The 57,040-nt window shown below is 37.1% G+C and overlaps 3 protein-coding genes across 5 annotated transcripts; all 3 read left to right on the plus strand.

Annotated features, from left to right (window-relative positions):
* Positions 1-10,825: 10,825 nt before the first annotated feature.
* On the plus strand, positions 10,826-27,565 carry pfkmb (phosphofructokinase, muscle b). 2 transcript variants are annotated; one of them, XM_084127859.1, is made up of 26 exons: positions 10,826-11,028; positions 11,296-11,338; positions 12,389-12,472; positions 16,955-17,032; positions 17,470-17,568; positions 19,575-19,648; positions 19,902-19,979; positions 20,711-20,900; positions 21,601-21,766; positions 21,852-21,896; positions 22,491-22,599; positions 22,699-22,794; positions 22,879-22,971; positions 23,038-23,163; positions 23,654-23,718; positions 24,091-24,154; positions 24,294-24,440; positions 24,524-24,594; positions 24,716-24,803; positions 24,920-25,072; positions 25,165-25,329; positions 25,417-25,478; positions 25,634-25,745; positions 25,865-25,964; positions 26,913-27,018; positions 27,108-27,565. In XM_084127859.1, the coding sequence occupies exons 5-26, from the start codon at positions 17,484-17,486 to the stop codon at positions 27,241-27,243; spliced, it is 2,331 nt and encodes a 776-aa protein (XP_083983985.1). In that variant the 5' UTR covers positions 10,826-11,028; positions 11,296-11,338; positions 12,389-12,472; positions 16,955-17,032; positions 17,470-17,483; the 3' UTR covers positions 27,244-27,565. The 2 variants fall into 2 exon arrangements, with proteins under 2 accessions (XP_083983985.1, XP_083983984.1); XM_084127858.1 differs by lacking the exon at positions 10,826-11,028 and having other exon boundaries at positions 11,094-11,338.
* Positions 27,566-28,454: 889 nt separating this feature from the next.
* On the plus strand, positions 28,455-42,854 carry itgb7 (integrin, beta 7). 2 transcript variants are annotated; one of them, XM_084127861.1, is made up of 17 exons: positions 28,528-28,556; positions 30,060-30,193; positions 30,267-30,315; positions 30,421-30,500; positions 33,642-33,840; positions 34,125-34,295; positions 34,960-35,201; positions 35,344-35,499; positions 35,652-35,747; positions 36,310-36,399; positions 37,043-37,183; positions 37,290-37,480; positions 39,251-39,477; positions 39,566-39,776; positions 41,443-41,633; positions 41,742-41,902; positions 42,073-42,854. In XM_084127861.1, the coding sequence occupies exons 3-17, from the start codon at positions 30,267-30,269 to the stop codon at positions 42,169-42,171; spliced, it is 2,304 nt and encodes a 767-aa protein (XP_083983987.1). In that variant the 5' UTR covers positions 28,528-28,556; positions 30,060-30,193; the 3' UTR covers positions 42,172-42,854. The 2 variants fall into 2 exon arrangements, with proteins under 2 accessions (XP_083983986.1, XP_083983987.1); XM_084127860.1 differs by lacking the exon at positions 30,060-30,193 and having other exon boundaries at positions 28,455-28,556.
* A 275-nt stretch (positions 42,855-43,129) lies between these two features.
* Positions 43,130-56,704, plus strand: espl1 (extra spindle pole bodies like 1, separase). The gene is made up of 32 exons (XM_084128003.1): positions 43,130-43,270; positions 43,628-43,725; positions 43,866-44,171; positions 44,394-45,110; positions 45,189-45,278; positions 45,368-45,479; positions 45,863-45,990; positions 46,230-46,423; positions 46,521-46,763; positions 46,893-47,037; positions 47,714-47,879; positions 48,006-48,142; positions 48,255-48,389; positions 48,483-48,599; positions 48,736-48,904; positions 49,557-49,685; positions 49,770-49,926; positions 50,126-50,235; positions 50,450-51,663; positions 51,762-52,176; positions 52,270-52,410; positions 52,760-52,973; positions 53,094-53,287; positions 53,838-53,965; positions 54,118-54,240; positions 54,333-54,476; positions 54,565-54,729; positions 54,839-54,943; positions 55,442-55,557; positions 55,651-55,734; positions 55,839-56,003; positions 56,092-56,704. Exons 2-32 carry the CDS (start codon positions 43,639-43,641, stop codon positions 56,291-56,293), a joined length of 6,552 nt encoding a protein of 2,183 aa, XP_083984129.1. The 5' UTR covers positions 43,130-43,270; positions 43,628-43,638; the 3' UTR covers positions 56,294-56,704.
* The last annotated feature ends 336 nt before the right edge of the window (positions 56,705-57,040 follow it).

Below are 57,040 nucleotides of genomic sequence, written 5' to 3' on the forward strand. Positions count from 1 at the left end.
AATATGATTCACTGTCTGGAAGAGTCAGTGCTAGTTAGTTGGCGAAAGTCAGAGCCAGTCTGCAGATTTGAGTCAACAAATCAAATTTTATGAGTGAGTGGTGTTTGGAACGAGCTGAAAGTCTGGTAACGCGTGATCCTCAGACATTTAGTGTTTGGCGCTCTGTTTTTCCTCTGTAACTTACAATGTTGGCAAGTGTATGATCCCCAGTGTTTTAAAATCTGTTCAGATTTTAAAGGTCATGTAGAGTATTCCACCCTTTAGCTGACAATTCAATTTCCCAAAACTCAGACTTACATTGAAAAGTTTGACTGCAATTCCTTCTAGATCTTGTAGATCCAATAAACGTAGTGCAAAAGCAGTCAGCATGTTCTGTCTGCTTTGGGCTGCTACATGTTTTTCCTAACTGTTATACATTACAGATATTTTTTTCCAGAGTGTATAAGATAAAAATCCCCAGACTCCCACATGACTAACCTGTCTTAGAGCATTCAGGTTATGTTCATAATACTTGGCACATTCCTTTGGCCTGTTATGACTTAGGTATTTTATTTTATTTTTCTAACTGATTATCCCAAATAACCCCAAAAACAAGAATGCTCAAAGTTACACATTTACTCAAAGTATTCATATAACACCCAAGCAACCATCTAAAATCACATCTGCCATAGCTGGATCTTTGTAACTACACAACAAATAACCAAAGTACCTTTGCAATTGCACACAGATCTTAAACAGTTCAGTGAATATAAAGCATATTTAACCTTAAAACCTTATAGGATTTTTAAAACTTTCAGGTAAAGCTTTGTCAAGCTAAAATCAAAGTTTGTCCTTTGGATTTTCCCTTTTTTGTCTTCTTTCAATATAATGTAGAAAGTACTGGTTGGGAATGGAAAGACTGACCGTGCAAGAGAAAGAAAGAAGTGAAACGCTCTATTGGATAGACAGTCTCTGCAGACTGGGAAGAAGGATCAGAATGAAAGGAGTAAAAAGAGAAAGATAGCGAGGAAGAAATGAGCAGATTGTGTCAGGAGCTTTACCCCTTGAATGTGAATGCATGCAGGAGCCTTCACTTAACAGGAGGATCTGTCATATCGGGTTTGTGGCGCGTTTGCATGCGTGTGAGAATCAGACACTGTTGACAGGGTATCTTACAAAGCTTGATGGTATTGACAGAAATCACTGCCTGAAAATAATACAGCGGACATTTCAACATATGGGCCTGCCCTTGTCCACAATGACAAGATGAAATATCACTGAGGATTGTACTATTGTGTGTTTGTGTGTGTGCGCGGGTATTCAACATTGATAATAATAATAACAAATGTTTTTCTGAGCACCAAATCAGCATATTAGTATGATTTCTGAAGGATCATGTCATGTGACACTGAATACTGGAGTAATGATGATGAAAATTCAGCTTGCCAGCACAGGAATAAATTGTATTTTAAAATATTGAAATAATTTAGTTATTAGGAAAAAATTTTTTTATTGTAATAATATTTCACAATATTACTGTATTTTTGATTAAATAAATGCAGCCTTGGTGACTTCTTTCAAAAACACAAGATAAAAAATTCTTATAAATCCCAAACCTTTGAACAGTGTTGTGTGTGTGTGTGTGTGTGTGTATATATATATATATATATGTATATCATGTGATGTAATATCAATATCTATATCTATATCTATATAGTATATATATATATATATATAGATAGAGAGAGAGAGAGAGAGAGAGAGAGAGAGAGAGAGAGAGAGAGAGAGAGAGAGAGAGAGAGAGAGAGAGAAACATAGTGGACCCCTAAAGTAGTTTATGAAAGCATTTAAGAAAATATATGAATAGTTAAAATGGTTCAATGGAAGTGAATTAAAGTGATGTTATTTTGAAACGTTATTCTGTTCAAAAAATGTAATAGTGTAACATGCTACATAACATGCTATTTTCTAGGTTTTATTGAAGAAAATGTATGTGAAGAGGTTTTTCTCTTTGAAGAGGTCTTTATCCTCTGCAAGAGTCTCATGCAAAGCATGTTGGGAACTAGAGATCCTCTGCACTGTTTTAGTTAATGCAACAAAAACTATTCATGTAGTCCAGATACAATGGTTAATTAAAGGGATAGTTGACCCAAAAATGATTCTGCCATCATTTTCTCACCCTCATGTTATCCCAAACCTGTATGAGTTTCTATCCTCTGTTGAACACAAAATAAGATATTTTGAAGAATGTTGGTAAAATAGTTTTTTTTTTTTTTTTCTACTATGGAAGTCAGTGGCTACTGTCAACTGCCTGGTTACCAACATTCTTCAAAGTAGGTTTGGAACAATTTGAGGGAGATTTTTAGGTGAACAATCCCTTTAGGTAAACTATTACAAATGTAGGTGAGCTGAACACAATTAAATGCAGTTGTGGCAAAAAGTAGTTTTGCACTATAGCTACAAAAATAATTTGTTACACATTGTTGTCAGAGGACTTGTGAAAAAGCAAGTATTTACTTGAATTGCAAAGTCAATGAGACTTGGTGTGCCCTTTATCCTCATCAGTTAATTTGGCAGCAGCTGCTTGAAGTCTTCCACTGATGCTGATTTCATGGAAGGATGTGGCCTTTTCTGGCCACACAAGGGAAAATGTTTGTTTTAAGAGCTATAGAGTCTCTCTCTCTCTCTCTCTTCTTCTCTGTCATGCTCCCTTGCTTCTGCTCTTAAGGTCACGGTTTGTACCCACCGTCACTGACTGTCACTCCATTTCTCTCTTTCTTTCTCACTGTTTCTCTTTCCACCTCTACCCTCCCCCATCTCTCTCTGGCCCTCTGTCATCCATTTCAAAAACGCCTTTGAAAGAAGGAGAAAAAAGAAAGACTGAGGAAAGGGAAAAAGGAGGTGAAAGAAGGAATAGAATCAGACAGAAGAAAGGGAACAAAGACAGAAACGTCAAAATATTTACCATCATTCCGTCAGAATTCCTGTCAGGAAACATAAATCAATACAACATCATGCTTTTGTAAATGTCTGTATGTCTGTGTGTGTCATATTTTGTGTAAGAGCGCCAACAGCTAAAGTGTAGCCATGCAAAAAAATAATTCAGTATGAATTACAAAGGTCGTTCTCGGTCTGTGATCTCTTGGTGATCGATGCGATGCTCCAGTTTCTCATGTCAAAGAGACTTTTACCTCAAACTCTTGACACAACACTTCCCTGACGTTCATTCAAACAATATCCAAAATACTTCAACAGAATCCAAATAACAGCCCATTAAATGCCAATGCACACTATACTTCTACAAGTTAGATTTTGCATTGGACATCGAGGGATGAACTAAAACAGCACATAAATTGTTAATTGTATAAAAAAAAACGTCCTTAAAAAAACAGTACATTGAAATGTATGAATTGATTACTGTTTTTTTTTTTTTTTTTTTATAAGTTATTCATATTTACAACTACTAAACAAACTCAATAGGTTTGTTTTATAGTTTGAGTATGTGGTTTTTAAGTGTCTCTTGATGGTTTCATTTTCTAGGAAGCCAGTATAGCGCAAAACTGTGGTTGACACAAACCATGTTTAAACCCATATTAAATGTTGTCTGGGTCATATTTTATTTTATCTTCTGTAATTTTGTTCATGGTTTTTGAGGTTAACCGCTTGTCATGCAACCTGTCCGTGTTGCCATCTGCCTAATTTGGCAGCGCCAGATGAACTGCGACAGGATTTTACGCCAAAATACTGTCAGTCTGAAACAAAATATATGGAAAAAGGTTTTCTCTTCCCTTTTAAAATGATTTTTTTTTAGCTTACTATACTAACTATGTATAAATAATATGGTTAGGTGAATTTTATTATTTGCATTTATCATTATTTCCCTGTCATTAAGGTGCAGGTGTTCAGTGCAACACTTTTCCTTGTGTGCTATTGCGTAATTATGCTGCACTATATATTTCCTTAAGCAAATAATAATTTAGTCTCAGCAACATGCAAAGAAACAAAGCATTTCATTTTCAATGCACATTAGGCATCTCTCAGTTTTCGTTATTAGTTTTTTCTATTGTTTGATACTTTTACTTTTTTATTCTTCTCTCTCCGTCTGTCTCTGTGTGATCCCTCTCCCTGGACCTGCTGTGGTGCGTTCAAGCAGTCCACCGCCACGCACTAACGAACTTCCAACATCTTGTCCCGTCACGGCAATTACACACACACACACACACACACACACACAAAACACTCACATGCACACAGTGTTTACATTGGCACTAATACACGTATTCCCAGCGCCCTACATGTACACCATGTCAAAATGAAGGCCTGTATATTATAGTAAGGAGTGTGGATGCAATATAATTAACATTAGCTGACACAGTAGATTTAACTCAAGCATTGAATAAGGGATAGGATGTCGAGGAGGCAAGGATTGGTCGGCTGCTGGAGTTGGTAATTTCTGGTTCATAATTGATGTTGTCAGTGTCATAAAATGTAACATCGGAATGTTTGCTCTTTTGACCCACACTTATTGATTCTTTCAAGTAGTTAAAAGACTAAACCGGTTGACGCAAGGTCTTTTCAGTTTTTTTCATCAAAACAAAATGAGATAAAATGTTACAGATAAAATGTCAAGATGTTTAAATTTAATTAATTTAATTAAAGATTTGATTATAAATAGTTATAATTAGTTCTGGTCCTTGAACTTGTTTGACATTCCGCTGATTATGTTCATCATTTTGAATCTTTCAGTATGGTCATGACCATGCACCAAGTGACGGTCTTTAAAATCTCCATGAAATCAAAACTGACAATTCCTGTTTGTTTTTTGTTTGTTTTTTAAATGTAAAATTGCAGTAGTTATTGTAAATGATTTATTGGTACACATTTTTTTTTTAATTCATGTGCCCTCTTAATCAAAATGACCTCCTCTCTTTCTTGCAGTGACATCTCTTCTTTGATGACGCGTTAATGGCGCGAGCGCGGGACAACCTGTCACTCACATGAGATTACAGCAGTAGCAAATGACAAAGACCCAATCAATTCCCACTGGACAAGTCCCGCCCTACATTTAAGTTTCACTCAAATATATGTAACAACAGGGAACAAAAGTCTATTACAAATTCTGTTTCATGTCGACTTTAAAGAGCCTTCGTCGCGCCATAGTGGCGCAATCGGCCTTCGAACGTGCCCTTTGAAGGATGCAGCCTCTGAATTGGGATGCAGCAATTGAATCATTCACTCAACCGATTTGAAAAATACTGATTCACTCATGCAGGAACGCAACTACCGTGTTATGCTTGGTGACACGAGAGTTATTTGGCACTATTTTCATTGGCAGAGCAAAAATAGATTAAGTATCTGATAATACTGTGTCTAGTAACTTATCTTTAACTTCTTGTATATTAAACTGTTATATAAAAACAATATCACACTTGCAATCATGCATTATAAAAGCTGGCTTAAATTAAACAATTATCAATAAATTAATTATAATAATAATGATATCAGACTAATGTGTGTTAAGTGGTGTTATTTGGGTATAAATAAACATTTGAATATACGATTACTATAGACCTACAGTATAGGGAATAGGCTGATCTCAGACATAAGTGGTTATATAGACTGTCATCACAGTGATATGATAAAGACTCAGGAATAATTAAGTCTCAAATTTTAATAACACATACTTAATCATTCATAGCTTAGCTGACTAAAGCAGACCCAGGGCCAGACACACACACACACACAGCTGCATGTATTATTTAGCCATATTTCTCTTTTACCAATTGCTCCGGAGTAGAAAAACAGACAAATACACACTTCAGCGCTTCTGTTATTGGCTTAGGAGACACAAGCGGTTCTCCTGAATGTGTGTGGGTATACAGACTCAATCTTGGATGGATGGATTGAAGAAAATTAAATGTTTTAATAGCGTATTATTAAAGCTGATGTAAAAAATGACCACGGATTTGGAATTAAAATGAAATGCAGAGGACAATTTTCAAGGCATAAATACAGACAAGCAATTGATCATTGATGCCGAGAATAAACCAAACAAATAATATTTGAGGACGAAGGCACAAGTGAGTACAGAATGGAGAGAGGCAATGCACAGGTGAATCAACATATATTTATTATTACATTTGAAAACGCATAATGAATATTTACATCACAGTCATACCAAATTGATCTGTCACTTAGGTAAACTTAAAGCAACTGCAAAACTGTCCTTCTCTCTTTTGTCTGAGACATAAATTGAGTGCAAGAAGAAAACAGTCTACCAGGGAGAGAGAAAAAATAAAGCGAGGGAGAAGAGGAGAGCCAAAGAGACTCAAGGGATGGTTAGGATTTATGGTTCAGTAGATGAACTCACGATCATATAATTCAAAAATTAATCGCTTTCCATAACTCTCTTGCACATAATCTTGCTCATCTTTTATCAATGACAACACCAAATACCAGAATAAACTGCATCTCACGCACTTGCATCCGCACCCACCGCTTGTTTATGAGAAGAAATGATGGCCATTAAAACTATTGCTTTCCATCATGAAATAGCAGCATTTTGGTGAACAGTTATGTTTTTGTAGACAGTCCAGCAGTAAGCCTTAGAAATGTAACGGGGATCAGGGATGCAACAATATCTTCATATACTGTTAGATCGTAATGTTTTAAACCAGTACAGAAGATTTTTATGCTGTTTTTTATCTGAAGAGATATGTTGTTAATTAATTAATCCTTTGCTGTTAACAATCAATAACATCCCTGAAATATTCTGATTTATAAAAAAGAAAAAAAGAAAGTAGAGCAGTGCAACTGAATCTCTTTACACTTCAGAACCATGCAGGCTATCGTATTTGAAATATGCTCTTGAATGTTTGTCTGTCAAGTTGCAGTCAATACCCACTGGGGTGGATTGAGACATGGTGAGTTGAAAGCATAATGCAGCCAGTTCAAGCCAGGACAGATACCCCGATACTCTTTATTAGCTAAGGTAAAATACTCTTACCTAGTTTATTTGCTTCTTCAGATTACATTTTGAAACCTTTGATGCTGAGAACATGTTCACATGCATTGGCATCACCGAGCTTTAAGGGGAAGGGGGCAAACATTCTGGTTATGTTGTCACGAGGCTTAGCTCATGAATATTAACATTAATATTGTAATTTGTAACTTTTATTATTTTAATAAAGACATTTTCAATGATATGTATTGATCTGGTCTTGATAGTTGTTATATTTGTTCACTTCTTAAAGTCCAAACTGAAATCGTCATTACAAATCTCATTACACAGTGTTTAGAGGGAGCAATAATTCTTGCTGACCAATTCACTTCATCAAATGATCTCGCATTTTCACCTTGAATACATACTGTTCCATTACTGTTGATAAACACAAGGACCACTTTATGGCATAAAGGGGTGAAGACAGTCCCGCCATAAATTATGCTTATGACTATAACTTGCAGAGTACAATCATGTTCTTTCCCTTTTCAAAACAAAATAGTTGCTGTTTTAATAATTGCTTTTATATTTCAAATCGATGTAGTATCACATGCCATGACCCGAATTTTATGGAATATTAGCAATGAGCCTTCAGGAAGACAGAAAAACATGCTTGTACATTGGGTCATTTATTGGGTCACCTAATTTATTTGGGTGTATTATATTTTTAATTTGGTGACCCAATATTAATCGGGTGACCATTTCTTGGGTTACCATACATTGGGTCACCTGAGTTTGACATTCAAAAACACAGTACACGTAAAACAAAAAGTACAAACAAACATTTAAAGAAGTTTACAAAATGTAACAGCTAGCACCACACTGAAACCCCAGAAATCTTCTTGGGTGTATAAATACTCGCTTGTTAGTGGCAAGATAAAAAGAATGGAAAGATGGAAAAGAAAAAATGGAGGAGTGAGGGGATTTGTTGCTGTAATTGAATAGATTTGCCTTGTTACCACACAGTTGTTAGGTGTCAAACTGGGAAACATTGTATGTGTGTTAGCATGAAAGTTAGCACATATCCTTATGGACACAGTAGCATGAATGTTTGTGTGTGTGTGTGTGTGTGTGCAATGTCTCTAAGAAGGAACTGAGATCTGAGAATCTGAAAAAGCAATGTGACCACACAGTGCTGTCCTTCTCAGCAAGTATCATTAATAGGTTTTGTTTTTATAGCAGCTTTCCAAAAAAAAAAGGATGAACGCTGAAGGTGAACTACACTGAGGTATTTATTGTGCACTATTCCACCAGATCTGATCAATGTGATGTCCTCGAGATGACTCATGAGCGTTACCATTAACTGTCTTTTTAGTACCAATGTTAAAGGAATAGTTCAGTCAGTTCTGTCATTTTCTCACCCTCATGTCTTCCCAAACCGGTATGGCAGTATTTTCTTAATCTCTCTTCTACCTTTTTCTTAGTAGGCTTTTTCAGCCCCAATTCCAATGTAACATTCTTCTGACAACCTTGACATGGTTTCATGGGTTGGTGATCAGTACGTTTTTTAAAGCTCATCTAGAAACCTTCTGGAGACATTGCGATGTTCAGTCCAGCTCTCTAAGTGGACGGTGATGTTTTTGAAGGTACTTGACAGCAGACACGGTGAGGTCTCTCTCACGGTGAGGTCTCAGTATTATAGCCATCTTCCTTTAACATAGTTGCCCTATGCTGGATTGTGGAATCAGGCACCTTTGTAGAGAACATGTGCCTCAGTCCATCCATGGAAAACCCTGTGCTACGTTTTACTGAAAGGTCTAGGGCAGGGGTGTCAAAGTTGGTTCCTGGAGGGCCACAGCCCCGTAGAGTTTAGGTTCAACGTTAATTAACTCTTTCCCTGCCATTGACGGAAATAACTGTCATTTGTGAGACAACGCTTCCCCACCATTGAAGGAAATTTCCGGCTTTCCGTGTTTTCACTGTTATAGGGGGCGCTATTACACATCTTCTGAAAGAGTTGAGAATCTCCTCATCAAAACACAGGCGAAAAAGCAGCAGCAACATATGATATCATATGTAGCAGATGCATATAAAATAACACGATCATCAATAATAAACAGCATATAAATCAAAACTGCCATGTAGACCCAGGACAAGCTATGACTGTGCAAGCTTTGTGGGTGTTGATGGACTCGATCTACTCCATCTATAATTTGATCATCGTTCTGAATCCGATCTGGATGTAGGCTAGTCTTTGACAAAAACCCAATTTTCTCAGCTTTTTGCTCAAAATGTTGCTTTTTTTTATGAAACTTACCCATATTCAAATGTTGATAAAAAGAGGAATGAATTAAGCTAAAACAGGGTTTTTGTTTAAGAACAGGGTCTGTTCTTTCTTTGGACATATTGCATGTTCAGATATTCATACAACAAAATATTCTCGGGGACATGAAATTTTTGTGAAAATGATCAAAAATGCTGGCGGTGGCTGGCAACTTTTTTCATAAACGCTGGCGGGGAAAGAGTTAAACATGTCGGATCCAGCAAATCGAGGCTTTTTTGAAAACTACAGGTATGTGTTGATACCTGATTCTTCAAAGTGTATGCAATTTTTTCTCCTGTTTTATCATCCACCAGGTGAAAAAAAAAAAAAAAAATCAATAATTGGAAAATTTAGACAAGTAATAGCTAACCCAGAACCTCAAGTATGAACAACAATTATAGTTTGTTTCTGTACTGCCAACTTATGTTCACAGAGTTTCAGTGTTTATAAAAAGTTGTGTACCCAGCACGACTACATAAACACCCACCATTCCATTTCCTACACGGCCACACACACACATTCATTTGATATGCACCACAAAGTGTGAGTGCGTGTTTATGCGTGTGCATTCTCAAGTGTGTGTGCTTTAAATGTCAAGGGTGAGTAAGTTAAGCATTTCATTTAGCATACAATTAAAAACAGGAAGAGGGGGTAAAGAGAAAGATCACAAAAGAAGGGAAGTTAGGAGAGGGCAAGTCACTAAAAAAGGTGGGTGGTGGAGGAGGAGGACAAACAGAAAAATGTATTGAAAAGATAAATGGAGAAAAAGAGAGATGGTGAAAAGGCTAAAGAGAAATTAAATATGGGGGAATGAATCAAGTGAGAATAGCAGACACGATAAATGAATAAAGGTAGCTGGAAGAGGTATTAGAAATACAGTATGAGGTATAGGTATAGAGGTATAGAGAGAAAGATTGGGAAATAAAAAAAAATGGATTTCAAGATTCTTTTATATTCTTATAACATTTACCACAGTCCATTATAACAGCAGTCTTTTTTGGTGGGAAGTAGCAGGTGAATATCTATTTCCGCCCACTGGTAAGAAATGGTATTGCAGTTTAATGAATGAAGACTAAGACAGGAAAAGAGAAAGTACAGTATCTGAATAAAACAGGATTTTTTATTATATGGTTGTGATGTCACAAAATTAAGCCATAACTCATGAATATTAATTAGGTTATTCATAATCTGTTACTATTCTAATACATAGTCTTTTTGATGGATCCTGCCTGTAGTGAAGTATTTTCAGGTCAAAACTGAAATTAATAAAAATATGAGAATAAATGTCCAAAAATTCAGTAAGGTAAGGACTCGGAGTTGCATTTTTTAACATAAAGATAGGGCATAAGGTAGGGCTCAATAAAGGATTTTTGGCATGAAACTCTTTCACACTGGCCCCGGGGCCATCAAACCATCATAATCTTTTAAAATCACAGTTTGTCAAAAGTTCTTTATTTCTTTTTTTTACATTCACTATTCACTAACATTACCTCTATTAACCCCTGCTTTGATCCAATAAAATCTACACGTGAACTGTGTTGTGTGCAATCCTATTACAGTATTAGACTGCCTCTACTGCTGTTAGTCAAGCTGATTTCGAAGTATTGAGCCAGAACTAAAATACTATTCATTCATTTGATTAAGAAAAATCCAGTGAAAACAGACCGACGAACAAATGCTGATTTAAAAAACAGAGAGTTAGAGAGAGATATTTGCTGGGAAACACCAAAGAAATAAGGATGGTGTATAGAAGGAGAGAACGCACTGGAAGTAGAGAGAAAAAAACGTGAGTAGGAAACGTGAGGTCAGTTCTAATAATACTGATAAGACCTCGTCATGGCCACCACACCATCTCATTCTAATGGGAAGAATGGAGGCAGTGTGGGACAACTGTGTGTGTGTCTGCCAGGTGTGTGTATGCATTTGGGATGTGTTTGTATGCGTGTGTCAGATTAGTGTTTGTTTGTTAGAGTTGTTTGTGTGCTTTCTGCAACTTTCTTTTCTCCTGTTCCACTGGATCCCACATATTGGACTGGTGGTGCTGATCTGGCAGTGCACGCACAGGAAGATTCAGTTTGATGCAAATCATGTCTACGGTACGCGTAGTGTGTGTGTGTTTGTGTACATGTGTGTGTAAAAATAAAAAAGCTGTGCATCTTTTATCTCTATACATTGTTGTGGGTGTATGTAGTCAACTTTAGTAATACTACATACATCAGAAAATACTCATGTGTTTGTGCATGTGTTTGATTGCGTATCTGTGTTGAGTACGAGATGCCATGTTTCAGTGGTCGAGCAGGCAGATGACCAAATGACACAGCACTTTAATATTCTGATGTCACAGTGAGCAAGCATTGCTCATAGGGAACTGATATTTAGAGGCTTATTAAACTTTTTTCAATGGCTTGATTCCAGAATTAGGCTACTGTATTTACTTGATTCTTTAAAAAGTAGAAATGGAACTGTCTGATGTATACAAGCTAGTATATTTTACACTAACATGAATGATAATGTTAGTGTGAAATGGCACAATATCTTGACATAGCTTAGCTTATAAATCTGAGAAGACTCCAATTTGAAAATAATAAACTTGCCGTTACCTCTTTTAACGCCTTTAATCATTTGCAGTGCTTTTTAAAGTGTTTTTTTTTTTAAATTAGTGTTGTTATGGTATCACTTTACAACACTTTGCAATAAGGTTTATTAGGTAATGCATTAACTAACATGAAATAACAATGAGCAATACATTTGTTACAGCATTTACTAATCTTTGTTAATGTTAGTTAATAAAAATACAACTCTTCATTGTTTGTTAATGTTAGTTCACAGTGCATTAACTAATGTTAACAAATACAACCTTTGACTTTAATAATGTATTAGTAAATGGTGAATTAATATTAAGTAAGATTAATAAATGCTGAAGAAGTATTGTTCATTCTTAGTCCATATTAACTAAGGTAGTTAACTTATGAACCTTATTGTAAAGTGTTACCGTTGTTATAGTATTTCCATCACAATTGACACAAATCTGAATTGAATGAATCTGTTGAGTACAAATTACTTAAAAACTCACTCATTGTACTAAAGAAGGATCGTCGCCACCTACTGGTCTAGTGATGTAACACTCTTCTTTTTTTTTTAAACAGGATCGAAAAATTTGAGTTGCCGGGATGAATCAGGATTGGAAAATTTGAGTTGCCGGGATGAATCAAAATCCGAACTATGTGCTGGTAAGGCCCTTCTGGAAAGTGAAGTTTGGCAATCAAGTTAATGGACATACTGTAGTTAAAGGGGTCATGACATTGGTTTGTTTTATTATTTTAATGTCCCTTGAGGTTCACTTAATAAAGTTTTGCTATTGCACATGAGTAAGGCCCTGTCCCAAATGGCACCCTAACACTCTAACAAAGAGTCCGCACTATCGTGACATAACGCCACTTTGACAGTCGGGAAGAAGTCTGTAGAAGAGCTCGCTTCAGCGTGGGCTCGGCAAAAGTGTGCATCAAGGGCCCATATCGACCGCAAAGGGGGCACTCGCAAGGATTTTAGCACTTCCGGTTCCCTTTTTCGTTTTAAATAGGATTTTGGTGTCCTTAACCTTTGTCGCTCTATCGGTTAATAAACAGAACTGCATGCATCTTGCACAGGCACGGATTAACGCACGGGCCTACTGGGCCAGCAGGGGGCCCTGTCAAATTTATATTCTTTTCAAATAATAATTATTATATATTTATTTTTTCAGTAAAATTGTTGAATATTGTGGAATAATGTGATTATTTTCTGCAGTAGCAAAGTATTAACTGGTAAATAAATCATTTTAATGTAGGCTATTGCTGCGCTGTTGAGAGGGACATCTAGAGTCGAGTTAAAATCATTGCGTAATATAAAGTCACGTGTAGAACGGTTTCTCGAAAAACAAAACAAAAATGAGTTTAAAACCACAACCGAGTGATCAATGAAAAGAAAGCAAAAAAAGGACAAAGAAAGCTACCAACAATCTCCAGCTTTTTTTAAAGTCGCGAGTCGCGACGATAACTGACCTTCTCATCTGAGCTGGCTGCATCAGTACACTCTCAAACACCTGACTGAGTGACCACATGACCAATCAAATCACAGTAGGCGGGCTTTACGTTTACAGAAGCGCGAATTCCAGAGCGATGCGCTTCACGCTTCAGTTAACGGTCATAATACAGTACGAGATAAGAGGCAAAACAGCTGTTTTAAGATAGAAGTTTTAAGCGACCGACAAAAATAATCAGTTTGTAAAGACTGTATCAATCAAAGCTCAGCTTTGGGAAGGGAAGATGTACAGGTCAAGATAAAGAGACTGAGAGAAGAAAGAGATGGAGATGAGAGAGGAAGAGCAGGTATTGCATACTGTGCCCAGAATGAATTCATACGAATTGGGCAACTTGTAAAATATGTACGATAGCAAAAATCTTAATAAAAAAAATGTCGAAAAATGATCATAATTTGTGTGTGTGTGTATATATATATTTATATATATATTTATATTTATTATTATTATTTTACACAAATAAAGTTACAGACTGCAGCTTTAAATGGCTGAAATAAGGTCTGTAGTGAACACAAGCTCAATACAATTTCAAGTTTTATTTTACGAAATAAAATACATCAGTATTACCCTTTTACAGTCTATGGTATTATTACTCCATGATTTTTAAGCTGTTAACGTTACGTGTCTTGAAAAGGGCGGTTGCTAAAGGCTAAATGGGACTAGGCTGTCGGGGTCGGAGACTTTAAACGTCATCACGCTGAACATGTAAGATCAGTTCGTTTTTACAGCCTCCTTATGCTTAAGTGTGCTCTTAAAAACTTCTAACTCACTTTCTGGGAAAACTGCATTGTTAGCCTTCAAAATTCATAAAAGTTGTGCTCATCTGTGAAAATTATCTTGATGGATTCTAACTGCCGATTGGACTACAAAGTGACGTCCTGCACCACTCTATTACCCACACTTGTATATACGTAATTTACAGACAAATCGTTATGAAATAATTTACTTACTGTTTGTGATGTTGCTGCTGTCCGATCCAATACAGTTGCTGCTTCATCTTTCAACAAAAGTTTCTTTGCGAACTCTCCATTACACTGTGCCGTCGTTTACAAAACAATCTGCAGTCAAATGCTCTGAACAAACAAATACAACTCAGACGCGATCCAGGACGCCATTTAAAAAAAACAAAAAACATCCACTTGTTCCTGATGCGAAAAGTCTACGGAACATGGTTAGTCTACGTTATCTTTCTGAAGTCTGTACCGAGACGCAAACGAGCTGTTTAAACAGGACGCTTCAAAGCCAACATTCTTTCACTCTTCCATTTGTCCTGTTGTCCACAGACTCAAGTACATGTACGTACTACGTCAGAAACTGAATGCGCATCTGTAGACAGCGTCAGTGATTATAATGGGGTCTTTTTGCTTTTGACGCGATGCGACGCTCACATAATATGACCCTTTTGGCGTTCCATAATATACAGTGTAGGCAAAACTCAGCTGTTAAGCTGTTATTTATTCTTTCGCCTGGCTTCGCTGACTGCGCGTGCTCCTCCTTCCCAAACGGACTAGTCCTAGGCCTTTACTTGAGACACCCCTCGCTGCGCTCGCCATTGTTTGTACTATTCTTTGAAATAACAGGGGGCGACTGAGTATGAATTGTTTTCTAAACCTAGTAAACCATCAGGAAGCAGCGTGATGTTTGATCAAGGTACCACGTGATGTTTGTTTTTCATTACACCTCACCAAACCAACTACAAAATAACCAAATAATCGTGTAAAATCCAGTAAACCTTGAGATTATTACTCATGACATTAGAACATATATGGACTTAAGAAGACTGGATATGAAATATAAAATATGTATAAAACAAATTAAACAATCTCTTAAATATGTTCTAATTTCATTACATATTTTTATTTAATTTCATGAACATTTTTATTAAATCTTTATTTTCATTAAAAGGGCTTATTTTTGCTATTGTAGGCTTATTTTGTATGTAAGCAATTAAATTGGACAAGCGCAAACTGGGTGCCTCGGCTCGAAGTCGACAATTCGTGCATCTGTGAAAGCGGAGCCATGCGCAAAGTTACAAAAAAAGCCGTGCACACCGCCACGCGAAAGACCGCCCGCACCTCGTGCAGCGAGTAAAACCAAGCTTTAAGCGACTGAATGCCAACTAGGCTGGGACTATGGTTCAATGATGAATAACTATTCGTTGATGTCTTGCTCTGGAAGCAGTCATATGCAAATGTATTTGGCTGTGTGACACACAGATCCCGCAATATCAAATTTCTATAAATATTGAAATATGAAGCAAGTTATTATTCTAACTAAAGTCCAGCACACACTGTTTTTGCCATCTGAGACAAATTTCTGGGATCGTAAAGGATTTCTGTTGGCATTAACACTGTACACACTGCACAATCTATTACATTTCTTAAAGGATTAAAAAAATCGTACAGCATAGGCTATAGTAGGTTTAAGTCTTGTTTCCAGAACAAATTTTCAGGACCATATAGAACTGTGGCTAGTCTAGAATAGACTAATAGACATAGACTGGAAGTTAGTAACATATTTTTTTCTTCGAGATTGGTCTTAACTTTTTTGAGCTCAGTTACATAAAAAGGTAGTTTGGTCTAATCTGAATCTGAAAAAGTAAGAGTGATTACCTCTTGTATAACTGCTAGTTGGTCAAACTAGTTTTTAAGACACAGACGCCAGACATAGACGCTACGTTAATGCAACTGGCCCCAGATCACACTACATTTAATGTTGCTAAAGAGAATTATCTGGTGTTAAGGAGGTTTAACTCAGCACTGTAAATAACTTGTTTAAATCACAAAACAGGATTGGAAGGTTCATAGTGATCCACTTCTTTAACCCGTAGTAACTAACTGAGACATGACTGTCTGGGTGTAACCAAACACAACAGCATTAAACCAGTAGACAGCAACATACTGGAGTCTGGACGCTGCATAACACCAACGTTGACCAACACCCAGCAGCTGTTGCATGTTAGAGTCATGTTTAATCCGGACTCTACTATAATCACTTTAGGATACTAATCTTGGTGACTAAAAGTCTTCTTTTTTTTCTAAATGGAGTAATAAAAGATAAGTCTACCTCACCAGTACTGGATAATGTGTTAATTTACTCCTATTTACTTTAATTTCCTTAATATTTAGGATTTTTTCCTCCTGGTTTGGGGCTCAGATTTACACTTGCCTTGTCAGCATCTTTACTGCCCCACCACAAAATTCATACTTGTTAAAGTCACCAATGGACAATTCCTAATATTTTTATAGAATATTGCAGTATTTTTATGATTTATCCGTGCACATCATTATTTTTTCATGATTTATGTTTACTCATGTTTACTGACGCGAAGGCGGGACAAAGTGTCCCTCATATGTGATCACAGCAATAGCAAACCACAGCGATCCAATCAATTTGCGATAGACAAAATCAAGTCCTACATTTTTTCTTGTTCAAGAAGCTGTTTTACTCTCATAAACAAACACACACACACACACACACACACCTCCTCACCATATGGTCATGATATTTTGTTAATACCATTGTTTTCTCAGAAAGATCATATGGAAGTGTGCTAAAATTTAGTCATGTCAGAGCTGTGTTCATTGGATGAAAAAAAAAAAATCTTTTTTTTCCTTCAATAACCTTGTTACAGATGGAAAGACCACATCTACAAAGTATTTCGATGGAACCCTGGGAGATCTCAACTGCTCTACCACCATACACAATGGCTGTAAGTCTGTGTGTGTGGGTGTGGGTGTGTGTGTGGCAGAGAGAGTATTTTTGCACTGCATATTCACAGTATGACCTATAGGAAAAGATAGCATAAAGGTCATGTTGGTGTATGCTTGTCCAACCATGTGTGTGCAGTTTTGTTCCTCTGTGTAAATGTTTTGTGTTTGTATCTGATTGTATTTCTGCATAAAGATCACATGGCATGGGATTAAAGTGACCGTAAATGCAGTTTGTATGTGTGTTTTAATCAGAACACTAGAAGCACGTGGTTAAATTTAGTTATGTCGGGGGTGGATACTGTGTGTGACACTGCATGCCAGGGTGGAGGGTGTTTATACTGCCGTCACGCTCCCATTCAGTCAGTCGGGAAGAGAGTGGTCTGATAGCGAGAGAAAGGTTGACAGTTCACTTCAAAATTTCTCTTGTCGTCTTCAGGCCATCTTGTCAAAATGCAGCGTTCAGCACCTGTGGACCCCACAAAGATGGGTGTTGGAAGGGCCATCGCTGTCCTCACCTCTGGAGGAGATGCACAGGGTGAGGAAGTGTGTATTTGTGTGTACAGGCATTTATGGAGACTAACTCCATGGATGTAGATACAGAACAAGTTTGCTGAATCCTTTGGCGCTTTAAACAGTTCTGGGGTCCAACTTTAAGCAGTTGTCACAGCTTTTTTTTTTTTTTTTAAGTTCTCACATACTGCATCTAACAAATCAGTGCTTTAAAACATAACTTAACCATATTTTTATGCTGTGACAACTTCATACAACAAAACCCATAATCTGCCATTGGCCTTGTATTAATAGATGATTTGGTCATTAAGTTTCTGTGTACTAACATTCAAAGCTTTGGGGTCAGTATGCTTATATATTCTCTTATGCTCACCAAGGCTGCATTTATTTGATCGAATAATAGAACAGTAATATTGTGAAATGTTATTACATATTTAAAATAATTGGTGTCTATTTAAATATATATTTTAAAATTACATTTATTCCTGTGATGAAAGCTGAATTTTCAGCATCATTACTCGGTGTAAAACGATCCTTCAGAAATCATTTGAATATGCTGATTTGGTCCTCAGGAAACATTTCTTATTATTATCACAGTTAAACAAAAAACAGTTGTGTTTCTTTATATTATTCTGTGATGAATGTAAAGTTCAAAAGCAGCATTTGTTTGTAACATCATAAATGTCTTTAATTCAGCAGGGACACATTACATTGATCAAAAGGGACAGTAAAGTGTTAATTTCTTTAAGAAAAATCATACACACCCCAAACTTTTGAATATTAGTGTAAATGTTTTTGGGTAGTTGAGCATAACATGCCCTTAATGATGAGTATATTCAACATAAATCATGATTTTAGGTTACAATTTATATGAACACATAATAGTATTTATTTTAGCTTCAGCTAGCATCAGTTTACTTCTTTACTTTACATCAGCATCTGCAACTTTTTTCTAAAACCTATGTATTTTTGTTCAATGGAACACTAAAGGAGATGTTTATACCGTCAAACACTATAAAATTACATATGAAAATGTTCATGATACAAACCTTGTTCATGTTTCTGTGCGTTCAAAATGTGTGCAGCTTGTTCTCCTTTTTGTTGTTGCATAGATTTCAACTATATAAATCGTCATCCACTTTTGTTATATGGAAAAGAGCAGCAGGGACATTCTGCTAAACATCTCCTGTGTTTCATGAAATATAAGAATAGGGGGTTTGGAATGACATGAGAGTGAGCAAATGATGACATCATTTACAGATTTGGGGAAACTATACCTCCATGTAGGAAGGTTTTTTCAACTACATAATCAAGAGTGATATGCAATTTCCCCCTCTTTTGCATTAAAATGCAAGGTATAAAGTCAAATGTGTGTGGTACTGAATTTGGGCATAACTTGATAGATGATAATTTAAAGTGGTTGTGTTGAATCCTTGATTACCTGATTGAACTACCACCTCCTCATTTACTATATCAGCCATATTGAATGAGCAACAGGAATCATATATCAGAGAGGTCATGAGAGGTGCTAAAGCTTTCACACTGACCTTTTATCCAACCTTTAGCAGTAGGAAAAAGAACTGACCTTTAACCTTATCTGGTACCAGCTGCAGAATAAGTCAAATAACTGTGTAATGTCAACTAGTCCTAGAAGAACCTTAACTATGGCTGTCCCATCGTTCCCTCTCCCTCTCACTCAATTCCTTCCCATGATCTCTCTGTCTCTCTCTCTGTCTGGAGGGTGTTATATTTAGCCGGTGACCTTTGGGGAAATGTGGTTGCTTTGGAGAGCTGGGCAATGAAGCTGTCCTGTTGTCCTCTCTGGTTCAATCTTAAATGAAACTTGAGCCACTTAGATTGCCCTTTTCAATGGGACTTAACCACCATGTGTGTATGTGTGACCAGATGACAAGATAACAGGTTTGGAATAAAACCAAAAACAGTTTCCAGTTACCTTTACTAAGTGTCTTGCAAATCAAAATACTATAAAATATGTGCAGTAATTATGATTCATTAATTATTATATCTCAGGCATGAATGCTGCTGTCCGAGCCACAGTGAGAGTTGGGATCTACACCGGTGCGAAAGTCTATTTTGTGCATGAGGTTTGTACATCTAAACACACATACACACATAAGAAACAAAGAATTAAAAGTGAAATATTGGTATGCGCTGGACACAAAAATTGAGAATTTGTAATTCTAATTCACTGTTATTCACTTATGCAGGAGAAATTCAATTTCCAATTCACTCAGCTCTGGCTCAATTCTAAGTCCACTCAATCTTTTTAAAGTCTATGCATTATTTAAAATGTGTGTGCATTCAATTATGCGTCCTCCAATTTCTGTGTGAGTCTAGGGTTATCAGGGCCTAGTCGATGGAGGCGATAACATCCGACAAGCAACTTGGGAGAGCGTGTCAATGATGCTGCAACTGGTAATTTGATAATCTTTTCACTGGTAATATTTCGACAATCATATCATGTGTGTTTTCTACACAATCAAACCATAACTGAAACTAAAGGGTGAGTGCATCAGGTTATTTTTATATGCATGTATGAGGTCATATTGCATGGTAGGCGATAACCACTTTGATCTAGCACAAAATGCCAGAGTTCATCTAGAGATTTCTGCTTTTGAGACTTAGGGTAATATTAGATAGACACACACACACACACACACACACACACGCACTACTGCCTGTGCCTACACTACAAATTACCATGTGAGTAATGGCACAAGCCATAGACAAATTACATTATGACAATGCTGATTGGCTGATGGCACCACAAGACCGCAGACAGTTTCAGGGCCCTATCTTACACCTGGTGCCATGCGCGACGCAAATGTTTTTTGCTAGTTTCAGTCCGACACAGTTATCATTTTCACATCCTGTGGCACGATGTTTAAATAGCAAATGCATTGTTGGCACGTTGCTATTTTGAGGCAACAGAAATAGACTGCGCCATTGACCAACTGAAACCTGGTCTAAAGTCAATGGTGCAATATAAGATTGTTAAAATAGGGCCCTCAAACCCTTACTATCCAGCCAAACCTTGACTCATTGGCATCCTACACATTATGTGGTCAATAACCACCCACAGCACTTTAGTATATTCCTCTGTATTTCTGATTATTTTTCTTATTTACCTCTTTCTGTTTTGTCAGGGGGGCACAGTCATTGGCAGTGCCCGCTGTCAGGACTTCCGCTCTAAGGAGGGTAGAGCTAAAGCAGCATGCAACCTGGTGAAGTTGGGCATCACTAATCTGTGTGTAATTGGTGGAGATGGCAGCTTGACTGGCGCCAACGAGTTCCGTAATGAGTGGAGTGAACTGCTCCAAATCTTGCTGAAAACAGGTAGGACTACACCATCCAGTAATCCTTGTCAGTCTGTTACATCAGGGGTTTTAAAACTTTTTTATGTCCCCATTCATCCATCCACCCTATTCAGCAAGGACATAACATAAAACATACAATTTTTAATTCAAATAAATGCTGTTCTTTTGAACTTTCTATTCATCAAAGAATCCTGAATTTTTTTTTTAGCACAGTTTACACAAAAATATAAGCAGCACTTTTCAACATTGATAATAGTAAGAAATGTTTCTTGGGCACCAAATCAGCATATTGCAATGATTTCAGAAGGATCATGTGACACTGAAGACTAGAGTAATGGCTGAAAACATTCAGCTTTGCCATCACAGGAATAAATTACATATTCAAATGTATTCAAAAATAATTAATTTAAATTGTAAAAATATTTTACAATATTACAGTTTTACTGTATTTATGACATACATGCTGCCTTGGTGAGCATAAAAGACTTATTTTGCACAAAAACAATTACAGACTGCAAACTCTTGAACAGTAGTGTATATGGTGATCTCTGAGAATATGTTTTGGCTTTGTAAATATATTAAATATGTACATAATATTTTGCTGAAAGTAAGACACTGTACCTTTATATAAATAGGGAGACTGATGAGAAGATTCAATGTTTCAGTTATAGAGAAATACACATAAAACACATGCCTGTCTGTCTGTGCTCATACTGTAGGAAAGATCACAGCAGAGGAGGCTAAACGTTCATCTCATCTGAACATCGTTGGGATGGTTGGATCCATAGACAATGATTTCTGTGGCACAGACATGACCATCGGCACTGATTCAGCTCTGCACAGAATCATGGAAGTAGTGGATGCCATCACAACAACAGCTCAGAGGTAAATGCACACACACACGTGTATGTACATATGGTACAACACAGTTGCATTCTGAGCCTGAAAACACATTGATTTGTCTTTGCAGTCATCAAAGAGCCTTTATTCTGGAAGTGATGGGGAGGCATTGTGGGTATGTTGTAGTATGGATGCATGATATGTCATTCTGTTGTTGCATGTTACCATATTATCTGTTCTAAAAAATAAAAAAAAATCCATATCTTATGCTAATCAGTGTTTGACTTGATTATTGATCATAAACCAGTTGCAGTAGTATTGTTATGCACAAGGTTACCACCAGTGTTATTTTAGTATCATTGAGATACTATAATTTTTTTAATATTTTGAATACGTTTTTATTTTTGTATTTTTATTACGTTCATTTTAATTTTATAAAAAAAAAAAAAAACATTTTGTTGTGTGTTTTTGTCATTTTTATTACTTATTTCTGTATAGTTCTTTATTTCAGTTTTAGCTTTAGTTACTTTATCACATCAAGATAAACTAAATGAAAAATGACTAATGTTGCTTTGGAAACTAAAATAAAATTATAATATTATAAATTAATATATTATGGCTTGGTTTCACAGACAGGGCTTAGACTAAGCCAGGACTAGGCCTTTATTAAAACGTGCATGCAAATTGTTTTAGCTCTAGTTAACTATAACATTCCTGGTTATGACAGTGTGTAACCAAGAGTGTATGTATTTTTTGTGTGTAAATATAGGTATTTGGCCTTAGTCACTGCCCTGTCGTGTGGCGCTGACTGGGTGTTTATTCCTGAGATGCCTCCAGATGAAGGATGGGAGGTCCATCTGTGCAGGAGACTTACCTATGTAACATCTATACACATTATAATGCCTTACTTATCATCATAGTCAACATCATCATCATCATATTCTGTCCAATATAACTATACTGTCTTAATTGTGCAGCAAAGAAGCATTGGCCATCGTTTGAATGTCATCATTGTGGCAGAAGGTGCTTTGGATCGCCAAGGCAAACCCATCACCAGTGACTTTATCAAGAACGTAAGCCCAAACTGTCACATAAAATATGATCATAGAGATTTTTTTATCATGACTAATTCTTTGTGCATGTTTGTGTTTGTTTAGCTGGTCACTAAAAAGCTCGGCTTTGACACACGTGCCACTATTCTGGGTCATGTGCAGAGAGGAGGAACACCTTCAGCCTTTGACAGAATCTTGGTATGATCAGAATCAGCATTTTTTGTCTGTTTGATGCATATGTAACATGCTCTGTCTCGTTCTCAGGGCAGTAGGATGGGGGTGGAGGCTGTGATGGCATTGCTAGAGGCCACTCCTGACACCCCTGCATGTGTGGTCAGTCTGTCTGGAAACATGGCTGTTCGACTGCCCCTCATGGAGTGTGTGCAAGTGGTGAGCAGGCATAGACACATCTTGACTTCTTGGCTGCATTATTATATGGTTGATGTGTTTCGATGCGGTAGTTCAAATCATATCAAAATAACTGCTGTTTTCCCCAACCAGATATAAAAGTATTTATATGAACAGGTCGTTTGGGTCGTTCATGTTTGATGTTTTTGAAATGCTCACCGAGGCTGCATTTATTTGATCAAAAATACAGTAAAAACAGTAATATTGTGAAATGTTTTTACAATTTAAAATAACTGTTTTCTATTTTAATATATTTTAAAAATTTGTTTATTCCTGTGATGGCAAAGCTGAATTTTCAGCATCATTACTCCAGTCTTCAGGGTCAGATGATCCTTCAGAAATCATTCTAATATGTTGATTTGGTGCTCAAGAAATATTCATTATTATTATTATCAATGTTATTCTATTCTTTGATGAATAGAAAGTTGAAAAGAACAGCATTTAATTTGTAATACATCTTCTCTTTTTCTAGACAAAAGAAGTGACAAAAGCTATGGCAGAGGGCAGGTTTGAGGAAGCTGTTAAGCTCAGGGGAAAGTGAGTTCTTTCAAAAATACAAAACTGGTGTGCACATCCAAACCACCTAGATTGGGCTCAGGTGCAGGACATCAAAATAACATAAACAAAAAAAGAAAAGTGAAGTCCGCACACTGCATGCTGCTCAAGATAAATGTATTAAAAGCACAACGTTTCGACCATCAGGTCTTCATCGGGTTCATCATTGCACCTGATGAAGACCTGATGGTCGAAACGTTGTGCTTTTAATACATTTATCTTTAGCAGCATGCAGTGTGCGGACTTCACTTTTCTTTTTTTGTGAAAGTGAGTTCTTTATCATTGTCTGTCTTTCTTTCTTTCTTTGCTATAACAAACTAAACCTGTGACTGATTTGCTGTTTCTCTTCTGCAGGAGTTTTGAGAACAATTGGAACACATATAAACTCTTGGCCCATGTGACCGCCCCAGATGTGAAGGTGCGGAACAAGATATGAATCATTTAATCATTCATTTTATCCCATTTGTTAGACTTTACTCCAGATATGTATGAATTTCTCTTATATTCATACAGAGAATTTCTCTTCTTCCTCTTTCCATCTTTCTCTCTTTCTTTAGAGTAATATAAACATAGCTATACTGAACGTGGGAGCTCCGTGTGCAGGAATGAACGCAGCAGTCCGTTCAGCAGTCAGAATGGGTATCATTCAAGGACACAACATGCTAGCAGTGCATGACGGCTTCGAGGGACTTGCACACGGAACTGTAAAGTATTTAACATGCATGAGGAATCCATGAGTCCATATGAAGAAATGTCTTCTCTTTGATTTAAACTCTGTCTCCTGCAGATTGAACCAATTGATTGGGGCTATGTGGGAGGCTGGACAGGCAAAGGCGGTTCTAATTTAGGAACCAAGAGGTATGTTTTTTTGATCAAATAAATGCAAATTGGTGAACAAAAGAAATCTTACTTGCCCCAAACTTGTGTAAATAGTGTGTGTTATTTTTGTATCTCTTTCTTTCTCCTTCTCTCCCTGTAGGTCACTGCCGGCTAGTATGATCGAAGATATCAGTCTGAATATAGCCAAGTTTAACATTCATGCCCTGGTTATCATTGGAGGATTTGAGGTGAGAAAATCTCAAATACTACAGCCAATATGAAATAAAATATTTGAAATCCTTTTATTTGTCCACCTTGTTGTTTGATTTTTACACACACTCTCTTGCTCCCCCTTTCTGTTTAGGCCTTTGTTGGAGGTTTGGAATTAGTGACTGCCAGAGAAAAATATGAGGAGTTGTGTATTCCCCTGGTTGTTATTCCTGCTACTGTGTCTAATAACGTTCCTGGATCAGACTTCAGCATCGGTGCTGATACTGCTCTGAATACTATCACGACTGTGAGAAACCACACACTATAAAATTGTATAATGTACAATTCACAGACATGTCCCCAACCATCTGTTTAATCGTCTGTTTTGTGTCTTTTAAGACATGCGATAGGATCAAGCAATCCGCCGCTGGAACAAAGCGCAGGGTTTTCATAATTGAAACAATGGGGGGATTTTGTGGGTATCTGGCAACCATGGCAGGACTGGCTGCGGGGGCTGATGCTGCTTATATCTATGAAGATCCATTTGCCATTCACGACCTGGAGGTGAGGCCTGTTAGGATGGGTGATTGGATGGATATATGTCAATGTCATTTTGTTTGTTTTTAACTTAAATTTCTGGTTGCGAAATAGACAAATGTGGAGCATTTATTAGAGAAGATGAAGACCACAGTGAAAAGAGGCCTCATCCTCAGGTTGGTCATTTTGTCACACAATCTGTTTCTGCATTTTTTCGCTCTTTCTTTCTCTTTCAGTCAACTTCTGCAATAATCTAAATCTAGACAAATGACTCCAGTCTTATGTAATTCTTGTGCCAGCACTCTAATAACATCAAACTGTTTTCCCTCAGGAATGAGAAATGTAATGCAAACTACACTACAGATTTTATCTTCAACTTGTACTCCGAAGAGGGCAAAGGAGTTTTTGACTGCCGTAAGAATGTGCTTGGGCACATGCAGCAGGTCTGTGTGTACAATATTGATAGTATTCTAGGGTTTTGGCCCGTGTTTTTAAACACTATTGCTGAGCTTCCTTGTCATCATCTCTGCTCAATTGCCAACTTTTCTCATGGTATTTTCAGGGTGGAACGCCTACACCGTTTGACAGGAACTTTGGCACAAAGATGGGTGCTAAAGCAGTGTTGTGGTTGACTGATAAACTGAAGGAGTGTTACAGACATGGTGAGTGAACAATAATTTGGATGATAGGAGACTAAATGGGAGACTTAATGGGTTTGAATTGTGTTTAAATTTACAGCACTTTCCATGAATGGGTTACAATATAGTGACTGAAGTTTTAACACTCAAACACGCACACACGCACATGAACACACTCAAACATACACACACAAAAATGCGCGCACACACACACACGGTTACATACTACTACTAATTATTACAATTTCATAATAATTAAAATAATAAACATTTAAATCAATAAATAATAAGAATAATTACATATAACATGTTTTACTGCAATACATTTCAGTATATATCAGTAGCTATGTTTCCATCAAGCTATTTTTATGCGAATTTTGGGAAATCGTAAGAGAAAGAAAAAAAAACTCCACCAAGATGTGCATCAATTCTAAAAATGTGCATTTAAAAATGTATGCTTTGAATTGAGGTTGATCATTTTTTTATCAGATAGGAAGACATGGACATAAACTAAGATGGAAACACATTTACCAAATAAATCCCTCGATGCGCAACAAAAAAAGTCATATGAGTTCCGTCCAGAGATCCATATACTTGTGGTACAAACCTCAGAATGCAAGATGCATAATGCATGACAATTTTGCACTTGTTAAATTCACAGCTTTGCATGGAAATATAGCTAGTGTCAATGTAGCACAGCTCAAACATGCATTTTAGTCTGGGACTATAGGCTTAAGCCTTGTCTTACCAGGAGGTTAATGTTTCAAATGAGCTACTTTTAATGCTAGGTTAATTGTATCTTATATAATATTGTATGTAACATATGTAATAATTCTCACAATCTTTAATGCATAAAAAGCAATGGAACACCAAAAAGTACTGTATTCATTGAAAGCGCCTTACATAAATCCTTATGAACCTGACTGTATCTTTCTGTCTTTCCATAAACATCTTTCACTCTTGTATGAGCAGGCCGTATCTTTGCTAACACAACGGACTCTGCCTGTGTTCTGGGAATGAGGAAGCGAGCCATGATCTTCCAGCCTCTCTCTGATCTCAAAGAGGACACCGACTTTGTGTGAGTGATCCCCGATTCATTTCACTGTTGTTTCATTGCATCGCACACATTGTCATTCACTGAGTGAATCCCACCCGTTTCTGTTCCAGACATCGTATACCGAAGACTCAGTGGTGGCTGAAGCTTAGGCCCATTCTCAAGATTCTGGCCAAATACAAGATCACTTTGGACACCTCAGAGAACGCTACGATGGAGCATGTTATTAAGAAGAGAGGAGCAGTCTAGATACACACTGTATTACAGTGGGATAAAAAAAAAGATCTTAGTATAAAAGAATAATCAGCTGATCACCCTAATGTTCTTCCAAAACCAAGTAAACACACAAAAAGAAATATGGGTTACATGAGTGACTAAATAATGACAGAATTTCATTTCAGAAGTTTTAGGTGAACTATCCCTTTAAGTACAAAACCCCACAAATTTGAACAGCTGTATTTTTAAAATTTCACCACTAGGCCTATCTGGCCTAAATATACTATTGTTAAAAAAAAAACTATTGTACTATTGTTTCTAAATAAATAAAACTGCCAGACTAAATTAAACCTGTAGATTTATTTTTCGATGAATTCATTGAACACAGAAAAGTAATATTTGTAGATTCACATTAATATCAACATGGCAACATTGCCAGAGACATTGCATATTTTCAGTTCTTTTTTTTTTACTTGTTTATTTTTTTCTGGAAGACCAACAGGATTTAACATGATTTATATATGTGATACATTTAGTTTCCAAAGTGCACAATTTTTCTTATGTATATGGTAACATATATGGTATATAGCGGTATATAACTGTTTTCTAAAGCAGACGAACTATTACGAACAAATGTGAGATTCAAATAGAAGTTAATCAACATATCCAATAGCTGAAAACTTGGTGCTGAAGAGAGAACAAAGAGCACCGCCATGTGGTGACAATGCCCTTGTTACAGTAATAATCTAGTAAAACTAAACGGGTGTCTTTCTTGATTCAATGTTAATTAAAATGTTTCTTATAACGTTATTACCATTTGCTTTGCAAATATCAATACTCATTTCTTATCAAATTGTATAGAGCGAATACTATTCTCATCTTATTTGAATGTTTTTAAGCGTGTTGCATTTGGCTTGTGGGGGAAAATCACAAAAGTAAAATACGCAGTAAAAACTAAAATATAAGACAGGAAGAGGAAGAGGTGAACTACAGTGACCACATTATTCCAGTAGCTCTTGCAGGGTAGCCTATCTCTGTGATGATCGATAAGCTGTGTCTCAAATCCTAGTGAACTTCCTATCTAGACATCATGTCTAAACATCGTAGGCGCATGTGACATTTTTGGGAACCACATACACACTCAGTGTATTTTTATTTTTTTAGCTTCATAGCCGCGTACCCTGCTCAAACATGCTGCAAGTGTCTATAGCGACCAAATATGCTGTCTAGGTAGGAAGCTCACTAGATTTTGAGACACAATAGACATTTTGACGAAAATCATGATGACGCATCCAGTGACGCTTTGAATTCGCATTCACACAGTCTGCACGACATCTCACATTACGGTAAGAGACGAGTAAAATGATTTCAAATTTTAATAGATTTAGTTGAGTTGGATTCTATCTAATTGACTTGGTTTTGTTAAGGATTGACAGGTTTAGTTTATAACAGTTTGAAAAGTACCATTTGAATTTGGAGAAATGCAAGTTAGTTGAATTGAATTAGGAAATTGTTGCTGTAGGGCTGAAACTGGTAGACTGACCAACATACTGGTTGGGTGTCCCACTTTGTTTTGAAATTAATTAATTAATTAAATAAATAAATAAATGAAGTAAAAATAACTAAATACACTTTTGCCTAGATAGTTAATATGAAATTGGGTTAAAAGATTTTTCATTGGGTTAAAAATTGTTTCTGTTTACATGACATGTAATGACATATTAACTCTACAATGCAATTTATGAACCTAATATTTACATAATGAACTAAAAATGCCATTACTTGGGTGTTTTGTAACTACAAATGTACTTCGTTTTAGCTTAATTAATTAGAGTACCATTATACAATACCTTCAAAATAAAATAAAAGTGGATTTAATTTTTTTCCCCTCACTTCCACTCCAAACATTTTCAAGGTTTTCTAATTAGAAAATCAACAACAACAAAATACATACAAACTAACATGTTGTTAAAAAGGTGCTACAAATTTTGTAGCTCTTTATATGCTTTGTGTCATATTGCTCCTATTGCAAAACCTTTGTTTCTGTATTCAATTATGGATTATGAATTGTTTCAAACTTTATTTTATTCGGGCATATTTGCTTTCTTAATTATTTAAGCTACACAATTTGGAATTTATATTAAAAAAAATAAACGTAATTTTTTTTAGCCGAGTTGTCTATTAGAATGCTTGCTTTACTAAAGTATACTTTACTAATATATATGTATATATCTATATATCTATCTATCTATCTATCTATCTATCTATCTATATATATATATATATATATATATCAAGATAATATAAACATCAGGTGCAGTAATAAAAAATAAAAAGCAACACTCTTTCTCTCTGTTTCTCTGAATGCTTCCGTTACTGAAACAGGGCTAACCCACACCTAAACATTTTTCCACACGCTACTTAAAAAAACAGCTGACAGTTGCACCTAGATTAAGTTCAGATTGTTACTACTGAGAAAGAATGCTAGAATGTGTGATTTCACCTTTGGATGAGTTGTCTCTCACCAGATCTATGTCCCTGTGCTATAGTTAATGCTGAGCGATAAAGAGGAAGAGTGAAATACTGTGGTTTTGTATGTCTGTCTGCCGCCTTGGTTTACAGATGCTTGCACACTTCCATCTTCTAACGCCTGACTCATTGTCACATGTCTGGTGTTAAGTATGTTCACATGAATGAGAAGTAGGCTATACAGCGTGGTGGAAGTGCAGTTGTGTTTTATAATACGTTTAGCATTTAGTTCTGTTTTTCTTGATTCATGTGCCTGTCATATGGTATAGTATGTCACGCACATGTAGAAATCCTTTTTTTCTTTTCTTTTTTTTTTGCAGATGTGATTTGTCTTTCTGGTCCCAAAAACACAGATATTTCAATATTTATTTATATATTTATTTGTGTAAAAAGAAAAAGGAATTATTCCAATTTTACTAAATGGACATTATCTTGGAAATACAGTATTAGTAAGGTATATTTCATATTAGAATTCTAATAAATTCGATGAGTTTGTCATTATAACCTAAAACACTCTTTCTCTGCAGATGAAGGCTTTTGTGATAGCTGTGACAGTTCTCTTTCACTGTATACAAGGTAATGCACATAGACATCTATGCCTTTTTAGAAAAGTAAAACAAGTCTTTGATGCTTTTGATATTTGATTTTACTAAAGTGTGCATTTTATTATGTGCATTTTAGGGCAAGAACCATTTTGTCAATCTCACCCTTCATGTTCTGAATGTATAAGGAGTCCTGGATGTGCGTGGTGCACACAGATGGTAGGTTATCATGTGAATGGATCAATAAGTAGTTTAATTGAACCTTCCCCAAGAGTCAGTTTCCCATGATCAGGATGGAGAAGATGTCATACTTTGTCAGAGCTGACGAGAACTGAGAGAAGAGATCACTGAGAAACAAAGCAGTTACATTTAACTTTGTGCTCCTTTTTGGAGGCTCTTTTCCTGCTGTGGTACCTGTGGTTGAGCATGTTTTTCTGTGCAAACTTAACAGCTGCTTCATTGTAAAACCCTGAGTGTTCAGAATACTCAAAACATTTGTGGAAACAGATTACCTCAAAAATGTAAGTAAACTAACTCAATTTTTTAAAGTTAACTCAAAGATTCAGTTAGATCTTAAAAAGGTTGTACTACACAAATGTGTTAATTACAATTCAGTTGAAATATTGAAAACGCTAACTCAGTTTATTTGCATGAACATCCTATTAACTCAAACCTTTATGATTAAGTGCTAGTTAGCAATAGCTAGCTTATGCTAATTTACCATCAAAGGGTCTATCACTCTATACTTGCAAGTAGCCTACCAAATCAACATTCAGTAAAGCCTTGAACATTTGCAGCCCATCCTCGACCTAACCACAGACTCTATTCTTCACCACAATGGTAACAACCTAACAGAAAGGTCTGTGTACCTTCGGATAATTTGTTTTCTTGTTTTTGTCTTCTAAACGGAAAAACGAAGAAACCGTTCATTTACCTGTTTTATTTAGCTGACCAACTCTCAAAATATGTGTGCCGAAGCTACGCGACGCACTAGACAGCGCGCAGTAAGATCAAGCCGTGCCGTCATCAGTTCTTACTCAGCTCCGCGCAACAGAATAATAGTAGGCTAGTCATCTGCTACAGTTGTTGGCATCTAAACTTCTAAAGCAAAGTCACAGATCATCGATTTCTTTCGCCGTAAATCGATGCGTATGGCCGTCTGCCGGAAGCTAGTTATTTTAGACAATAAAGATTTAAATATGGATATTTGTCTTACACGAACGCATCGCTTCGCTTCAGAAGTCCTTTATTAACTAAAAATGTCATATACACCTAGTATTGCTTGAGGGTGAGTAAATCATAGGGTAATTTTTATTTTTGGGTGAACTATCCCTTTAACAATTGTAAGGCCTGCCCAATCGTTCCAACGACAGTTTCCGATAAGCGGGTGAAGGTTTACTGCGTTACTGTCTTTTCAGCGTGGCAAAGTAATTTAATTCCAATTAAACTTTTATCTGACTCCATTTTATCACTACCTAGAATTTAGGTTAGAATGCCAATTGGTTATTGGTCATTTATATAATAGTGTAGCGACACATTTGATTATTTTTATTCAGCTCTTTACTTTATATTTTACCCATTCATTAGGAATCTATGTCGCTTTGAGGTCCTCACACCGGCCGTTTAACAAGGGTCTCACGATCACAAACTTGCCAGTTTTGGTCACTAAACAAAGGTAATTGGCTAATATCTTAGACGGTCACATTCATGCTTACTCAATCAAATATATTTTTGTATAGCCCCCCGTTGTCAGTATACACTTGAATTAAAGTAACGTTTTCTTCAGACAGAGGTCATTGCCACTACTACAGATATAAGCCGACCAATATTACTTTCTTTGGAATCTGATGCAGATTTGCGGTAACATACAAATCTGTTTAATCTACTTGGAAAAATAATTTCAGAGTAAGTCAGAATAAATCATAAAAATGTAACAATTTATTATGTCAGGAAAATGTATCATGCCAATTACATAATCAGTTCAAAGATAATAAATACAAAACATCAAATGCTCTGGAAAAAAGAGAAAAGATGCGAACCTGACATTAGAAAATACATGATGCTGAGTATCTTGAGCACATTCAGCATCACTGGCTGATTTGAACTACAAATCGCCCCTAGCCTCTTGTGACATTTCTTTAAGTACTCAGACCGAGACAGAAACTTTCACATGGAAACATTTGTTAACAGTGGGAATTTACATTCAAGTTTACACCTTTGTACCAGTCGCACTGAGACATTTCAAATGATACCAAACATGTATAGCGTTGTGTGATAATTGTTCACATTAAACCATATAGATTTTTGGGTGAATTTCAGGTGATCTCAGCATGAGAGAGACGAAATGGGGGAACAGGAGTGAAGGAAGAGAAATGTAAATTAATATAATACTGAGGTGACTGACTCAGTGTGGTTCCGTCTTGGAATGGGGTGCTACTTTCTCGTGAGAGAGTTCAAATGTTAATTTCCTTTTTTTTCTCAGAGAGTTGCCCTCTCTTCCAGTTCTTCCAGTTTTTCCAGTCTTACACTATCAGACATGTAATATGTAGTTAAGGCTGCTGTTATTCATGCATTAATCCTTATGACCCGTGTTGGAGATTAATATTTTTTTTGGAAATTAATTGGTAAATTAGGGGGGGGGGTTTGCGCAAACAAAGCACTCGCTTCACTTCATAAAACTGAGGTTAAACCGCTGGAGTCACATGGATTACTTTTATGATGTTTTTACGACCTTTCTGGGTCTTGAAATTAGACTGTCAGTGGAGGGACAGAAAGCTCTCAGATTTCATTAAAATGATCTTCATTTGTGTTCCGAAGATGAACAAATGTCTTCTGAGTTTGGAATGACATGAGAGTGAGTAATTAATGACAGAATTTTACTTTTTTGGGTGAACTAACCATTTAATGTTATAATTCCTGAAATTTTATTTAAAGTAGAGAATGCTCAAAATTCATTCAGTTCATTTCTGAAGCCTTCAGAAGATTCTAGTTTATATTGCATATATTTATCATTTGTGCAATTTTAAAACCAATAAATCATTAAATCAATTAAATAAACATTTATACAATTTATAAATGTGTATAATGGGATAACAAACCATTATTTTAAAAATGATTAAAATTGAACAAAACCGCACCTATATCTCCTATATTGTAAATGTGAAATAAATTGGTATCAAAATCGTTATTTCTACCCTGATTTGACCCGTATCATGATTTGGTGTAGGTCACTTATAATAAAGATGTTTAGATGTTACCATATGAAGCACATTTTTAAGGACATGTGTATATTATTATTATTATTTTTTATAATTGCATATAACTGATTGTACTTGTACTGCTAATTTCCTTGTGATGCAGGACTTTTTAAAATCAGGCGAGTCTAATGAACGGCGCTGTGATTCTCCCGAGTCTCTGAAGGCCAGGAGTTGTAGAGAGGATAATGTGATCAATCCTGGAGAACATCCCTTGATCCATGTAAAGAACAGTGACCTCAGCAACGATATTGAAAATGTGGTCCAACTCAAACCTCAGAATATCAACATTACACTCAGAGTTGGTGAGCTTACTCAGACATACAGCAGCATGCTGCAACTTATTGGAACATAAGCTTGAAGCCATTTGCAGAGTATTTACACTTTAGTGTTATTGTTCACTTTAATATGTACAGTAGATGTAATATTATACAGCAAAGATATACAGGCTTATGTATCTTACACATACAATACGGCATATATAACAATTGGCACGAAAACAACCACATTTTTGACTCTCCTTAACATTGTTAGTCAATAGTATATTGTGAATGCAGTCCCTAATTCATTTTTTATTTCACGTGTGCAGGAGTTCCATTTGAATTTACAATTGAGTTTAAGAGGGCTCAGGGTTACCCTATAGATCTGTACTACCTGATGGACCTGAGCTATTCCATGAAAGATGATCTGGAGCAAATTAAAACTCTCGGGCAGAAAATCCTCAAGAAGCTGAAGGACATCACAGAGACCGTCCGGATAGGTGAGAATCGCTAACTGAAATACTAGCAGCAATGTGGCTAACCAATGATGAATTTTTAACAGATTAGAGTTTCATAACTTATCAAACTTTCTCAAAAATAAATATTTTGTGTTAATATTTTATTTTAAAGTACACCACCATTCAAAAGTTTGGGGTCAGTAAGATTTTCTTTTACCAAAAGAAAATTGTTCTTTTGAACTTTCTGAAATATTAAGCAGCACAACTGTTTTCAACATTGATAATAATAAGCAATTTTTATTGAGCACCAAATCATCATTTTAGAATGATTTCAAGGGATCATGTGACACTGAAGACTGGAGTAATGATGCTGAAAATATATCTTTGCCATTACAGGAATAAATTACATCTTAAAATATATTAAAATACAAAACATTTATTTTAAATTGTAATAATATTTCACAATATTACTGTGTTTACTGCATTTGTATTAAATAAATACATAAATACAGCCTTGGGAAGTATAAGAGACTTATTTCAAAAACATTTAAAAAGTCCTACTGACAAGTTATCTTATTAAAAAAAGTGAAAAACGTAATTGTCAATTAAAATAGACCTATTTGAACTGCAATTTTAAAGAATAGGCAGTGGTTGAACTAGAGCTATGTTTCTGTCATTTATCCTAAGCCCTCTCTCCATCTTTCAGGTTTTGGATCTTTTGTTGATAAGGAGATGTTGCCATATGTCAGTCAGGTGAAAGCAAGACGTCAGAACCCCTGTCCCAATCGTATAGATACCTGCCAACCAGCTTTCAGTTTTCAGAATGTCCTGCCATTGACTAACGATGCCAAGGAGTTTGAACGAGAAGTTAGCAAACAGAAAATCTCTGGCAACCTGGACTCTCCTGAGGCTGGTCTGGATGCAATAATGCAGGCTGCAGTCTGTAAGGTGAGAGATGATTTGCCATGAATTAATGGAATTACATGTAAAGATTTCATCCACAAGTCGCCATTTTTGTGTGCAGTATATCAGAGTCTGTGAAAAGCTACTGTACATGAAAAAGTATTTATTTTTTGTTTTCTCACCACAGGAGAAGATTAGATGGCATGATGTGACACGGATTCTGGTTTACACATCTGATGATACTTTCCACATGGCAGGAGATGGACGACTAGGTGGTGTCTTTCAGCCACATAATGGACAGTGTCATCTTAATGAGAAAGGTTCCTATAATGGAAAAGCCTATGTAAGTGTTGCTCATTTAATGATGAACGTTCTTTATGCGTTTTCTGTTGTAGATAAAAGAACAAAAGAATAAAAATTCAACTTTAAGAGGAATATAAGTGGGATAGTTTGCATATGAAGACAAAATAAAAATCATATTCAATTCTCCTACAGGATTACCCATCAGTGGGCCATGTATCTAGAGTTCTGCAGGAAAACAATATTCAGCTCATATTTGCTGTGACTGAGGGCATTTATCCAGCATATAAGGTTTGAGGGAAATATATATACTGTACAATACTGTTCAAAAGTTTGGTGTGAGTAAGTTTTTTTTTTTTTTTTTTTAAGAAAGTACTACTTTTATTCAGGAAGGATGCATTAAATTGATGCAGTAAAGAATACTGAAAAAAAATATTTATTATGGTTTTCACAAAAATCTTAAGCAGCACAACATATTTATTGAGCACCAAATCAGCATATTAGAATAATTTGATAAAGGGATCATGTAACACTGAAGACTGAAGTAATGTCTGCTGAAAATTCAGTTTCACCATTACAGAAATAAATTTACAAAATTGTAATTTTAAATGTAAGACTATTTCTCCTGTATTTTTGGTCAAACTCAATGATCATAAGAGAAACTTATATATCTCCTTCTTATAGACCTCTTTCAAAAACATTAAAAACCTTACCGACCCCTAACTTTTGAACAGCATTGTGTATACATTTAAATATTTAAATATATCTATTATAATAATAATAATTTATATGTATTATTCAAATATAATCCTCTCTTTTTCCATCTTTCGCACACACACAAATATATTCACAGGCATTGAGTGCATTGATTCCTCAGTCTGTGGTTGGTGTATTAAGGAATGACTCTAGTAATGTTGTTGATCTCATCTCTGAAGCCTATGGGGTGAGTGTTTTCATCATTTGCTATCCTGTGTTTTGACCCTATTTAGTGGCTTGTGCACTCGCCCTACTTCCCACTTGAACTAATAACAATTGGCTGTAGGAACAAAAAAGTCATCGTTTCCCTGCTGTTTTTCACTTCTGCTTAATGGTTAAATAATTTACTAAATTAACTGAAACTGTGTGTGTGTATGCCTATTACATGGCCTACTTTCTAAATCAATCAATAAATTGTCATAAATGCAATTATTTAAGTTTAAATTATCTTATTATGTGATCATTAGTATGATCATGTGACTGCGGAGTCATATTAGAGACTTTAAACTAGCACAGTGTAAGAAACTGCAGTCAAACGGTCAATTATACAGTTTACTGGTCATTACGTGAAAATATTTTACCATAGCATGAACCAATTGACTGATCAGCATAAAGTATTGCAGACAGCCACATTTATTTTTGCTTTGACACTTTAAACTCTTTAACTAATAATTAAACAACTTATTGAAAAAACATAACTACATATAATCAGTATGTCTATGTATAATTGGCAAATTTGCCATAGATATTTATGTTTTTGCTTTTATTATTTCATATATGACTGTATATTTTTATATACATACTGAATATATTTTTTTTTTGTGGGCCAGAATTTGTCGTCCACACTGGTGTTGGAGCAAGAGGGAGCTCCAAAAGAACTGCATGTGTCCTACAGGTCTTCATGTAAAGGGAATCAGGCAGATACTGAATGGAAGGAGAGAGGAGAGTGTCAAGGCATCAAGCATGAGAAGGTGAGCGCCACCATCAGTGGTTTCCTCATAATTATCATAAACCAGGAAACATTTGTTGTTGTGTCTGTTAAGTTTTGTTTTTTCTTGTGATTTATTGTTTGTATAGATTACGTTCCAAGTACGTTTGAACGCATCTGCGTGTCTGAAGGAGCCTCAGACATTTCGGATCAGAATGCATGGTATCAGTGAGGAAGTGAAGATCACAGTGCATACAGAGTGTCACTGTGAATGTGGTGCTCCAGAGAAGGCTTCTAAACACTGCAACAGTACAGGAACGCTCTCATGCGGCGTGTGCAGGTGAGCCCCCTAGCATCTCAGCAGAGAACTACACATCAGCTGACCGAATCTGTGAAAGATGTCATGATTAAAGGCACAGTATGTAAGTTTCGTTGCTAGAGGTAGTTTATTCAAAACAATAACAAAGGCGTAGTTTGGAATAATGGGAGTTGTCGTCTTCACCTCCAAAGCCGATGGAAATAAATCAGACGGGACTCGGGCAGAAATCATGAGCTTATCGCAGTGTTTCCGAACCCTGTTCCTGGAGGCACACCAACAAACTATTCCTAATCAAACACACTTGATTCAACATCAGCGCATTAGAGACTCAAAGACAGGGGTGTCCAATCCTGCTCCTTGAGGGCCATTGTCCAGCATATTTTAGCTCCAACCCCAAATAAACACTAATCAAGCTCTTGCATACTAGAAACTTCCAGGCAGGTGTGCAAGTTGGAGCTAAACTTTCCAGGACAGTGGCCCTCCAGGACCAAGTTTGGACACCCATGCTCCAAGACCGTAAATTAAGGGGCCAGATAAGGGACATCCAAAATGTGTACTGTTGGTGTGCCTCCTGGAACAGGGTTGGGAAACATTAAGCTAATGTATTAAAGTTTTATTAACGTTACTTTGGTATGAAGCATAGTGGGGTCGAGAGCCTGGGGCATTTTACTTTGCTGTTTTATTACGCTACTTTAATTTTGTTATGTATATTTTACGATTAAGATTACATTTAACGTCCACCTCCTTCTTCCCTGAACCTGAACTTTGTTACAGTTCCATTTGATCATTTAAATTAACATTAATTTATTTCATTCTAATGAAATAGCCCCAAGTGCTGAATTGCTTCTCATACAGGTCACTTTATTTGACGAATTAAAGTTGTAGGGTAACGCAGCTCTATTTTAATAGGTCAAACCATCATGCTAAAAATACAATCGTACTCTGTGCGTTAGCTCGGTGGCTCGGTGGCTGGTGTGAGATACTTGTTGCACATTGAGGTAGGCCTAAGTCAGATCAATATTAGAATATCATATTAATAAAAGCTGGATGACTTGTGTTGCTAAATGGCTCTTTGACAAAATAGTGTTGTCTCTGAGGCATGGTACAAAAATGTTACTTGCGGTAAATCAAGAAAACAATAGATTCAAATAATAAGACTAACTGTGTTGAACTATATAACAATGGTTAGTTTGGGATAATGTAAGTCAACAAAATATATAACATTGATATTTTATCCAAAAATCTTACATATTGTGCCTTTAAAGACTATATTAAGGAATAAAGGAATGAGTAATTCAACTAAAAATTCACCCAACCCTGTATTATTTTCTTCTTCCATGAAACACAAAAGTAAATCTTAGAGATTGTCCAAGGTGTTTTCCATGGTGATTTATTCTACCAAGCGCCAAAACTGTCAGCTCACAAATCTAATTTGCTAGTCTCGAATTGTAAACAGTCAGTAAAATTGTCACACATTGTGTTGTGATTGGTCAGGTGACAGTAAACAATGGTGTAAACAAAACAGTAAACAGTAAACAACAGTAAACAAAAAATTAAATTAAATTAAATAAATATATTTTTAACTTGGCTATATAAATCACCATCTCCTTCTGTTTCACAGAAGAAAGAAAATAAAACAGCACCAGAACGATATGTGATGTCATGCCAACATATTGATATATTTAAATAATATTTTAAGTGAATATGTGGTTTTGTTTGTACAAGTGTAAATTTTTGTATGTCTCACTATTATTTTTTACTTAAATTGTGTGTGTGTAATGTGTGTATTAGCTGTGATAAAGGGTATTTGGGTCAGCACTGCGAGTGTGTGCAACAAAGCGATGCGGACTCTACCATCGACATGCTGGCGTCCTGTCGGCCTGACAACAACTCTCTGGTGTGCAGTGGACACGGCACCTGTGAGTGTGGCAAGTGTGTGTGTCAAGGCCACTACAGTGGCCAGTACTGCGATTGTGATGACAATAGTTGTGAGAACCATAATGGCAAGTCCTGTAATGGTAAGCAAAATATTTGGCCTTAATATGTTTTTTTCTTTAAGTTTCGCCTTCAAAACTCACTATCTACTCCTATGCGTGGTTGTCATAGGACAGGGAACATGCAAGTGTGGAATATGTGAGTGTAAAGAAAACTACTCGGGGTCTGCGTGCGAGTGCTCGCCTAGCCAAGACAAGTGTATTAACGACAAGGGCAAGCTTTGCAGCGGTCAAGGCAAATGCACTTGCAACCGTTGTGAGTGTAACGCCGATTTCATGGGAGATAACTGCTCTACATTCATCGACGCTTGCATGCAGTTTAAGTGAGTATCTCTTCCTGTGATCTGATATCTGTTTCAAGATTATCTTTAGTGAGTTGTACAGTTGTGTGTGGGTTTGTTTCGTCTTTAAACCTCAATTTCAGTTTCCTCTGTCTGTTTGTTCAATAAGTCATACATTTAATAATGATTATAATGTTGCATAGCAAGACATTTGAAATGTGACATAAGTTGCATCCCAAATGACGCATTATACACTGTGCACTTAATACACTATGCACTCATACACTATGTACTCATCCGTGTAGTGTATGAAGTTTATAAGGTTATTTTGTCATTCAACAAAAGAGTCTGATGCTCCTCCCCCTGTAATTAAAGTCATAGATATTTATACGTAGATTCTTCATTCGATCGCTCCAGACACAAAGGCGCGCCCGCCATCTTGCAACGGTCAGCGTGCCATCACTCACAGTAAGAATCAATGATGACACGTCATTGCGCAGCTTCTGGTTGCGAAACTGCCATGATTTAAATTTCCAAAGAAATGGGATTGCCTTTTATTGGTGAAAATGTGTTGGTTTGGGTTTTTATATGTATTAACTCAATATTGCAGGTTTTTACTAAGGTAATTGTAATCTTTTTACTTTTACTATGGTGACTTTGTAATGTCAGCTGACGCCTTTGTCTCATTGTATTGTGTTATTTTAGCAAAATCATCTGCTGAAGTCTATTTCATATATAGATATTCTATTCATACATGCGTCTAACTACGGTTGCAGATGCACAGTCAACCGCTCCAATATGGCTGATGAGGGATCTATGTATATATATATATATATCTATCTATGATTAAAGTTGCAACAGTTGAGTGCACATTCCACACTGCGGTTTTTTCTGTTAATTTAGTGCATCATTTAATGCATTTAAAGTGCACTTGTTTTTTTGTTTTTTTCCAGTGTGAACACACATATCACACTATTTATACTTAAAAACGTCATAGAATAGTGCATAAGTATGCGAATTGGGACGCACCTATAATGTATTGGCCTCATTAAAGCTTATTCTGGCCACTCATAGAATGGAAGAGACTATCTGATGGACATGTAAAACAAGCAACCACAGTTTGTGCTTTTTAGGCCACATTGATCTGAAATATATTATACCACATCAATAGACCAGCGTGGGAAAAAATGTATTGGTACAGCAGTCTCTGTGAAAGGTTGTAAAAAAATAATAATAATAAAATGAAAGAACAAAGAAAATATATCAGAAAATGTGTATTCTGTGTGATCAGAATTTCTATTAATAAATTATATTATATTATATATATATATATATATATAATAACTCATAAAACAACAAAAAAGCAAAATTCACTGCTTGTGAATTTGTACTTGCTATTAAGTGCCTCAAACTAAACATGGGATAATCTTTGGCATCCAGTCATTAGTTCTTTCTCAAGTGCTCATTGGATAAAACTGATAACATGATAAAAGTATTTCCAGGTGGAATGAAAAAAAACCCCTATTTGCTTTATGCTCTGATGCTGCATGCATAACACCAGCCAAGAGCATATAGTGTTAGCAACTCCAAGGTCATGGGTTCGATTAAAGCATGAACTGATACCTTGAATCATATGTACTACAAATGAAAAGTCACTTTGGATAAAAGTGTCTGACTGATGTCTTTCTCTGTTTTAATGTGTCTGTAGGAAATGTGTGGCATGTCGTGTGGATGCTGGTGCTTCTGATGCCAGTGTCTGTGATGAGAAATGTTTCAATGCTGAAATCTCTCGTCTTGAAGGCACTCATGAGCTGCATTGCACATATCAAGATGTCATTTCCTACGAAGTAGAACTTGGTGCTGACGGCAAAATTATTCTTCGATATGCAGACCTGCCCCGTATGTATTAAAAATCATTCATTTGATTAGACCACATGTATATCTGTATGACACAGAATTGATGTAACGAATGTTAAAAGTTAAAATGTTTTTTATTTCCTTCTGTAGGTTCCATTGATAAGACTACAGTTATAATTGGCAGCTCTGTGTCAGGCATCATTGTTATTGGCATTATAATAATCATTATATACCGTGCCTTGCTGGAACTGTATGACTATAGAGAATATCAGAACTTCCTCAAAGCGCAGAACCAGACTGAATGGAATGAGGTGATGTGCACACAGAGACACACTGCTTAAACACATTTAGCAGTTTAGGCTATAAATGTGGAGCAAACTATAACCTGTGTATACAAAATTATGTTTAAGTGCTTCAGTGTGAAATGAAAGAATTTACAGATTGAATATTTAACAATCTAATGTTTCTCTGTTCAATGCAGATCCAGAATCCTCTTTTCAAAGGGGCCACAACAACGGTGATTAACCCTTTGCATATGCAAAACGAAGAGAATGCAAAACAACAGTTTGAAATTATTTAACATTCTGAAAGAGGATTCATCTGAAACGTTAATCTTTCGAAGTTTGTTATTGTAATATCTTGTTTTATTTTTTTGTGAATGTTTTTCTATTGTACATCTTACACTGTGCAAATTTAACTTCTTTAAAATGTATATTCTAAGCTAGCAATAAAAGTATTGCTGTACAGGAGAACAGGACTGTTATAAATATGGTGATGTATTTTATGCATATTAATATGTATACTGAACAGAAAGCCTTGAGTTTCTCTTATGATTAAATAGAGCTGTCCAGATTGTTGTAAAACTAAACAACTCTATCTAAGAGAACTTGCATTTTTAAGCCATGGGTCCCTCAAGAATCTCCTCTGGGAAATCCTTATAGTCCTTATAATGTCAGCAACTTTACAGTTTACATTGTAGTTTAATTTATTTTGAGGTATGACTTTGTGTTATTTATGTTGTTGAAAATAAAACATGAAAGTTAACCACAGTTTATTTTTCTCATTGATCCAAAATAACTTTTCTGTATATAGAATCATTTCTTGATAAAATTCTCATAGGAAATTCCAGAGGGGACCTACAATGAATCACATTGGCCTACCGTTGATGTCTGATTAGCTTTACTGCAAAACGTTTAATAGTGTTATTTTTGTATTTTACTTGGTCTGCGTAAGAAAACTAATAAAGGTGCCATTAAAACCAAATTGTATGTTTTTTTTTTCATATATTATTTTCAGTGTATTTAAATAAATTTAATTAATAGATCGCCTTCTATTGTACGTTTCCGAAAGATTAATACTTACATTTATTGTTACTACTACTAATTAAAGAAATCAGTAGAGACTTTGTTATGTAAGAATTCTAAAAACTACAGGACCCATAGTTCCTTAGCTCCACTTCGTGGCTGCAGTTTCCCGATAAGCTTTGCGGTATTTTAAACAAGTGCGCGAGCAGCGCTACATTCTGTTTTCCGCTGCTGTCATCCTGATAACGGCGACGCGCGTCTGGAAATACAAAACATTGTACATTTATATTTATTGAAGATACATATGAACGCCACATTTCCTAACACTCAAATAGAGTCGATATTCCTCCACATTTGACCGTTTATCCGAGCATGGTAAGTGACAGGCTAACAGGTTTATTTGATTTGTTTACACGGGTTAGGGATTAACACTGGGCTGAGTTAGCTAGCTAGCTAACATGCTAGTTTGCAGATGTATGGCGTAAAGTGTAAAAGAAAGCATAGCAGATGATCATAAACCATATTGTTATGTAGTAACGTTAGCTTATTGTACATCCATGTACTTGTCATTCAGCCCAAATCACTCTGCAATAGAAATACATTTAAATATATGTTAGTATTAAAGTTCATATATACACGTATACAACAAACATATATTAGTTTACCATGCCAGTTAATCATCTTAGTATCTGAAATACTTGTCCTTAAAAAGCAGTTTGTTTCGCATTGCAGACACAACAGTGATGACAATGAAGTGTCTGAGAACAGAGGAGTATGTCCAACAGTTATCTTGTGTAAAGGACACTGTAGTTCTTCATGACAAGCTTAAGGTAAAAAAACAACAACTGTTTGTTTTGTGTATAACGTTACATGTGTGAGTGGAAACAGCTTTCCAGTGAGTTCGATCCTGAGTTTATTTCATATATGATGCACACTGTTGGAGTTGTTCTTGTTTTTTCTTTTGCTGCAGAAACATGTTGATGATGGGCTTGGTCCTTATGGTCGCACAATGTGCGATCGTATCATCCGGGCGTGCAACCAGCGCCTGGGCAGTGGGAATCTGGACCCTGCCCATCAGGAGCAGATAGTGGAGTTGGTGGAACTGGCCATCCGAGGGTTTGAATTGCTCGAAGAGTCCGGAATGCAGAACAACCCATTTTATCTCGAGAAAATAGTCTTCCACATCCTACAGAAAGTCTGTGGCCTTGGAGCTCACGGCCCTGCTTGTCGATTGGGCCAACTTATGTATAGAAGACTGAAGCGTTTGTCTGCAGAGGTATGGTATGCTTGAGTCTTAAAAAACATCATAAAAATAGCAATCTCAATAAAATGAGTATCCTTTCATTTTTAAAATACCCACTAATCTGGAAAATCATGGGAATTCATTGGTCAAAAAGTGTGGAAACCCTGGAAACCGTTACATTTCTTTCGATTGTAATAAAGTATTAATATTTCAAGGTGTTCTCTGTAGACCTCATATTTCGTTTTTTGTCAACAGACGGATGACTTCCATGTTCTGGTGCGGAATTGCTTTGCAGTGCTGTGGAACAGTCTCCTGTCTAACAGAACGAGTGGTTCCACCTTCTCTCCGCGGGACAGACTTCACTGTCAGCTACAAGCTTTATCCTTCAAACTCCTAGAACAGGGGTCCAGCTCGGCCTGCTTCCCATCCAAAGTTCCTCTGTTTGTAGAGGAAGCGGTGGTGGAGCATGAACGGTTGTGTGGGTGTTTTACTCTCGACGACGTGAGTTTTCTGACCTCTGAATTACGAGAACTGTTCTTCGGCCCACAAGACTCTGCTCTGACTGGTCCCTCGCTGGCTGTGCGGTGTGAGGTGGTGTTTAAAGTGTGTAAACTGCTATGTAAGAGCCAGTTTTCAGCTGAGGCTGTTGGACTGTTGCGTGGCGCACTGGAGGGGGTTGATGGTCATGTGGGTTTGCGTTCGGCTCTGAGCCTTGCAGATTGCGCAGTGCAGCTGCAGTGTGCGTTAAGCTCGGGAGGTGAATGTAGTAAGGCTTTCACCAAATGTGCACGTGCACTCAGGGTGCTGCCCCGTGCCATGTCGGGCCCAGAGTCTCATGCTCTATTAGAGGCTTGTCAGCTAGTGGTTTGGGCGTTGGAAGCTGGTCAGTGTAAAGGGATGGATATAACCACATTGCTGTCTTGCTTTTCCTTTTTAGAAGAATATCAGGAACTTCTGCTTGCACAGCAAAATGTAAGATTGTAAGAATTCACGGATACTCAATTCACATTCCAAATATGTATCCATTTTAAAAGCTTCTGTTCGTTCCAGGACTCGTTTTCGCAGCAGGTGCAGTACTCCCTTTGCTTCAGCTTTTACCAGGGCTATATTAGCACATACGATAGTCTTCACGCATCTCAGGTAATATACTAAACCTACTTTAGACCATGATAAGGTGTTTGGCTAAATGTATCACATTTATATCCTTCATTTAACATTTATGTCCAAAGGTGTCAGCGGGCGATTCTCTGGATAGGGTGCTGTTGTACTGCCAGGCGACTGCAGGACGCATGCTTGGTGAACTGCGGACACTCAACAACGACAACTTCCTACTTAAAGCAGGTATATCTTCCTGAAGTCTGCATGCTGAAATCTGATTGAATACCTGAATTCAAGCACTTCAGCAGCCATACAGTGTCACATGTTCTTGGAAATCATTCTAATATGCTCTCAAGAAACATTTTTTTATTATTTTTTATCAATGTTGAAATTTGCTGTTAAAAAATGCTGCTTAACTTTGATTTTCAGGGTTATTTGATGAATAGACCGTTCAAGAGAACAACATTTATTTGAAATAGAAACTTATAACAACAATGTAAAAGTCTTTACTCAATTAAATAATTTTCTTGAAGAGAATTTTTTACTGACCCCAAAGTTTTGAACTGTAGTGTAAGTGTGCACATAAATTTAATTCTGTATTCATTTGTTTTTGTTTTTCTTTCTAGTGTGCGCGGTGAATAATGTGGTGTATGAGCTGTTTAACAGGAAGCTGTATGAGGGAGCCTTTGGTTTGGCTGTGATTGTGTGTCAGGAGCTGTGCAAGGACTGCCCACCCTCTCTTCCTCTGGATAGGGTAAGAACAGCAGCTTCCTCTGGTCATTTTTTTAGCTTTTGTTGAGATTAAAAGAGAATAAAAAGGAGCAACATATAAAATTGTGACATTTTATCTTTTTATTGTGGCCGTTGAAGTACCTTGTTTTTGTGTTGTCTGATCTATATGTTATAATATATAACTCTTTCAAGCTGTACAATCAGTTTAAAGCATGCAAATGTATAAATGACAATGTTAGATCTTGGCTGTGGATGTTTCAGGTAAATCGCTGTTTCATGCTGACGGTGCAGTGTAGCCGGCGTGGAGGTCAGCTGGAGCAAGCTCTAGACTGGATAGTGCGCTGGATTCGGGTTTTGGGCATGCAGATCTTTGATCATCTGGCAGAACCTGTGTCACTGTGGGTCAAAACCAAGTGTGATGCTGCCCGAGCAGGAGAGGACGACACTCGCCTGAGGTAACCTGCACTTAGCCAATTGAAAAAGTTTCCGGTGTACTGTTGTTTGACACTAAAGAGTGAATGTGCTGAAAATCTTTCTCATTTTTTTTGTCAGGACTCTGAGGGATGGGTTAGGAGAAGCAGTAATGGATGAGGAAGTTCTGATGTGTTTGTTAGAGGAGGAGTTGCGTGTGTATAAAGAGCAGACTGGAGACACAGCGCAGGAGCGCTACAACACACTCTGTGACCTCTTAGATATCTGCCATGAAGAAACACCACACACACTGAGACGGGCTACTTATCTGTGTGAGATGGCACAGGTTGTGTGCTACCAGGACTTCAGCCAACAGACTGACTGGTGGGTGACCATGAACACAGGACAATATTCATTTATATATATATAATTTTGCTTTTGCCTCATTTGAATCAGAGATAGAACATTGAAAATATGGAGGACTTAAACAATTTTTTTGCTCTTGGTAATCAGCTCAGCAGTTGACTTTACCCATGAGGCTTTGCGGTTGCTGGAGGCAGAGCCAGAAACCGCAGAGAATGCTGATAGGTTGAAGGATGAGAAGGCACATGCCTCCCTGTGGCTCTACATCTGCACTCTTGAGTCCAATCTGCAGGAGGTCAGTGCCTTATACACTACCAGACAAAGGTTGACATTTGACTGATCTGTTTTTTCATGATCTTAACATTCTTATCTGCCTGAAATTTTTCTTGTAGACAAATATATAAACTAACTGTTTATTTATTTATTTAGTTAGTTTGTAAGTCACTTCATATAGTGAAGGAAAAGTAACCTACTGGTGCCCAACATACTTTACTTTTGTTCTAAAATTTGAAAATGATGCTAATAAAAAGAATGACTAGATATGGTCAAACTTTTGGTTGTTAGTGTACACTGCTGTTCAAAAGTTAGGGTTTGGTAATATTTGTTTGTTTGTTTGAAAGTAATGTATATTTTTATTCAGTAATGATACATGAAATTGACCGGAAAGGACAGTAAAGACATTGGATAATGTTACAAAATATTGCTATTTCAAATAAATGCTGTTCTTTTGAACTTTATATTCATCAAATAATTTTTGAAAAAAATGTATTACACAGCAGCGCAACTGTTTTCAACGTTTCTAATACTATAAAATTATAGTTGTTGCTGAAAATTCAGATTTACATCACACAGGAATACATTTAATTTTCTTTAAGTTTTCAAAATCGTACAAACTTTTGAACGGCATTGTATGTGTTCCTAAAATATTATACACCTGTGCTTCATTTTATTTTCCTTTATGTGTGTAACAGGCTGTGGACACTGAGAAGCGATTGCGTGCAGTGCAGGAGGAGAATAAAACAGAGCTGAATATGGATCCTGTTCCCACTAATGATCTAGAGTATGAGGATAAACAGAAATCACAAGAGAGCCAGTTAGTCTATGATGGACTACGCTTCAATCTACTGGCTCAAAGCAGTAAGCCATACACTCAATCACAGCAAATACATACTTGCATATGGCATTAAAAATTTCCAGAACAGGTTTGAGAAGCACTTGTTTTTAGGATAATCTACTAATACTGTTGATTCATGTGTGTGTCAGAGTTAAGTGAGCCTTTGGATAGATGTTTGTCTCTATGGCGGAGTCTACTCAAGGGGTCTGTGCCTGCAGTTAGAGACCCTAAACTGACTGCTTATTCCATGACACTGATGGCTGCCCTCTACACACTTATTGGCAAAGTAAGACTACACACCCACATCACTCACTGTGTTCTATGTTCTATTAATTACCAAGAGAGGAGAAGTGTTTGATATTTGTATTTATGTTGAATAATAAATATGTCTCTGTTAGCACCTGCAAGCTCTGGAGGCATATCAGCTCGCTGCGGCCCTTTTCCATAGCCTCGGCGATGCCCAGAATAGTGCGAATGCCTTTTGCCACTCTACCAGGGTCCTGCTGTATCTGGGCTCCCCTCAGCTTGCACAGGTGAATTAATTTTAACCAGGACAAACTTTTCAGTTGACAATTAATAGCCTTATATTATTTTGTTGACGCCAGAACATTGTCTGTATGTTTCAGGTGGATTTGCAAAAAGCAGAACAGAGTTTGACTTCTGTCGCGAGCTCCGAAGGCACATCTGTTATATCCATGCTTGCTATGCTGCAAAAAGCACAGATACACTATGCTTTAGGACAGGTAATACTCGTTCATATAATTGTTTGTGGACCAGTGAGTAAATTTTATCCAGTACTAGACTCCTGGGAACTGTCCATTAAATTGTAATTGCATACATACTGAAAAAACACTGATTTGTCCCTGCTCTCTTTTTCAGGTGGAGCATGGTGTGTGCTGCCTGATGGAGGTGATAAAGGAGTCTGCTCAGCATCATTCTAAGAGCTGGTACCTGCTCAGGGCACGAGCACTGCAGACAGCCAGTGAATACTTGAGTCTGGACACACAGGCTTTGGACTCAAAGCTACGTCAGAGCATCATACAGCATGGTCAGCTCTCATCCAATACACACATTACACATTTAGGTACCACAAACAGAAAAGTTATATCCCATGTATAAGTTCACATAAATGTACAGTTGAAGACATTCGTCTTGTGTGAACTTTCATTAGAGATAGAAGAAAAAAATTTGCTTCGATAATATATAATTCATGATGTAGAGCATTACAAATCGGAAGTTCAAAATATGGTGGACTGTTTGTTTGGGGTCAATATTTTTTGGCTCATTTATTTGTTAAAAAAATACAGTAAAAACAGTAATATTACAAAGTACTATAACAATTTCAAATAACAGTTTTCTATTTTCATATGTTTTAAAATGTAATTTATTGCTGTGATGGCAAAGCGGAATTTTCAGCAGCCATTACTCCAGTCTTTAGAGTCACACGATCCTTCAAAAACCATTATAATATGCTGATTTACATTTTTTTCAGGATTCTTTGATGAATAAAAATTCATAATTTAAAGGGTAATATTGTTTTTATAATGTTGAATAAAAGTATTAAGTGAAAAAAAATCTGTGACCCCAAACTTTTGAATGGTAGTTAATTTATTTTTTAATATCTTAATAGTTCTGGACAGAAAATTAGTGACATCACAATTACCTATATACTGTGATTAATGTTGTGAATTGTGTTGTAGGTCTGAAGACTCCAGACACGGCTCAGTATGAAGGGTTGAAGCTATTGTGCAGCCTGGTGATGATGTTGCTGGGCAATGGATTTTATGGAGCCCCTGGACCAAACACAGACTCTCGCTTTGTAGACCAAGGTACAACAAGCGGTAGCAGGTTTGGCTACTTAAAGGAATTTTCTTTATTTGTCATTTTCAACTTGTTGTGTTTTCTCACTGTAGGAGACAGTGTTGTTTTTAAATGGCTGTTGCTGAGTGAGGTGCTGGTGTGCTCTGAGAGAATGGTGATTGTGAGGAGCAGCAGTGGAGCCATTCATGAAGCTAAAGCTCAATGTCTAGAGGCTCTCAAACTGGCCACCAAACTGCAGACACTCAGCCAGTGAGTGGATGCTCCATTTCTTTGAGTGTGAGAGTTCAGAATGTGTGTGACAGTTCAGGTCCAAACGTGTATTTCTGACATTAAGGGGTGACATGACAAACCAATGCTTTTTCTCTGAAGCTTGAAGTAGGCTTGAATATGCTCCTGGGATGCCAGACAAATTTCTTGTGGATTTGTAATTGCATATTTTGTTTTGTAGCTGTGCTGAGTTGTTGGTGTTGAAAGCAGAACTGGAGCTGATGAAGGGCGCAACTGAAGCTAGTAGTTTGGACCTGGAGCAAGTTAGAAACTTACTTGATCTCTGTACAGGTAAATATGTAATATTGATTACCAAATCAAGACCTTGATCCCTCTCTAGTCGTTATTTGTGAGAAAAAGGTATTTAGGAGAAAAGGTTTTGTTTTATTTATTTTAGTTTTTTTAAATGTATTTATTTCACTGCTGCTAAACACAAACTAGATTTACAGAAATTAAGTATTTATTTTTAAAAACGTATATATTGTCTCATCTCGCTTGCATGTAGATTTTGGCCACGGGCGACAGCAGAAGTCTGAGGTGAAAATAAAACCTCGCAAAGGTCGGCCAGCTGCCCCTTCTTCCTCTGATTACACCCTTGAGGAAGATGATGACCTGAGTGGAATCCTTAGCTCTCGTGCCCTTCTCAAGGAGCCTTTGGAAGCCATGTCTAGATTAGGAAGCCAAGGAGCATCTCCCCCACTGAAGCCCAAACGTCAGCATGGGCTTTCCTGCCTGACCCACGCAGTGACCTGCTCCTGTCCCTGCTGCAGTGAGCTTAGTGTGGCTCGAGTCAGTATCCACTGGGCACTATTACAGGCAGAGCTCCAGACAGACCCCGAAAACTCGAGCCGACTACGCCAATCTGCCAGTAAACGCTGCTGTAGTGTCAAAGCTAAGCTCCAAAGCAGTTTGGCAGCTCTTGTGTGCTCTAAAAAGTCAGCTGGACTGTGTCTTCTCCAGGTGGAACAGGGCAAAGTGCATTTGGGTGCTGTGCTTCAGCTTCTCAGAACAGGAGACAAAGGGAAAGCTACAGTCCTGTGGGAGGAAATAGAGGCAGGATTGAAGGCAGTGACACACAAAGGGGCACTGAAGCCGGAGCTTGGGCCCATCAGAGCTGCTCTGCTGGGGGCTAAAGCTGTGGCCTGCTGCTTGGCATTGGCCATGAAGAAAGGGTGTACCCCTGAAGAACTCTTTTCTTCTGCATGGGGCTGGAATCCCCCGAAAAGTAAACCACGATTAAAACTTAAAACTGAATCAAAGCATCGATCCAAGAGCCCTGTTTCTGAAATGACTCCTCCAGAGGAAGGTGTTAAATGCAAACCTAACATTAAGAGTGGATCTGCAGACCATGAAAGCAGGAAAACCAAAGAGACCTCTGTAGTTTCAAAGAAAGCTAAAGACTTGGTGCCCAAAATTACCATCACAAAATCCTCCATGATTTTCAAAACGCCCAAAGCAACAAGGACATCCCGGTCAAAATCTGTCTCCACAAGCACTGGTGTTGGTGACTTAAGAGCATTTGACTTCACTAATGAGGTGCCTGACATCTCTGTCAACTTCACCCCCTCATTACACGCATCTGCCAGCCATTGTGGGATTACGAAGTCAAAAGTTGCTCCAAAGGGATGTTTTGAGGTTTACAAAGATTCTTCTCCTGCAGAAGAGAAACCTGTGGTCGTGCCAGATGCGCCTAAGCGATCCAAGCGTTCTCGCTTTAAGGTTTGGCCCATTGATTGGTTTCAGACTTCTTAAGATGATGGTAAGACATTTACAAATCATAAATCATCAGTTAATTAAATACATCTGTTCTGTTTTAGGTCGAGTTCAGTGATGAAAGTGAAGCTGAAGCCGCACCTCCTGCTGTAGTGGAAAAGTCGAAAAAGCGAAACGCCTGCAACTCCAAAACATCTCGCACCCTGAAACCAGCATCGAACACCATCCCTAGTGACGCCAAAGTTGTGAACCCCACTGTAGAACCAGAACCTCCCAGACGGTCACGGACCACTAAGAAAAGCACAGCTCTCGCCTCTACCAGCTGCCTCTCTTCTGAGGAAGAAACTGGCTTATCTTCCCAGACACGCACGCGCAGAGGACGATCAAAAAAGAGTCAAAGTTCAGAGGTCACAGAAGAGCCAGAGAGGATGAGGATGATTAAAGAGGATGAAGATGAGGTTCTTTTGGATGTCAGCCTGGAGGAGCTCAGAGTGTCTGTCACAGAGATAAATGACACAGGTGTGTGTGTGTATGCAGTACAAAACTGATGTAATTTTATTGCTTATTTGACTAATTCTTGTTGGACTAAATTCATGTTGTGTGTGGTTCCAGGCAGCCCAGATGCTGATTGTGAGGTCTTGAGGAGAGATCTGGCTGCAGATGTTGGGCGAGAGTGTTTCAGTGAGCTCAGAAGAACTGGACAAAATGGCTCTGGATCTCACACAACCCTACCACATGGATCTACACCGCTAGGTAATACCGTGTGGCATGTGCATTACCATTCAAAAGTTTTGTAATTTTTTCTGTTGTTTTGTTTTAAAGAAATATTTTTATGTGACAGTGAAGAAATATTTTAAAAGATATGAAAATAGAAATGCAATTTTAAATAATGATAAATACCTTTAAAATAAATATTTAGTTTTTTATTGAATTTTTGATGATGCAGCCTTGGTGAGTACGAGACTTCTTTAAAAAAACACAAAAAACCCCACAATCTTACAGGATCCTAGTTATGTTTGTTTTTATATTGTATTTTGACTTGCTGTCATTGATAAAATTGTTGAATGTCTTATAACCATCAGTGTATTTATTTCATATTTAGCTGACCTGTCCATAGAGGCGGTCCAGTCGTACCTGCGTTCCTCTTGGCTTCTTCTCCACCACTTCCCGCCTCCCTCTTTTTATCCCCACGTCTGCTCACTTCTCGCTCAGTCACTCGGCCAGACCGATCCCGTCACCACAGCAATGCTGCATGCACAGTCGCTGGGTGTTTCCACTCGCCACCATATGACCCGTCATGTGGTTAGTCAGTTCAGGTATGTCAGTTAGTATGAAATGCAAACATTTCGGCAGAAAAAAAGTGATAGCCTGTATTCTACATTTACTATTCTGTATATTTGGACGAGGAACAGAACCTCTTCTTCCTGTCTCTGTAGGAAGCTGAAGAAATCTTGTAATGATGTAGCAGATGGTCTTGGCGCTCTGAGTCTGGAGGAAACGTCTGGGGTGACACAGTCTCAGAAACTCTCTGCACTGGAGCAGATCTTTTCCTTCGCCACATCACACCCACCACAGTTCCCACAGACACACTGTCAGCAGTTCACCCAGCAGATGAAAGATCTGCCAGCAGGTAATAACGTCATCTGAAAAAATTAAAGTGATAGTCCTCCCAAAAGAACACAAAGGAAGATATTTGGAAGAATAGTGATAACCAAAAACCATTCCATTGACTCCCATTATAGTCTTTTATCAATAGAATAGAAATCAATGGGAACCGAAACTGTTTGGTTATCAACATTCTTCAAAATATCATCCTTTGTGTTCTGCAAAAGAAAGTCAGTCATGCAGGTTTGGAATGACATGAGGGGGAGTAAATAATGACAGTTTTCATTTTTGGGTGGGCTATCCCTTTAAGCAAGATGGCCATAATACCCTAATACCCTAACCCAAATTATTAGAATTGGGAATTGTCTATGCTTCTGAAAGTGACCTAATGACTGGCACTGTTTGCTGCAAGTATGCAAGGGTAATGTCTTTGTCATAGGGACAACAAAACATTTTAATGAAATATGAACAATAGTTTCATGGTGGTAAGAAGATGTAATGTAATTTTGAGCCCTGTTGGTATGTATTATGAGAGTCATACAGAATGATATAAATGTGATGCATATTTGCTTTAGGAATAACAGTGTGCATGCTGTCATTTGTGGGAGTGTATCCTGATGAAATTGGCAGCACTATTCTTCTGACTCGACTGGAGCGTGGCTCTACCCCAATCACTGTTCGAATCCCTACTGCAAACAGAGAGGTACAGATTGTGTGCTGATGTTCTTAGTACTTCTGTATATTACCTAATGCAGTACAGCTAAGAGTTTTAAAACTTTAAAATCATCTTTTCACAATGAGAAGGAAATGGGGAGATGTTTGCACAAATCTGGTTTATATTTGACCTTTATTTAGCGCTCTGTTGCCATGCTTCTGCAAGAAATGGATGGAGTCTTGAAGGGGCAAAAAGAAGTGAGCATGGTGGCTGAGAAATCACAGTGGTGGGAAGGAAGGAAGTCATTGGATGGCCGTGTGGAGGTGAGACAAAGATCTTTGACAGTTAGAAAATGATTAATATGAAAGGGAGGATGTTGGATATACTGAATGTAAGTTCTTTCTCTGTCCATCAGAAAATGCTTGAGGAGATGGAAGAGGCTTTAGGGGTGTGGCGAACTCTACTCCTGCCTTTAACCTCTGACCCTGAGCTTGAAGTTCAGGTGAAGTGCTTCCAAAAGGCACTGAAAGGAACAAAGATCACACAGGACATTCTCAGGGTATGTGGCCTCTATTTGCACCTGCATTAGTTTGATCATCACATGTTCCCATCTGTAGTACTTTCTCATTTCTTCTTTCTCCTTGAAGGTGCTTCTCTCAGCATCTCCACTCCTGTCCTTGCCAGACCTGCAGTGTCTTGTAGAAGGAATGGGTCAGCAGGACAAAGACTTCCTGAGGCTTCTGCAGTGCGGTGTGACTAAACTGAAAGGAAGGGAGGAACCACAGGGACATACAGTTCTGATCTTAGACAAGGTACACTAATAATATCCACTCGTGTGAAATAATACAGACAACTTGAAATTGTTTTGAGCTGATTGCATACGCATGTTTTGATCTTATAAGAAGTTTTGTGTTTCTACAGTACTTGCAAAGGTTACCATGGGAGAACATTGCTTGTCTGAAGTCTTGTTCCGTCACTCGTATGCCCTCATTACATGCAGTACTCGGACACAGTCATCTGAAAGAGGTATATGCTACTTATTGCAAGCAAAACATGCACAGTATTTAATACACATAGTAAAGCTTTAGCTTAAAATTAGTTCACCCATCACCCATTTTTTAATCTATATTACTTCCATGGAACACAAAGGAGTTATTTGGCAGAATGTCTTGGCAGTTCTTTTCTATTGATAAGAACCAATGATTTTTGATGTAGAAACTCAATAAAAATTTGTGAGCTATGGCAGAAGTCAATATTTATATCAAGTAACAATTTTAGTCTATTTATAAACAGTGCTAAGGAATGAGTGCTAAAACCCGAAAACGAGTTAGCATTTTTGAACTTCATGTTCCATTATCCTAAAAAAAGCTCAACAGCCTGTCTCTATTAAGTTCCATTAAGGAAAATTAATTGTATTTTGTCATAATTTATTCACTTGTGACATTCTGAACCTTTATGGTTGACTTTCTTCATTTTTAGGGTGAACTGTTTCTCTGAAAAGAATTCTGCTTGTCTTTTTCTCAGATGGATTCAAGTTGTGTTCTGTCCTGTGGTGTGAACCCTAAGAAGGTTTACTATGTGCTAAACCCAGATGGAAACCTACCTGACACTGAGAATCGCTTTAAAGAATGGTTTACTGGGTAAGTTCACAAAATATGCATAAACACCCTGACAGCCACAGTTGTGTAACTGGTCCCATTTCCAATCTGGCATCTCTGTCTGTGATTGGCCAGTGAGCGGGTGTGGCAGGGGGTTTGTGGAACTGCTCCTGATCCAGATAAACTACATGAGGCTGTGACCACCAAAGACCTCTACATGTACGTGAAACTGAAAAGAGTTACTGTTATTTATTAAAAAATGGATGATGAAATATAAAGATGAGATGACGTGCTTGACAATATGTATGTGTACCTCTCTATAGTTACATAGGACATGGTGCAGGTGCTCGTTTTCTGGATGCTCAGAAGGTTTTGAAAGGGCCTGTGCGGACAGTAGCTCTTCTGTTTGGCTGCAGTAGTGCTGCTCTCAGTGTTCTTGGCCATCAGGAGGGAACAGGGATCATCCTCAGCTACCTGACCGCAGGATGGTAATGTACACATCCATGTATACAAATATTTTGTGTAGTTCCTTATGATTTGCTTTATTATTAAATGTTGCTTTTGTCTCTTCACCAGCCCGTTAGTGCTCGGTAACCTGTGGGATGTGACAGATCGTGATTTAGATCGTTTCACGTCGGCTCTGCTCCAGTCCTGGCTCTCTTCTGGGTCTGGCTCCTCCCTTCTTCAGCATTTAGCCCAATCACGTAATGCCACACATTTAAAACATATAATTGGTGCTGCTCCCATTGCATATGGTTTGCCTGTGTATATCCAATAGCCTTAAATTTTATTATTCACAGCTAATATAGTGATTTTTAAAAAATGTATATAAATGCAACCATCTTTTATTTAAGGTCAAATATAATCTCAGGGCTAGTTAACAATGCAAAGAATGAAATCTGCCTTAATGAGAATGAATGAGGACTAAATCTAACCTATGCCTTGGTGCTTGAAGTGTTTTGCCATTTTAAAGTACTCCCATATGTTTTCTTCCATGTTATTTTGTGGTTGCAATTGCTAATTTAGTTTTCTCATACCTCAAGATGTTTTACTACTCTTTTACGAAGTCTTTTAAGTCAAAAGTTTTTCTGATGTACAAGTTTTTTTCTTTTACATTTTTGTACAACATTTTTATTTTAAGTTATATCAGATGACAAGCTTCTTTAAAATAAAATGATTTTAAAATGTATTCTTTGACAATGGTGGTTATTTCAACTTCATACTGTGTAGTGGGAATGAGGCAATTGCATGTAAGAATTAAAGAGTACAAATGGTGGAAAAACAACATGGATAGGACAAGTGTCAAACTGGACGGATAAACTGACAGGCTGTTCCAGTGGCAAGGACCATAAACACTGAAAGTCGTGTCCCCATTACTCTTCAGAATGTCAAGGGCAGCGGCGGAGGACATGGGGGATCTCATCTCTATGTTCCTCAGATATGTATCTGATATGTGTGCAGGGGCAGGCTCAATAATCGACCTGACAAAAGTGAAATGATTAATTAAACCCAACAATAAGAATTT

Source organism: Abramis brama (genome assembly GCF_963993115.1).
Source record: "Abramis brama genome assembly, chromosome: 11".
Classification (NCBI taxonomy): Eukaryota; Metazoa; Chordata; class Actinopteri; order Cypriniformes; family Leuciscidae; genus Abramis; species Abramis brama.

What these genes read in the sequence shown, in the direction of transcription:
- espl1 (XM_084128003.1), top strand. Translation starts at nt 43,639, where the DNA reads ATGACAATGAAGTGTCTGAGAACAGAGGAGTATGTCCAACAGTTATCT. An exon ending in CTCTCGCTTTGTAGACCAAG is followed by an intron (nt 49,686 to 49,769) that starts GTACAACAAGCG and finishes TTCTCACTGTAG; the next exon opens with GAGACAGTGTTGTTTTTAAA. An exon ending in CATGTGGTTAGTCAGTTCAG is followed by an intron (nt 52,974 to 53,093) that starts GTATGTCAGTTA and finishes CTGTCTCTGTAG; the next exon opens with GAAGCTGAAGAAATCTTGTA.
- itgb7 (XM_084127860.1), top strand. Translation starts at nt 30,267, where the DNA reads ATGAAGGCTTTTGTGATAGCTGTGACAGTTCTCTTTCACTGTATACAA. An exon ending in CAACATTACACTCAGAGTTG is followed by an intron (nt 33,841 to 34,124) that starts GTGAGCTTACTC and finishes TCACGTGTGCAG; the next exon opens with GAGTTCCATTTGAATTTACA. An exon ending in TCGATATGCAGACCTGCCCC is followed by an intron (nt 41,634 to 41,741) that starts GTATGTATTAAA and finishes TTCCTTCTGTAG; the next exon opens with GTTCCATTGATAAGACTACA.
- pfkmb (XM_084127858.1), top strand. Translation starts at nt 11,104, where the DNA reads ATGGGAAGAATGGAGGCAGTGTGGGACAACTGTGTGTGTGTCTGCCAG. An exon ending in AAGTCTATTTTGTGCATGAG is followed by an intron (nt 19,649 to 19,901) that starts GTTTGTACATCT and finishes GTGTGAGTCTAG; the next exon opens with GGTTATCAGGGCCTAGTCGA. An exon ending in GCTGTTAAGCTCAGGGGAAA is followed by an intron (nt 23,719 to 24,090) that starts GTGAGTTCTTTC and finishes TCTCTTCTGCAG; the next exon opens with GAGTTTTGAGAACAATTGGA.